The sequence below is a fragment of the Dromaius novaehollandiae genome, chromosome 16 (assembly GCF_036370855.1).
Source record: "Dromaius novaehollandiae isolate bDroNov1 chromosome 16, bDroNov1.hap1, whole genome shotgun sequence".
Taxonomy (NCBI): domain Eukaryota; kingdom Metazoa; phylum Chordata; class Aves; order Casuariiformes; family Dromaiidae; genus Dromaius; species Dromaius novaehollandiae.
The window spans coordinates 12,330,197-12,399,057 of NC_088113.1; the positions used below are offsets into that span (position 1 = coordinate 12,330,197).

At 53.2% G+C, this 68,861-nt stretch overlaps 4 protein-coding genes across 5 annotated transcripts; 2 read left to right on the forward strand and 2 right to left on the reverse strand.

Moving 5' to 3' along the window:
* Positions 1–18,241: 18,241 nt before the first annotated feature.
* SPATA2 (spermatogenesis associated 2) lies at positions 18,242–27,996 on the reverse strand. Of its 2 annotated transcripts, none has more exons than XM_064521490.1 (3): positions 27,911–27,996; positions 24,741–25,166; positions 18,242–22,072 (listed from the first exon to the last, which is right to left on the reverse strand). In XM_064521490.1, the coding sequence occupies exons 2-3, from the start codon at positions 25,056–25,058 to the stop codon at positions 20,819–20,821; spliced, it is 1,572 nt and encodes a 523-aa protein (XP_064377560.1). In that variant the 5' UTR covers positions 25,059–25,166; positions 27,911–27,996; the 3' UTR covers positions 18,242–20,818. The 2 variants fall into 2 exon arrangements, with proteins under 2 accessions (XP_064377560.1, XP_025955405.1); XM_026099620.2 differs by lacking the exon at positions 27,911–27,996 and adding an exon at positions 27,187–27,534.
* A 1,808-nt stretch (positions 27,997–29,804) lies between these two features.
* RNF114 (ring finger protein 114) lies at positions 29,805–38,728 on the forward strand. Its single transcript, XM_064521491.1, has 6 exons — positions 29,805–30,010; positions 30,548–30,698; positions 32,296–32,402; positions 33,134–33,248; positions 34,153–34,260; positions 34,500–38,728. The coding sequence occupies exons 1-6, from the start codon at positions 29,871–29,873 to the stop codon at positions 34,563–34,565; spliced, it is 687 nt and encodes a 228-aa protein (XP_064377561.1). The 5' UTR covers positions 29,805–29,870; the 3' UTR covers positions 34,566–38,728.
* A 3,353-nt stretch (positions 38,729–42,081) lies between these two features.
* SNAI1 (snail family transcriptional repressor 1) lies at positions 42,082–45,542 on the forward strand. Its single transcript, XM_064521492.1, has 3 exons — positions 42,082–42,220; positions 42,651–43,151; positions 44,335–45,542. Exons 1-3 carry the CDS (start codon positions 42,142–42,144, stop codon positions 44,514–44,516), a joined length of 762 nt encoding a protein of 253 aa, XP_064377562.1. The 5' UTR covers positions 42,082–42,141; the 3' UTR covers positions 44,517–45,542.
* A 17,067-nt stretch (positions 45,543–62,609) lies between these two features.
* Positions 62,610–65,468, reverse strand: LOC135330165 (collagen alpha-1(I) chain-like). Its single transcript, XM_064521808.1, has 3 exons — positions 65,463–65,468; positions 64,956–65,235; positions 62,610–64,872 (listed from the first exon to the last, which is right to left on the reverse strand). The coding sequence occupies exons 1-3, from the start codon at positions 65,466–65,468 to the stop codon at positions 64,199–64,201; spliced, it is 960 nt and encodes a 319-aa protein (XP_064377878.1). The 3' UTR covers positions 62,610–64,198.
* Between the last annotated feature and the right edge of the window lie 3,393 nt (positions 65,469–68,861).

Here is a 68,861-nt window from a genome sequence, read left to right on the forward strand (position 1 = left end):
TGCTGATATCTGTAAGGAAGTAACTATCAGTTGATGGTTAAAATGACAGACATTGACCAGGAATAGGGAATATACCCTGTTCAAACAGTTAAAGTTCCTCAATGCCAGGAGACTAAAGTAATTCGAGGCAAAAAAAGATGAAAGAAACAGACTGGTGTGATGGAGAGTTAATTCCAACTCTAGCTCTGCTGTGGAACAGGTGTCTGAGAGACACTCCAACTACAAAATCGCTAGAAAAAAATTCCAGTGTAATATATGATATTCTAATTACTACATCTAATTATGAAGAAGAGTAAATCACCATGAAAAAAATATCTATCAAACAGAGTATAAACACATAATTGACAATCAAACTGACAGCTGTCATCCATCTTCATAGGCTGCTGCTGTATATAAAAAGGCACTACTTGTTTTTATGAAGTAGAAGAGTGCTTCTGGAGTTACAGTAAATTTCTATCAATCTGATAAAAAATTAATTTAAATATTAACGTAAACTTGATCCAAAATCAAAATTTTGTCAGATATATTTTCTCAAACTGAAGACCAGTAGGACTTTGCATTATCAAACTAGATTTTGCTAAGGCAATTGGACAGATGTTTATAATAGTGCTTTCTGAAAATAAACATCTGGTACTAGTCTAATTAAAGAATTGTTAATTAGCTATTAACTTCCTCAATGACACAAAAGTCCAGACCACCTGCCATCAACATAGACAGGTCTAACCAAACGAGGGTCCCTAAGGAGATGGCATGAATTGGGCACCTTGCTGCTTAAGCTCAAATTTTCATCTCCTCATTCGTGTCTCCCTCTTCCAAGCATGTGAAGTAAAACAGGATCACGTGCTACCCATTTTGACTAAAGGGACTCAGAATATGGCCCTTGTTACTCTGCGGGATGTGCCCGCTTACTAGGGCATTGCTACATCTCCGCAGGGATGGACACCTCCAACCAGACCTGACCTGGCAGCTTCCCCATCAAGTGGCTCTCGGGCCTCTACCACAGTGTGGCTGAGGTTGCTTACTAAATTAAATCACCCCCCAACACAATTCCCTAAAATTTTAGGGAAAAGCTCAGAGTGAAATTCAGACAAGGCTCAGGAGACCAGTGCGGGTTCCCCGGGCCAGCGTCGCTGGAGAGCGCGAGCACCTGTGTTTGGAGGCTGACCCCCTCTGCCCCTCTCTGCTCCATAATAAAATGGTTGTGTTGGCAGCCTGGCGACAGCAGCTTTCAGAGTGAGCCATAACCAGACAGGTTCCTTTATGGGCTCTGCTGCTCGGAGAGTGAATTAAACAGCCCTTTCAGTCCATGATGGTTGCTCTAATGACTGAGGCCGTTTTTGGCTTCTGCCTTTGAACAGAAAGCTCTGTGGATGTGCTGCACACATCCGCAAGCTGCTCCAGCTACATAAAAATGCTATTAGGCTCCTCTGTGTTACAGATCCATCTCTGAGGCAGCAAGTGCCAGTTTTATTACACAGACCTCCTACCTTCCCAAACTGTTACTGGTTCTTTCCATGTATCTATCCATTTTATTTTTAAGAAGGGAAGGGGTGACGGAGTTCAGATTTCCACTTAGGGTTTTTACAGCACTATGCCTGGGAGGTAGTTTGTGAATTTATTGGATTTCAGTGCTTTGGTGGTAAAAATGTTTTATTTTTAAATTAGATGAGGTTATCCAGTACACCTCTGCGAGCACTTTAGTCATTGTTAAAAGCACTGATTGACTAAGAGGCAGAATGGACGGTATGTTGTTGCAGCCAATCATGAGGCTGAGATTATTTTGGAACCCATGGATTTCCCTGGGTCTGAGGATGTTTGTAAGGGGCTCATTAGTGATTAGTAAGGGCATGTGATTCAACACTAATGATCTCCTTGGCCCCGGAACTGAGTGCTGAGGGCGACTTGCTCTGGCTGCCTGAGTAACCTGCAGGGTCATTGCAGCCTGCACCAACTGCCTGGCACAAATCAGCTCTATGCCCCTACGGGTAGGGCTGTAATCATGCAGCTGGTGAGAGAAGTGAAAATACCGAAATTCTGCTTGCTTCCCCAAGTCTCAGGTTGTACTGGTATTTCCAATCTGTATGCTAAATTTATTGTTGTTTTGTTAACTTTAGGCAAATACTTAGGTTTAAGTAACAGCACAAAGCAACGTGCAAAACTATTTAAACAATAATCTGCTAGGTTTTCTGATCTGTCCAAATGGGACAGTGTACAGGAAAGAAGCCGTGCGGCCGTTTGCACCATCTTCTCCAGACTGAGGTATGAGGCACAGTCATCACAACACTAAGAGCTATTTCCTTGTCTAGAAAATCAGGATTTCTGTATATAGAATATATGCATTTTATTATGCATGTATATATAAAGAATACAGGTATAGAGTATGGTGCTTCTGCATAAAGAAGATGATCAGTTAAAGCTCATAAACTTTGGTATATCTGTCATAAAGATCTTTGACCAACTTACTCATCTTTGAATATTCTGTAAATGATTAAACAGTTCTCAGCCCTTCATACCAAGCTGTACGAGCAATGTCCCTCCAAGGTAGAAATCATCCCGCTCCACCTCCTGAGAAGATTTTACAAAAGGGCAAAAGATTTTACAAAAGGGCAGAACATTTAACAGAAGGGCAGGCAAGGCTGGCTACACAGGGCTGCTAGGACGTCCCAGGACCCAGAGCGCTGTGGCAACGCTGACAAAGTGCGGAGTCTGCACTAGTCAAGAGGGAGGTGGTAAAAGAACGTAGGCATCTTGAATCCCAGTTTTCTGCCTTCATTGTTAGGCTATGGTGTTTCTTTCCCTTTTTATGAAATCAGACGTGGTTATGTCCACTTTAAAGGTCTTTGGCCATGGAAATAGTGAATACAGTATGAACACAGCTAATCATTCAGGCAAATATCCATGAATCTTGCATTGTTTGCAGATAATATTGCTTACAAAGAGCTATTCCTAGTTACATGAGTGACCTTTACAGGCAGTGAAAGGCACAGTCTATTCCCTGAACTCACAAACTCATACAACTCATCTAATCAAACATTCCGGTTTTAAAAAGGGAAAGACATTTCTATTAGAAAACTGTCAAGAGACAACACACTTGCATGTGCAAGAGATCTTGAAATTAACTCCTAGATTGCCTGTCATCTTTCAGAGACATCTGAAGGATGAAGTAGGGACAAGCCTCTGTGTGCTTGTTTCCACATTATTAGTCTCCAAACACCTAATTAACAAATAAACCTCAAACACAGCAGTTATTGCAAAAAATAGAAACAGTGGCTTTGAATGGATCACTATGCATTGGAGAGTCAGGAATTCGTGAGATCCCATCTTGCTGTAGCAACACGCCATTATAACCACGGGAAAACGCTCAGCATCTCTGCCTGTTTCATCTCTCCCTGTTTAAGTATAATATCTACTCATATCCAGGAACATTAGAAACTCGGGTACTGGGCAGTACTCAAAAATATCATTCCTCACATCCTCCTTTTCAGCACAAAACTCTTCCGTTTGAACATTAACAACTTTTTAATACACTGATCACTGAGGGCAGGAGTTGATAACTGCACACACACATCATTCACACATAGCACTGTAGCAGGGGCACATCTAAGTGTCCTGTGAACCATTTCATTTCCATTTCAATGATTTTTAAGAACAAAGTTTTGCAGAAATCTCTCAAATGAGAAGACCCTCACCACAAAGCCAAGAAAAAGAAATTATATCACACTCAAACCATTTCGTTGCACATTCCAGTGTTTTAGCTAAAGGAAGGCTTACAGTGAAACGCTAGGCTTTGCACCGAAGTGGCTGTCGTACAGGAATACGTTGCTGACTGTCACTGCAGCAGGGACTGCAGGCATGCTTGGCAGAGGTGCAGAGCAGATAGTCTTCGATGTTATTGCCTTAAATTACTACAACTAGATTTACCAGAGCTTTTGATTGATGCACTTGGTAAGTTAGACCAGTTCCTGGCCTGGCACAAAGAGACGCTACCTGCACTGCACTGGATAAAGCCCGGTGACCCTGTGCTGGCAGCAAAGAGAGACACAGCAGATTAGCTTCTATCATCAGGACTCTCATTTTCCTTGGTCACCTCTAGCTGCCTCAGTTTCCCTCCCAGAGGAGTGAGGACTGCAAGGGTGTTGTGAGGCATAACTTAAAATTTGTAAAGTGTGTTAACATCACTGGCTAGGGAGCTGCTCTGAATATTAAATATTTATCATAGCTCACATAGAAAATCAGTCAGCAACACACAAATTAAAATTGAACCATTAGGGAAGCCTGCAAGAGAAGCAACGTCTAGCTTTTTTATTAAGTAACAGTGACAGATACAGATTGGGACCATGTTCCATAGCATGAACATGAAGCCCAGTTGCAGCCTGAGGAGGCAGCAAAGCCTGAAAGAAGCATGGTTGTTTGCATGCAAATGACAAAGTTGCCCGCAGAAACATGAATCAATGACAGTACATGTGTGCAGAGATTTGGAAGCACATTGCTCAATCTCACAAAAGGGGACAGGAATACTTCTCTCTCTTGTACACCTAGTTTGTTCCCACTGAATAAAGCAGCACGTACTGCAAATTGCTCTCATCAATAGTCAAGCTGGGAGAGGCAAAATAAAGTGACAGGGTGCATGGATCCAGGGCTCAAGTGGCAAAATAGCTCGGAGGGTATTGTGCTCAAAGAACCTGATATCAAAACTATTGACTTGAAAGATAGGCTTGAATAACCATTTCGTATTGGCCAGGGAAGAAGATAGAGACTCGGGGGGTGGACCTTGCCCTTCATGGTGTTTCAGACGTGAGTCCTTTCCATCATCCCCCAAGCAGGTGAGCAGGCAGGGTAAGGGGATGGGGAGAGGAGGAATTAGAGCTATTCTTCCACACAGTCACTCACCTGCGAAGCAGGAGGCTCAGGGAGACAGAGCGAGGCAGAGGGAACGGGTGCAAGAGCAGGCAGTCCAGGGGGGCCATTACGGCACGTCGCCAGGGGATGGAAATTCAAACTCCTACGCAAAAGGGGATACGGTCATGAATCTGTGAGTAACTAGAAATAGCGCAGCCTCTTGAAAGGGTCGTAGAGGCAGGACATGGGCGGTCATGAGGAACACGAGTCAGCCAGCTGCGCTGTGCTCTCCCAGCCAAATGCTGCTGCGTCTTGCATTGTTAGGGAGTTGAAAGGAGCCTTGTCCTTCAGCCAAATGAAAAATTAGTCAGTAGATGCATTCAGGGGACAAGAGAGCACAGAGACAACTGGGAGGAAACTATCTCCACACTCGTCAGGATTAATGACTCGGAGAACTGTCCAAACAGCTGTGGCTGATACCGAGGATATCTGCAAGCAGCAAAAGGCTCCCTACCAGATGCAAACACTATCTCCACCTTGCAGGCCAGCGCTGGTGGCTGGAGGAAGAGGAGTTCCCTAAGAGATGCTGCTATTTTGAGTATGAGGGACAGTGACCCAATGGCCACAGGTGGGATAGAAAGGACTTGGTGAGCAGAGAGACACACTACCCTGCTTTGCCAGTCACGTATACAGCGCATGACTGCACAGTATCACAACTAAACGGTGAGATCTTGCACAACAGCTAAGGCTTTTTTTTTTTTTTTGGCCTCTCGAGGATGTTCAATGTTCTCTGTACGTGGCCCTCAGCACAGCTCCCCTCAACCCAAATCTCTAGTGTTTGAGCAAATGGAGTGAAGCTTTGGGTGGGAGCAGAAGGGAACGGTAACTCTCGGGAGGACTCGCTCCTTTGTCAGCATTTTGTATGTGCTAAAAAGGCTGCATGAGACTAAACATGCAGATCTAAACAGCCACCTACCCATGTAACTCCGGCTGTTACCACTCCTGTGGCCCCCAAAGCCACCAGCACAGTGACATTTTAGTCAGGTCTGCCACAGGAAATTTTAAAGGAATATTGGCAGCTTTTGGGAAAAATTAATTCATGTCAATCACCTCGAAAGAGATTTATAGTCTTCATTAAGTGATAAGCCATTATCTTATAGAAACCTCAAGGTTTTTTTTAATACCTTTTTTTATAAGGAAAGTTCTATAAAAGTAAGCAGCAGTGGGTTAAAAGGATCATTCGTGAAGGAACAGAGCCCATGAATGACAACCTGGGGATTATTTCAGCTAAAAATAGGGACCTACAAGTATATTAATAGTAAATATAATGGAAAATACAGAATTGATCTGCTGTGGAACCCAAGGCATAGCATAGGGATGTGCCTAAGCGCCTGTTTTGTGTCCCTTTACAGAGAGGCTCAGAAGGCCTAAACACAACAGATACTTTGTAAGTCCCTTCCCATCTCCACTGCCGTGTGTAAGCTCGGTGTCCTAGCGAAGCATTAATATCCCCACTCAGCAGGCTGGGTAACTTTGCAAAGACCAGCTGGGAGGTCTCTAAGCAAGTCAGCTGCAGCCAAGGCGTTGCATACTATCAGCTCTTGACTTCCACTCCAACTAGAAGACCATTTCATTCTAGAGAGCAAACAGAGAGCAGAGAATAACAGCACTGATTTCAGTTGTGTTCATAAAGCAGGTAAGTGCTCTAAGCTTAGAAAAGCGCAGAGCTACAATATAATCAGCAGGGTCGAAAAGACATTTCCCTAAAAGCTTGCTCCTAATACTTTTAACTACAGTAACAACAGGTTGAAAGCTAATTTCTCATTCAAGATAGGTTAGATCAGATTCATAAGGACAGAGAAAATCACCATAAATAGGCCCAGAAGAAAATTCTGAAACAGAAGTACCTGGGTGTGAAGTGATTTGAAGCCTGCTGACGTTCTTTGTAAAGCATCATCCCCTCTCAATATAACACAACTATTCGCTAGAGCAGGGATGTACCAAGTCATAATGTGTCATACCAGTGCAATGAATCTGGAAAAAATCATTTCCAATTTTGTTGTTCTCACTTTTGGTGAATCATGTCATCTCACTGGGCCTCTGTTTCCCATCTGCAAGCAGCATTAGTGGTATTTATTTTGTACACAGTGTGGTATGAGATTCCACTAATTACCTGCCTGTGCAGGGCTCCGAAATCTTCATGTGATGAGTTTTTCAGCATGCCAGTCACATTTTTTCCCTTTGTATCTCCCAGGCACATTTTGTACCTACTTATCTTACATATCAGTCTGTTGTGCCTCACTGGGTCAAATGTTTTACAGACATCTGTGTCCACTGCTTCCTGTGTGCATCTCTGCTCACTGCAGCATCACCTTACAAAAATGGGGAAAAAACCCTACTACATTTGTTTGATAAGATTTAGCCATGCTGGCTGATTTTTATCAACTCGTATTCCTCCTATCGTTTTGTGATCTCATCTCTTATTACTGTCACTAGACTCCTACCTAGGTTCACTGAAGTCAGACTCACTGGCCTATAATTTCCTGAGTATGCCTGCTGATGAGGCAGCTCAGCTTCTCTGAAAGTGGGATGGGGTGGATTTGATGGATAACATTGTGTGAAAAACAATGCTAGGTGATGATATTCATTTAAGATAGATCTATGCTACAAGCTGCACATTCTGTTACCCAACTACCTACCATCTGTACTAAACTTTTAGCTTTCTGTTAAATAGAGATTAATCTTATGCTTGTATACTTAGAGGCATGAGATAACACATATGTTGCAGTTGAGATGTGCTCCTCCCTCCCCATTTTGTGCTTGTGACTGTAATTAAAATATGTATTACGATATATGTTTCTGCTCTTGTATTTGGCTCTTCAATGCCACCCACAATTCCTGGTGCCTGCATGTTCTGGCTTCTCACATCCCACTTGTCCGCTGTGCTTTGAATGCTGCCTGCTTCTTTAAGTTCAGCTGGTCAGAGTTTAACTCTTAATTTCCAAGTCCCTCTCCTAGTTTCTTTCTAAACCCGCCCAGTTCAGCTCTACAGCCCCAGACAGGGTACTGCAAGGTGTGCACAGAGTGGAGAGGTGTCCTCTCTGGCATCTGATGCACGCGCTGCCAGGAGAAAACAGCCAGCACATAACCAGGGTGCTCCCTGTCTACCTTCCCCTGTCACAACGAGCTCATCTCACCCCTTGCCATAGGCTTCTCGGCAGCCAAACTTCAGTGGTGAGACTGAAGCAGAGGAGAGCAGGGCAGACAACTGTGGAGGAAGGGGCCGCAGGTCCTGGAGCAGTCTCTGATGCTTGGAGTCAAGGGTTAGTACACGCCTTGGGTTATTTTCTTAGGATCAGATAACAGCCTGGAAAGTAAAGGGCATAAAGACCAAATATGACTAGGTAGTACTCGAACCTGCTAAGAGCCATCAGCACAGACTGCAGTTATGCAGGTCACAGTGGGGGACACACAATGATCTCCTTTAACGTTATTACTGAGAAAACTCTACCACCCCATAGCTATTTCATAACAATGATAAGGGCTGAGCAGTGCGGATGGTGTCAAGGGTCTATGTGTTTCGTGAAGTTATCTTAAAGGGAACAGACCTGCTGGGATCAAACAGCATTTACTAGTTCAGCAATTCCTTATGTCCTCTGACTGTGGCATCTCGTTTATGTCCCATACTTGCCTGCTTTTCCCAACTGAACTGTGAAAAGACTGTCCCACTTTTAGCCTCCTATGATTTATTGAAGGCATTAGGCCTACAAGTCTCATTTTCTGCAAAATCTCTGCAAACGAGCAGACACCTGCATTAGCATTCACAATGTCTCACATTTGCATTGCAAAGGGGAATTGGTGCACCCAGCCCTGGTAGATAAGTGTATGCCTCATGGCCTTCAACACACACGCGCACAGGAGCAGAAGCCTATGGGCACCAGGATGCAGTGGTGCAGAGAGTTTTGTTGTGGTCCAAGAAAGGAAAAATTTAATGTCTTAAAATGCTCTTAGGTCTGTCACTTCACTAAGCTATTCGTCAAGGCTCTTTGCTTTATTAACAACTCCAATTTGATTTTCTGATCAAATTTGATTTTCCTAGTACTTTTAGCTCTTGGTACTTTCAGCTCTTCCAGAGGTCACCTGGTGAACATGGTTCTCAGTCACACAAGGACGCTGTATATGCTTCAGTCTGAGAAGACCACATGGCCATACAACAAATCATGCGTATACCCAACATATCCCAAATGGAAGCGCATGGAGATGGGCGTGCTGTGATGTCGTAAAACTTTCCACACGTGTGACATGACCTGACAAGAAGTATAACATCTGCAGTGGTGAATTAGGTTTCATCCTTAGGAGATGTGGAGTAGATTCTCAGCTGGTATAAATCAAAACCAGCTTCAAGTGACATCAACAGAACAACACATAGCAGCTGACGAAGCATTGCAACCTGAAATCAAAGCAAGAGACGCAAAATGTAACCAGAAAAGTAGTTACTGTTCAACCTCCCTCTTTCCCAACCACAGATCATACATAGGTGCCCCAAATATCATCCTTGTCTTCTCTGAAAGCAACTTACTTGTGTTTCTTCCCACGGCCCTACCTGCACATGCCGCAAGGACTGGAAGTTGGCTCCTAGCTTTACAAAAACAACCCAAGGCACTACTCTCCTCGGTGTACAGCTTGTGACTGTTCATATCTTAACAAGCCATAAAAGAATCAGTATCTTGTTGCTGAAAACATCCCGGAAAGACAAGAAAACTCGCATCAACCTCTCTGAGCAAAAGCTCTGCGTGTTTTCTAGCCCTGACAGCAGCATGGGTGGGAAGGGCTGCAAGCCAAGCAGTCTGGCACTGACATAACCAGCCAGCCCCACAGCAGCTCGCAGTGCAGACCAGTCATTTTGCACCCCAGAGTGGAGGTCTTTGATTTTTTTTTTTTTTTAATGTTCAAAGTCTACTTTGAACACAAGCAGATTTGTTATCTTACCAAGTTCTTTTATTTTAAGAAAATACATGTCTGATTTCCATTAGAAATACATCAGTTTAAATAAATCTTTGCCTGGACTTTCAAATTGTTTCTAATTAATATTCCCTTTGAAATCTATAAATTCCCTTTGCTATTACCTTGCTTCTCTGAGTTAGAATATAAAACTATAATATTTCAGGAAAGACTGACTTCTGCTTGTAGAGTCATTAGATTGTGCTTTGTTATCTAGCTCAATTTTTAAACCAATTTTTCCTCCTCCTCTGTGAAGGACTGTCAGGTCAATAACTTTCTCTTCTTATCTTCCTATTCATACTGCTGTTTGGCATAGGTACTATTTCTCTCCCATGTTTCTTTTTCTCTGTGGCATGATAGTTTTTAATGAGCCTTTCACACTTGTGGTTTTATCTAGTATTAATTCTGTACCCTTAATTCCTCTCCTTGTTGTATGAATCAGGCCAACTGTACTGTAATCAATGCTGCTCCACTTGCATGAAACCAGCACAAAGATTACTGTGCTGGGTCTTTTTTTCCAATATAAGACCATGTCAGCCATGATTAAAAGCTAGTGGTTTGGTGACTGGTGCATAACAAGTTTGGTATCTCCATCAGGTTTCTAGCAGACAATTTTCCCTAATCACAAAACCACTTAAAAAATGCTTTGCTTGCTGGTGATGGGAGACCTGTAGACAGAATGGAGTCAAAAACAGGGCTCCCCTCCCCGAAGTTGCTTCTGGGGCAGAGCTGCCAGATCTCATGACGTTAGTGCATCTGGGAAAACATTTCAGCTACAGCCCGCTGGGGAGGTGGATGAAGTCTGGACATCCCCAGCAGCTAAGCCGGTGCTTTTCGGAAGCACCATGTTTCACGGCACATGAGAGGAGGAACTGGGACATGACTTTCAGTTTGACAGGGAAGGTGGCTGCTGACAATGAATGAACCTTCCTTTGACTTTAAGCTTTGTTGGGGAAAAAGGACGAATTTTAAGTGCTGTGGAAATAAAAATACCCCGTCACTTCACTTCACCCTGTCACTCTGAACAAATATGGTACTTGTTCTTTAAGACTACTTTTCAGATGGCCATATGATTTGTGAACAGAAAATCCACAGTGCCAAGCACTGACAGAAAAATCACTGCCTCTAGCTATTATCTAGTCATATGGAAATGACTTGACTGAGGAAATAAAGTTCTTCATTGGAGAGCTTGAGTGATAAGCTGCAGGCAGAAAAACAGAATCAAATCAGCATCAAACCAACATTCACTCCCAAGACATGTGAGCAGCCTTGTCCTACTTGAGCTCAGTAAAAGTCATTTTGCCAAGATGCTTCGGGCCCGTTGAAAAGGAATACGAAGTACAATGCAAGCAAAAAGAGGATTTTTAAATCAAGCACTGAAAGGTACCAAAAGATGCCTACACCTTCTCTGAGACTACAAACTTAGGAACACACAAGAAGCAAAACACAGTAATTATATCCTACACTCGTACTGAAATGAGGAGTATTTGGTTTGGGTCATTCCTAGCAGTTAGGGTTCCTAGTGGTAAAGTCCTATAGATTGTGTATTTCTGCAGCTACATGTGTTCTAGGATCTCTCATCTTTTTTTCCCAGGGAATGGAAATTCATACCATTGATACATCTTTCATTCAGGGATTTCAGATGTTTTAAGTGATTTTAAGGCCAGCTATGAGATAAGTAAAATCAATCTCCCTCAGCACAAAGTCACGAAGGTGACAGGACTTGATCAAGGCAGTTGTGAGGCAGCAGCAGACTTGGAAGGAGAAAAAAAAAAAAAAAAAAAAACCCACCAACCACCTGCCAAACAGGCTACTTTATTTGTAGGGACATCGGATGCAAAGCAGCCTCTGAGAAACTTTTGGGAAATGTTTTCTTCCTCAGCTCTTCCACAGGATTGCAAAGCAGCTATACCTGAGTGGAACGATGTCTACAAACCACGCCATCCTTACATCTTGGCCCCGCTTCTGCTTATCAGGTTCCCTGCAGAACAAGACCAGCCAGACGCTAGACTCTGAAGGGAGCTAGACTATTGTGACATTTAACAGACTGTATTTTAAGCTGTGGGCACTGGACCAAGAAGAGAGAATTTAACTCCAGTTGCAGGCAGTGGAATTACACTAAAGACAAGTTTGTGCCGAAAGGTTTTAGGTGCGACCTATTAGCATCTGAGTACTGCATCTTCCTTCTTTCATTATGAAATGAGGTTCTTGGATAGGAGTGTCACCTTATTAAGCAGCACATAATGCTCACTGTAGTACATACAGCGGTGTGCTTGTCATGCTCTATTTCACAGTATTAAAATTAACTAGTCCCTGAACAGGAGAAAACTTCGTATTAAAGATTAAAACACCACAGGCTCCAATGCTGCCTGAAGAGATTCTTTTGATTTTTGATATAAAATCTTGGATTATATAGAGACATAAGTAGCAAAGGAAAGTGAATCACTGACTTTTGCCTGTTGTTTCAGGAATCAAAGTCTAAGAGTCCAAGTGAAAGACAACTTCGAAAGCTTAGACACAGGAGATTCTTTGCAGAACCTGGCAGCGATCTCTGCGGAGCAGACTGCAGATTTCAATTGAACTGGTGTTTCTCTACCTGAATATTGAAATGTGGCATAAGAAGAGGGGGAAAGAAAGAGATCTCTGAGACTGACTGTGCATGGAAAGCACATTTCAAGTTTGAACAAAATCCTAACATGTAGGACCCTCCCCAGTAGGACCAGGGCCACACGCAGAGCAAACCCCCTTGGCAAGCCCCCCCTCCACCTTCAAGTACTCTCCCATTCTAAATCTTTTTTCTATTTCTGATTTACATGAGTATGTTTTGTGCTCTCAAGCTCTAAGTCTCCTTAGGAGACCTAGGAGTTGGAGACAGCCTAAAGGCATCCTCTGCCTGCCTAATATTTCCTCCAGTTCTGCCCAGGAGCAGCGCGGGGATGGCCAAACCCCCAGGCAGTGCAGGTGGGCACTGCAGCCTCTACCTTCGGTACTGGATGGCATCTGAGGCCTGAAGCTGCAGGCTGAGAGCTTGGAGAGCCTTGGCAGACACTGATTAAAATGTTCCCTTAAGGGAGATGTGAACAATTTCATTAAAACCACAGCACCCAAAATGCCAGATCTTCTTATGTGAAGCATTGTCTATAAGATCGCTTAAGCAGAAAACAATATTCCTACAATATGAAGCTTACGCTGTTCTGTCATGAAGCTTTAGCTTATTCCTTCAGCTTCATTTCTACCCTTCCTACCCTTAACCATAGCCTGGATCACACAGTGTGTTCACTGTAGTAGCTAAACATAAATGTACTTCCAGAAGCTGGCCAAATTGATTTTACTCTCTCAGGCCAGACTCTCCCAGTGCTCTGTGCTCCCAGCATGAATAATGCTAGGCACAAGCGGTAACTGATACCAGAGTGCCATCTATAGCTATTTCACATGACTTTGCAGCAAAGCAGAGCAGAAAATGCACACACACGCTCCGTTTCCCTTCCTGGCATTAGGAATGCCTCTCAGAGAAACTTCTGGCATTAAGGTCTGGAGAATAAGTGAATTTAGTCGTAGTGAAGGATGCAACATTAGCTGCCCAAAGAGGGGCTTTACTTATTCCAGAGTGAGAGGCACAGTGTGGGGAATAAAGCCCCTCTCCCCACTCTCCCCGAAAAAGCAAAGGCAGAGCATATGCATACAGCCCACTGATTTCTGCTGAGATGGCCCAAAGCCAGCTTATTAAACAGGCTCGTTACAGCTATAGCTATAGGAATACATCTTCTCATCTAATACTGTGTGAAAAAGATGCTGGAACAGCTTCGCCTTTTTAGGTCCAAGAATGAAGCAATAAAGGAGATGAGAACAGCCTTCTCACCTCAGTGCCTTTCCCAGGACCGACGGCAGAGCCGCTTCCCACTGGCACGTGCTGGGGGGACCGAGCGCTTGGAGAGGCGTCTTACAGCAGTGCCGCACCGACTCTTTGGGACAGAAGGGGTTACAGCTTACCCCGGCCATGCAGCCTGAGAACACAGGTCTTGAACAGGTGATGTGGCAGATGGCATCCTTGTCCCCTTCTGCTTCTGTCACTGAGCCAACTCATGCTAGCTGCAGCCACTAAGCCTGCAGAGCCACCCTCCTGCTCGGGCACACCCAAGCACTGGTGCTGCCGGGCACAGGCAGCGGTCAGCAGCTCTCCGCAGGTTCCCTCTGGGGTCACAACACCCCCCTTCCCCTGCGGGTGCTAACAGCCTGCACTGTACGCCTGCTTGTAACAGAGTACCTCCAAAAAACCCCCAGCCCAACAAAAACCCCATCACTTCAGTGTTAGCCAGCCCAGCCTACACATCCCAACCAAGCGGGCAAAGTACTGCAGGTGTCCGCTGGCTTCCAGTGTCACACGCTGCTGAGGAATAGCTGCTACACAGCTGCTTCCAGCGGTTGTATTTAGACTTCCCATCCAGTCACGCTCCATCTAAGAAAGCAGAGGGAATCTTTATGCCAGGACTCAGTCTGGCACTGACATTTCCCACTGCTCTCCAGGTATCCAGACAGGTTTTCAGGAGACCCTCTGACCCTGTGCTAATGCGGGTGTCTAACAGGTTTCCTCTGCAACCTTCAAGAGACCACACAGATTCTTATTATTAGTCAGCAGGTTTCTGCAAACATCATTTCTGCAAGCTGCTATGGCCCAGCGCCGGGACCACACGCACAGCCCGTCGCTCCTGGCCGTGCTGGGACACACGGGGCAGGCCACACAGGAGCCGAGCAGGCCTCTCCTCCTCACAGAGCTGCCTTGTGTCAAGGTTCAACACCAACGTACTAGTTAGCATAATTGCACTAAGACATGCAGACAGCCTGCTCCTTCTTAGACACACTGGTTGGTAGCATCTGTTTTGATTAACAGTTAATTTATTAGGGTTTGGGGTTTACACGTGCGACTGGCAAAGATCCACAACTAGGTCACTACAGAAGCTCAGTCTTGCCTAACTGGAAAGTAAACAGCAAAGCAGACTTTACACACATGCAGCAAGGGAAAGGCGTGCAGAAACCTCTGCTCTGGTGAGGGCAGTTCACCAGCACTGGCTGTGCTTTCAAAACAAATTGCTGGTTTGTGAAAATTTCAGGTAAGGCAGTTAATCACACACAGACAACGCTACAAACAGATCTTTCTTACTCCAGGAGAAGCCACATTTTTCTTTCACTAAGGAGTTGCTGAGGAGTTGTGGGTTGGCTTTTCTTTTTCTTTTTTTAAAGCAGGTTGAGGATGAAAAAAATCTCAGAACAGTATGACTATCATGAGAATGATTTCTGAAGCAGGAAGCATGACAGCCCCACACCCACAAGAGCAGAAGCAGCTGCCACACTCAAGTTGCCAGCCACACGCTGCAGGTCTGATCCTGCATTGCTTAAAGCTAACGGAAGCTTTGACATTGTTGTCAATGAGCAAACGCAGAATTAACTAAAAGGCCAGAAAAAGGGAGGACAAACAAATGAATAGTATTACCCAGGTCAGGAAGTATTTCACATCCTCATCTCAAAGCAGGAACTGCAATGATAGAGCCTTACCTGAACAAACGTGTCACCACCACCACCACCACCACTTAATAATCGGGAGCTGGAGCAGTAGGAAAGGATCCCACCAACAAGGAATATTAGTAATTAAAACAACCTCTGACCTCGTCTGAAGTTACCTAAAACATGACTTCGGTGCCTCTCAGACTTTGAATGCTGGAAGAGAAATTTCTTCTTGATGTTAAGAGGAGGGGAAAAGAAAAGAAAAAATCAGAGCAGGTTGTTTCATTTTTAACTGGAACATTTCCACCTGCCCACCTCTTTTCTGCTCAAAGCTTTTCCAAATTCAGTGGCAGTCTGTGCCTGGCTTTAGGCATAGGCAACATAGGAAGCTGCTTAGTCTCAGCAATAAAGCCGTAGCCCCTTCACCTCTGCTACTGCAGTGGGAGGCTCAGGATCGCGGCAGTCGGTTGTAGTGGCGGACCAGCAGCAGTCACTGCCTCTAACATTGCTGTTCCTCAGGACAGAGAAACAGCAGACCCAGCTCTCCGGGCAGGCATCTGCAGCAGCGTGGGCTGCACACCAGTGCTGGGGGAAGCATTTCCCCTGCATTTGAGAAAGCTTGGAGCAACTCTGTCTTACAGAAGGGCAGAAACCAATTGGCAGCACCCCACTCTTCCCCGAGCAAGGCAGTCTCTGCCCTGCCTGCAAGGACTCCCCAGGAGCCGAGCGCCTTTCCTTTCGCAGAGAGGTCAGGGCAGCTATTCCCAATGAAGCAATGACTCACAGCGATGGCAGAGTTCCCACGGCCTGTCTCACACTGTGAAAGCAGCAAGGTAGTGTTGGAGGTGAAAAATAAAGAAAAGTATATATATAGGAATTACTCCACTTTGAGCACTGCTGTGCCCCCTAAATTCTTTGTTACAGGCCAATTGCTCCTACGACTCGACGTGGACAGCCTAGGGTCACAAGAGCTTTGGCACAGCGTCTGGCTGTAGGTAGCTGCCCAGCAGTACACTGTCCTACCTCTAGTGCTGCACACAGGCTGTGTCGGTGTAGCGCTCCACGTTCCCATCCGAATCAAGGGCCCATTACACACTATAAAATATGCTAAGACATTTTTGATGCAGAGAGCTTTCAGTGCTGTAAGGAACAGCCTTGCTTTCCACACATTAGCACATTGAAATCTGTGCAGCAAGTCTGTCAAACAAAGCAGCTGCTCCCCAGCTCTCCTACACCTCTCCTCAGATGGAGGAACTTCCATTATGCAGCATGTCCACAGGATTTTAGAGTTAAAAGAGCTGCTGCTATATCACACATTTTTGACCTTTTGCCTTCCTCCAGGCACTATGTAAGATCTGATGCACTAGTTTGTTCATTTTCATATGGTGGCTCAATGCAAAAGGTTGCTCTCCGAGTTGGTTATTCACAGCCAGGATGTAGGAGTACAAAACCAGAAAGCTAATTTAATTACTGTTTCCCTGCCCCTGCATTTTCAGGTTGGCAAGATAAGTTGTAGAAAATATTTTCTAGCAGGATGCAATCAACTGTAGAAATATATATATATATATATATATAACATAAGTGCAATGTTCAATCTTACTTAATTTCATGCAAGAGCTCGAAGGCACGACCACATCCCATCATTTCCAGAAGGAAGCACGGAACATCTTTCACAAACAACAGCCAGGAACATTTGTAGCCCAACTCACTTGCTGCTTAGATACGATAGTAATGGCCATGCTAAAAGGCCTAATTAACTCCCACTGACTTCAGAGAAGTTACTGAATTGGAGCCAAAATAGGTCCATCATCATGTTACCTTAATTTGTAGTCACCTCCCGCTTTTGTGTCTCAGTCACTCTGGTAACATTACAGTCATCACAGCACTCAGATTAGCTCCTCTGTCTAAACAAACGCTGGAAAGGTGAATCTCTTCCCCTAAAAAGATACTGCAGCATAATTAGCAACATGTACTAAATGCTTGCAATCCAGAGTCATCCTCCACAAAAAATAAGCTTAAGGAGCATTGTTGCAAACCGTCAAGTCTAAACTACTTGACAGTGTATAGGTTTTTTAGGCTCCTGTTCAAAGCGAAAGACAGAGCAGACATGCAAATAGGACTGTAATCAGAAATGTCAGACAATAAGTTAGCATCAAGTCATGTTTTATATGCACAAGAAATACATTAGCACAAGCAGCACAGAGGTGTAAGATAAGATTCCCTGCAAGAATATTTTACAGTTTATTTCTTGAGCCTGATCTTTACAGACATACCCAGTACTTTCAGTAACCTCAACAGACTGGAAAATTAGAAGACTTGTGGAAATGGAACATGAGGGGCCTGAGCATTCACCTGACAGCTTCTGCTAACATGCTCTAAAACAAAACACACACACACTCACACAAAACACATTAGTTTGGAACTCGACAAATTATCCTGCTCCAAAGCTAGTAGGATGAAAAAGGAGCCAAATGGCTTAACTCAAGTGCCAAAAAAATACATCAGTAGTATTATACAACTTCTGCAAGATATAGCTTACATCCGGAAGCTAGTTAGAAAAGCTGCTTATGACATGAAGACTCAAGGCTGGAAATCAATTTAGGTTAGCTTCACTCTACACACGAAACCTGTCTCTGCCCTGCTGCGCAGACTGCTGACACGTTGGCTTACATGCTCTTATGGAACAAACTGAGTCATGCTGCTAAGACTTGGGGAAAAGGGAAAAAAAGAAGGGAAAAAATCCCCACCTTTTTTTTAAGCAGCTCTGCATTCTTCAGGCAGTACAGCCAACGCCATGAAGTTGAGGTTCATGATATAGACAGTTGCCCACTTCATCCCCAAGATGACCTCTGCACACCAATTCATTTACGCATGCAAAACAGTTGTGAAACAGACAGCTACATGCACTCAACTTTAAGAAAAGAGTTAAGCCTTTTCTTAAAGGCCTCTTTATTTTTGAATTCCTTCAAAACATAAGTTAATTTTAACAAATCAGATGCAAAACACCTGCATTTTAAATTAGCATATATTTTACTGTATCAATCACAGCAACCTCATACAGTAAGATACACAAAAATAGAGCATGGTATCACTTCAATTCAACACAGTTTTGTACTACAGTATTCCAAGACATATATACACAGGACTTTTCTTTTTCAAAGCAAGTATAGTCCCTGCTCTGTTCACCGTATAAATTACGTGGCATCACAGTTTTAGTTATTTACCGTAGTGTGAGTAGCCATAAGGAAATTGAACTAGTGAACTAGAAGATACATCGTTATAGCAGCCAAACAGGCATGACACTTCAGAAGATGAACAGAAACAAAATAACCACCAAAATGAAAACCACCCTTGGACTGTATCTTAATAGTAAAATTTTTTTAAATTCTTCATTATATACATAATGTATCTACATTTGTGTTTTATTTATATATATATTTATATATTTATAAAAAACATACAAGATTTTGAAAACCTTAAAATCATTCACCTAAACAATATTTACCCCAACCTTCAGGGTCAACAAGGTAACACTTGCCTGGAACATTGTGTTCAGTTGCAGTCACTTGATTCAGAGTTTTCCCTGATTGCTAAACATACGCCATTGACTTTATTTCTTAGTGCAAACTGTACAGTAACTTATTGTTCTCAGCCCTCTGTAAGACTCAGGTTTCATCTATTTCCATACTACTTCTGACACCCATTTATGGCTAAAATATTTTAGCTATTTTACAACATTAGCCTATATAGTTTCCCCCTCTACCTACCTCAACCCCTCCCCCCGACCCCAAAAATTTAAGGAAAAATAAAAACAATCATTCATGCATGTTTCTGTCACACAGGGATCAATGGACATTTAAGTTTAGAAGCCTAGACTCTAACAACGCTTTAAAAAAAAAGTGATTAATTTTAGTGCAAAGTGGACTACATAGTTTACACTTCAGCTAGGTTTCTTTACATATATTTTAAACACATTTAATTCTGCACATCCAATTAGGTTGCCTGATATTTTGTTCTAACTAGCTAGTCTGAATAAGGAAGTTAGAAGGGTTCTTGTGGGTTTCCTTTTGATAGAAAACTAAAGCCTATTCATAATTAGGTGCTGGAGGGGTCACACTGTACAAAGATTAGCACAATGGAGTCCTGGTTCTTAGCTAGGGTTCCTCTGTGCTACAGTAACACAGATAAATATTATTATCTAATTCACATCCATAACTGATGGATTTACTTTAATAGGAGTCACAAATGAGCCCTGATTTTTAACCAGGCTGGTGCTTTACTTGCTGAACTACACTACAGACTTCGCAGTGAATTTAGAAGGAAGCATAACATTTAAACTTACAATTCCCATAACCATAAAGAAAAGCGTGCACTGAGAACCAAAATCCTGCAGTTCTTAGGCAAGACTCCAGGAGGTTTAGTGGTAGCCTTATCAGTGGGGGGGGGGGGGGGGGGGGAAGTTGGATTAAAAAAAAATCTGAGCCAATAATATCAGTCTGCCACAGTGACTATAATAAGCTATGAAATACAGTACACATAAAAACAAAAAGTCACCTGAACAAATAACCCAGAGAGACTTCATAGCTATGATGATTTTACCACTTTTAAGAACTCAACATATTAAATATTTATTAAAAATAAACTGTTTCCAAATTACCTATTTACAGTACAAAGAACAATATTTAATACATGTGCAACAGAAAGTAAATAAAATCAGTACTCATCTGGAAAGACAACACTCCAGGCATAATTTAAGTGACATGAAAACAGGTTCACCTTTTTAAAATACCATACAGTAAAAACCAGTAGGATGATATTGGAACACTAGAAAATAAAGCACATACTGTTCGGATTCAGATTATATAAGCTTGAGATAAACAACTGGGTGATAAGGGGAGAAGGAAGAAACATAAAGATGAAAAGAGATGCCATGGTGTTTGCATTTTAGAGATCAAGAAATGCAGACACACTTCAAAAATGAGTCCTTGTTGGCAAAACAAGCCGTTCACATATTTCTTGCACATTTTAAAAGTCATACTTTATCAAAAACCGGCAGTAGTTTCATAATCCATAGAAAATGAGATTTTTTTAAAGTCTTTATTTTAAAGCCTTACTTGGTTTTATTTGGGCAAGGAGATGACTACAATGTAATAGAAAGGTGTGATGTCACTTTTCTAAAATGCAACAGCTGCCAAGTTTTAAAGAAAAATGTGCTCTTCTCCCCGATTTAAATTGAAAAGTAATGATCAGTTAGAAGTTACCAAAATTATAGCAGCATGAACTCTAATGTATCTGCAGCATCTGTGAAGCCACAAAAATCAAGAAGTGGCACCTGATCACTGAATCATGGTTCCAAACATTTGGGCATGTCATTTTCCTAAGAGGTCAGTGTATTTTCTCATCAGTGGAGTCAGAACACTAGTTATGGTAGCCCTTTCCCCTCCCCTCTGCCTTTCCCTCCAAAACAGACCACTCAGGTCTATCTATAAACTACATGGGACAGCTGGGCCGATTTATAGTTTAACTGATTGTTAGGCATGAATCTGTGAAGCTCGCTTTTTCTACAGCAGGGATCATAATAGTAAGCGTTGAGGCAAGTGTCACATGAGACTTTTGAACAAAACGTGCAAGTGTTTGCAGCTCCAGAGCGGTTACAAAAGCCGCAGCGCGAGGTGCCTGAAGGTTTGGATTTGGAACTGAATTGAGAAGCTCTCTCTTGACTCTGAGTCTGTGATGTGTACTGAGATTTCTCTCTTAAAGCAGATGCAGGAGACAAGCCATCATTTGGAACTGATTTGATTGAATAGGTGCTCTGTTTCACTGCTGGATATTCCTGCCTGCAGTTAAAGAGATTGTCACACTTTTGGCAAACAGAAGTGCCACAAGGTACGCCACAGTTTTGGCACTTGAGGGAAGCTGTCTCTTTGGCTAGGTGCGTGCGTTTGTGGTAAACAGGGTTGGCATCACTTTTTAACACCCATACATCAGACTTAATAGCTTCTTGTCTTTTAAAATTTAACATACTTCTAGAATCAGGATCAGTATATAAATCTAAGTCTTCTTGAGCAGAAAAATAGGAGCTATAAGGGACATTTGTTCTTAACATGCCATTGTGATGAGATGAAGTTGGCAAGAATTCATCTGAACACCCATGTGGGGAGCTTGACATTGTCAGAAGAGAGGGTGATGGACGGATAATTTCATCTTTAATGTCATCTTCTGCATCAACTAAAATTGGTTCTTTCCTGAGACTCAATGAGCTCATCAAAGGTGGTTTCTTATTTTCCCAATAATTATCATATGTGTCCACTGATTTAGAAGGCTTGCTCACTTTTGGCTTGAAATAATCTTTAGAGGCCCTTTCACTTGCTGATTTCTGAAGTACCATTCGTGCCATAGAAGTATTTAAGTTTTCTTTACACTCTGCACGTCGTTTCATGGCTTCTGAGCAACCTCGAACATCTTCACTGCTATTTTTTCGTTCATTTATGACATCAACCTCTGAATAACCTTTATCCTTCACTTGCAAGTGAATTTCAAGAAGCTGCTCACACTCCACTTTGGCCAAAAAGAGTTCAAACGAAACCATTTTCACTTGAATGGCATCGACCTGCTCTTTGAGCTTATACATTGTCCCCAATTCTTGCACATAACCCATGTAGTTCAGAATCTGCCTTACATCATCTTCAGTTAGAGCAGATTTTACATAATAAACAAAGGGTCCTGTGTAGGTCTGAGGAAGGGGGAAAAAATAGAGGAAAACTAGGTTACCAATTCAGCAGTGGACTAAATGTTCAGATAATTCAGTGATGGATACAGCATAATCAAACAGAAATAATAATGACAGTGAACACATGCAACTTCTGTGGCAAGACGAATTCCATTTCTGCATCCCTCCTGTTCAACAGATGGAAATTCTGCATAAGGCAAATTCAAAGTAGGAGAGTTTTCATTCAAATTGAAATCCTGATTAGCATAATGGCCTCCCTGTTGATTTAAATCAGTAAGCTATACACTGACATTAACTTTTATATGAACCAGACATGTTTTTGTTTGCAAGCAAGTTTACCATAAAAGGTAAAAAGGCAGGGATTTCACATATTCCCTCTGGACAAAGGGACAGGTGGGGACAACCAGAACTTGGAATTATTGCATTATTTGCTTACCAAAGCCCTTTTCATTTCAGCTTTAAATATACTGAAGTAAGGGGTATTAGTTAAAATCCCAGCAAACTATTTGAGAAACTTGAGACTCAAAGTGTGAAGGCTGCATTGCTTATACCGTTTACATTAAAAAGAAAAGTTTTCTTTATTATCATAATTCCTATAAAAAAAAGAGACATAGGTCCATTTAAAATTCAGACTCAAGGAGCAATTCTAGGGAAACATGGATTCTGCAACCTAAGCCTAGTCCACAAACCTAATTTGTGGACTAAATCTAGAGCTCTAACAAGAGTTCACTAGCTCATATGTACTGCAGGTAACATTGTTGACATGCAACAGAAAAGAACGGCTGTAAATATTAAATTATGAAAGACAGAAGTTGTCTTAGAAGACGAGAACTAACTCTCTGGAACACAAGTTAGCCTTACATGTTACAAACACATACAGAAATGTTCTTGATCGATTTTACCTGGGACCTACTAAGTTATATACCCATTTCCCCCATAAGCTGAATTTCCCAGTCTGAGGAGTTCAGTGTTAGCATACATGCTGATCACTCCTTTGAAATATCGCCACTGTCTGACTGCAGCATTTGAACCTATGCTTTAAGATATAGAACAGTCCTCAAAACATTTTATTTTCAGTTTTGGGACCTCTTAGAACTTCCTCTCAAGTGCGCTGTTTAAGCAAGTATCTAGCCTGGAATAATTCAGAGGAGATTTTAAAATAGTAACCCAAGCAACTAGGGCTAGATAGTTTCAAGTTCAGATGCACGTGCCAAACCACAACCAAAGCTTAAGTCCCTTACTTGGAAAAGCAAAACAACAATTTCCCTGTGAAATTGGGGTAATATTTCAGAATATCTAGATAGACTTAGCCACCTTCAGTACTATGTACAATAAAAAACTTTTACCACTTTAGTGTGCTATTACTACACAGTTTTGAATGGCTGTTTTCTTTAATTTTAAACTAGGTCAAGAATTTGCAGGATAAAAAAAAACCCCACACACACAGAGATACACCAATTTGTGTGAGTTGGTTCCCTTAGCATCTGGTATACCTGAGCTATGTTCTCACCACAGTTCAAATTGTTTTCAGTTGCAAGCAGGAATAGTTTGGCCATCATATCCTTCTGCAGAACAAATTTGAGATCCACAGTGCACAACCAAAGTCAACATCAGCAGCATATCAAGAGATATCCTGCATGGACCAAGCAGCATTTCACAAGCCTGAACTTAAGCATAATGATGAAGCAGATGCATGCAGAAATCTTGAGGAATGGAAGTTTCCCCTTAAGAGAAACAGAGAACTCTCAAATGTTCCATTAATGTTCAAATGCTCTGCTAAACCGTGAAACAGCATCTTTTAAGAAAAAAGAAAAAAAGAAAGAAGAAAATACCCATCACTAGTACAAGCAACCCACAAAGCACTTTTGAAACCTGATGTTGGATTAAAAATATTTCAGGTATAGGTGTCTAAACAGTTCTTTTAAGTCATCTGTAGCATTTACTACTGAAATGCTGCAGCAGCTTTGAACAAGCACATAAGGAGAGGCAAAAGATAAAATAGAAAATCAACAGCAGAGAACCCACTAGCTCACTTCCAGCATCCAAACCAAGCAATATACAAGTTCCTACTTTTCACTCTGAGATCCTGGCATAGGTAAATAATTTAAAAGTACATTAAAATCAAAGCTTCCTAAGTTGAGAACTCACAAGCAAGTTAAAGATATTCCTGAAGCTATTATTTCAGAGATGTTTGCTCACCGTTATTATATAACTTGTGGGATCCTCAGCAATGCATCTAGCTGAAAGCACGGATTGAAATACTTGTGCTAAATTAATAGCAGATGCAGTATAAAGAACAAACTGAGTGAGCTTACATGCAACCTAATCACTCACCCTAGTAAAATCATCTCCAAGTAGAAAGTAAGGCATAGTAGCAGGACAGTCTGAACAAAACCATTAAATAAGTTCTTCCTCTATTTTATGGTTATTTTAAGAATGCAGACAGGACTTTGACTTCCACTGTATGGGTACTCTCACCAATACAAAAATCCATGTATTTTCCACCTAACCTTTCCTACGGCTTCTGTGTACCAACTGTACACAGTTCGCAAATGTATATATACACATTACGCTGTCTTAAGAGGTGGAAGAAAGTCTTTAAAGGAAATGCATTAAATGTGTTAAAAAAAATAATCATGTTCTTGCTACTGCCACATATAAAATGTCTTACCTTAATATTTTTGAACTCCTTTTTCCAGGGGTAAAGAAAGAGATTAATTCCAACTGTCTCGAGCATGCTGAATGCATTATGGAGAGAATGTAAACTTGAGGATTTCAGACATCTCAGGGAGTTTTCAGCCATCTCATAAAATTTTATCAGCCGGAATCTATAAAAGGGATCAATTTTGGGAAGGCAAAGTAAGGCTGACGCTGCCACTCGCAAATATTCATCGTTAATAGGACGCTGCTTGCTGTCAGAGGCATTCAGTTTGCATTCATGGAACTGTACATACTTCCTAAATAAATCGTCTTTATATTTTGTATCCATTGAAATCAGATTTTGTCTCACACGTCGGCAGCTACCTTGTCTCTTTCATGGTTATTCCGCAGTAGGTTGATTATCTGGCATAAAGAATCTTCAGTAATGGCAACTCTTCTGGAATAAAAATTGAAAAAAGACAAGTCATCACAGTTGCATAAATCCCAGATGTCGATAGCATCTATTCGCCTCACAGAGTTCTATAAAATGGTTCACAGCGCAATGGCTCCCAGAACAGACTCTTCAGGGTTCTGAAAAAGCACCAGAGTCTATGGAAATTTGGTGTCCTCCTTTTCACTGCCATTCTCTACTCCCTTCCCCAGTTATCTGTCTAAAACAGAGCACAAGAAAGCTAAATCGGGCAAGGCACTGAGAGTTTGGTACTAGAAGACTGGTGGAGATTCACATCCAGGTTGAGGATTCCTTGGCTAAGAGAACAAAAGCAAAGGTAACTCACAGCATAAGACTGAAAGAAAAAGCAGAGATTTTAGGATGTCTTCTCTTTTTCTTTTATTGTGCTCTTTTGATTCCAACAAGTTGTACAAACATGATTATAACCAGTCACTGTTATTCTGTTTGCCCTGCACAGAGATATAGGGGTACAAAATCCCACAAAGAAGTTTCCTTTTGTTTGGGTGGGGAAAGCACATACTTCTCTTCTAGGTAGCGGTGCAGGACGGGCCCATAGAGCCAGGCAGATTAATACGCTTCGCCTTTCTACTTCTAACATGTTCCAGGCTTTTGAACACCTCTCAGTCTATCCGATGGCACACCCAGGCCCTCACGGTGCTGCGAGCACACCACAGCCATCCCCTGGAAAGCACACAGTGCATGTGCCCCCGAACACGCAAAGTACAGCTAAAGTTTTAGCCAAACGCTGGCAGTTGCAAAGATCGTAGTCTTTTCAAGAGAAAGCTACATCTGCCATTTTTAACTGCTTTCTTAGAATACAGCAAAATCATTTCTGCTTTTATGTCATTTATGTTTTTATTTGCAGGGCTGGTAGGTTTTACGTATCACTGACTACGCATTTTCATCTCACTGAGTTCTTGTCTCCTACACAGGAAAAGCTGGTAAGAAAACAAGCTTCCTAACGCTACCAAAGCAAAGGTAACTAACAGGCCAACAGACTCCATATAGATTGCTTGAGGAATTGTGATCAGAAAGCAGACCACAGGCTTTTTTTATTATTGCTATTTTTATTTAAATGAAGGCACAATCCTAGTCCTGACCAATTTCTTGGCTCTGAACCAAAAAAAAAAGAAATGTTTCAGTTGTAGTCAGTCTGAAACAGCATTTTAGAAAGACTTCCCACCCAATACTAATTCCAGCAGCTATAAAATTACTGATTATTTTAACAGAAGCCTATGGGGACATTAAAAACCACTCTTAAGTGCAAGATGAACTGAATGAAAGGAGCCATAACATGAATGCATGGCAAGAAAAAAAAAAGGCAGAAACAACATAAAAAAATCAATAGCCTAGCAGCTAATATTGCTTGAGAAAAGGATGTGCTTAATGACAGCATCGTGTGGGAAAAGTTAACTAGCAGTTCAATTTCTGCTCAAAGGCATACCGCTCTTGGTTTTTCCACAAGAAGAAATGCTCTGATGTCAAGAGAGCAGCTGTGAATCACAGGAAATATGGAGCTCTAAATTAACATCTTAACATAAGGGGCAGAAGTAAAAATGTCACTCAGTCCTCTCCACAAAGAGTTCACTTCTCTCCCTCCTAGATTTTCCCCCCTTAATTTGTGCAAGATGAAGTCCGCAGACAAAAAACAACAAAATTCCTGTTACTTAGCAAGAACAGCTGTAAGGCTCTATGAGCAGATTTCAGAGAGAGATCTGTGTTTGACATATGAGTAACAACACCCTTCGGATAAGGAATTATCTTGTGCTGGTAAGGAGTTGGATTAAGTAATAGTTCTTCCATCTCTAATGTTGATAGCTACTTAACAAAACAGCTTGGTTAAATGTACAAGACAACATGCTTAGGAAAGTCCCCAAAGGAAAAGAAAGTCCTTCCTCAAGACCTTATGAACTGTGACATTCAAAGCCATTGCCAGCTCCGATTATGACCTGCCATCTGTACACGTGCCAGCGCTCACGCCGCTGAAAAATAAAACACGACAAACCCAAACAAGCCGAGGAGCCTTTGCAGAGCCGCTACTTCGCTCGCTTGCGGGCAGAGCTCCCAGAAGCAAAACCTCCTCGTGCGAGACCTCTCACTCCTCACGGGGTGACGTCTAAGCAGCTAAGAGCCACGGTTACAGCGCTCGGTAAAGCTCCCGATACGCAAATGGGCACGGAAAAACATGGCTTTGAGAAAGAGGGGGCTCACGGAGCGGGCAGAGCAACAGTGCAGAGTAAAGTAACGACTTATTGCCCGAAAGCCTCAATATCCGAGGCGGGCGCAGCAAGCCCCGCGCAGAGCCCAGCGGCCCGGCAGGAAGGCGCCGCCGTCCCCCTGCTGCGGCAGGAGCCGGGCCGGGAGAGCAGCCCGGCGCCGGCCCCACAGCACGGCCCAGGCGAGCAGCAGCCCCGCGGCGAGGCACGGCGGCACCGGGCAGGCCCCGCGCTGCGCTGGGGACGGCGGGCACCGCGCGCTGCCACCGAGCGGGGGAGCCGGGGAAACGCCGGGGCGCGAACCGCGACGGCGGGAGCGAGGAACACGCAGGGCGGGGCGAGGCGAGGCGAGGCGAGCCCGGCCCGGCCGCGGGGCCGCCACGGCCGATACTTGTTGCCGAGGCCGCGGGGCCGCCCCGCCGCGGGGCCCCGGTCCGGCCCCGCCTCGGGGCCCCGCCTGCCCGCCTGCCCGCCGCCCGGCCAGGCCCGCAGCCGCCGCGGAGCCGCACTCACCGCCGAGCCCAGGCCCGCCGCCCCGGCCCGCCGCGCCCGCCGGCAGGAAGTGCCCGGTGACCCGGATGCAGACTCCAGCGCTCCCCCCCCCCTCCCCGGGCTCCGTCACGCGCGCCCCGCGCCGGAAGCAGGCCCGCCCCCGCCGCCGCGCTGCGCCCCTCCCTGCGCTCAGCGCCTCCTCGCGGCTCGTCCTCCCCGCGCCCGTCGCCGCCCCGCGGGGGCTCCCGGCCGCGAGCGCGGAGGGGGCCGGGCGACGGCGGCACCCCGGAAGTGGATGGCGGGGGGGGGGGGGGAGCGGCGCCTCCCCCTGCGGCGGGGCGGGGGTGCTTCCGCGGCGTGACGTCAGCGGGGCCGCGCGTGCGGCGGGGGGCTGCGCGGGGAGGGGAAACAGCCCGCCGGGCGGGGGGGGGCCGCGCTGAGGGACTCCCCCAGGCCGAGGGGCAGCCAGGCTGTGGCCCCCCCGGGCTGACAGACCCCCCCAGGGCCCCCCAGGCGGAGAGGAGGCCAGGCTGTGCCCCCCCCCCGGGATGTGAGACACCCCCCCCAGGAGCCCCAGGCTGAGGGGATGGCCAGGCTGTGCCCCCCCCGGCTGTGAGACCCCCCCCCAGGGTCCCCCAGGCCGAGGGGCGGCCAGGCTGTGCCCCCCCAGCTGAGAGGGGCACTGGGGGAGCTGCTCCGGAGCAGGCCGCAGCCTAGGCGGGGGGGCAGGGGGGTTGTAGCAGGGTGTTTCGGGGCCCATCACCCAGAGGGAGGCAGGCCTGCTGGGGCGGGGGGGTTCAGCCCCCCCCCCCCCGTGCAGCCTCCCGAGAAACAGGGAGTGGCCCCGCGGCCGGGAGGCGATGCAACCGTGGTGCCAGGCGCTCGGGGCCAGCCGGACTGGTGCACCGCACCGCTGGGGCCTGCTGCTCGCGCCGCGCGGGAGCCCTTAGGTAACGCGGGCCGCGGCGGCTGTATTTAAGAGCTGGGAGGTGTTTAGTGCGCTGGCGCGGAGTTTCGGCTAGCACTGCGTGGGGCAAGGTGCCGGCAGCTCCGGGGCGCAAGGCCCTCCCGCCCATGGGCCTCGGGGCCGGGTGTCTTGGGCAGTGGGGCCTGGGGCTGCACGCGGACCCGGCGGGCGCTGAAGGAGACAGAAATAGAGACAGAAATAGAGGCCTCGTCTGGGCTCTGGGAGCCTGAGGCCTGGATCCTCCATCAGCTGTTCATGGCTGAGGAGGAGGAAGAACCGAAACAGAGGCAGGGGATGAAGGGCCCGTTTAGTCTCGGAATGGTGCGTTTGTGCCACCACCACACTGAAACCGCCCATTAAGTCTTTATTCTTTTATAAATAGCTCCTGCATTGCCTCGGCTTGGCAATCGCAGAGCTGCGTTATCCTTCCATTAAGCATCCCCGGGCCAGCGCAGGCTGAACGCTAAACGAAGGAGAGAACGGCGTTACGTTCTCCTGCCGGAAGATGCTGAAAGCCGCGTGCTAAGAACAACCTGATGAATTAACTGCAGGCGACGTTCAGCCCTGAGGCCAAACTGAAAGAAAAGGCAGCACCTGCCGCCCGTGGTTTTCTGCGCTGGGTTGCTTGAGCTGTTTTTAAAAGCACTCCTTTCTCTTCCGCAACGCAGAACAGCTGCCTCCTCCCTCGCTCCGGCCTGGCCTCCCCCGGCAGCTCCGCGGGCTGTGCCGGGGGGTGTCTGCCGCGGCCGCTGCCTCTGCGGCCGCACCGCGCCCGGCGGCCCCGCAGCGCCCGGCCCGGCCCGAGCCGCCCCCGCCCCTGCCCCGGGGCGCCCGGCCACGCCCACGCCTCAGGCCACGCCCCCTGCGCCCGGCGGGGCGGGGCCTGCTCCAGCACCCGCCCCGGCGCCTTTGGCGGTACTGCGGCTGCGCGCTAGCCGCTTCGCGGTTGGTTGTCGGCGCGGGGCGGGGCCCGCGCGGCGGCGAGGCCGGAGGGGGCGGTGCTGCCCCCGCAAGATGGCGGTGGCCGGTGGCGGCGGCGGTTCGCGCTCCCCGGAGCGGGTGGCGGCGCGGCGGCACGACCCGCTGTCGCGCTTCACGTGCCCCGTGTGCCTGGAGGTGTACGAGAGCCCGGTGCGCGTGCCCTGCGGACATGTGTGAGCGGCCGCCGCGGCGCGAGGCGGCGCGGGGCGGCGGCCTGAGACGGCGCCGGGGCCTTGGCGGCGGCTCCGGGCCCGCAGGCTCCTGCCTCAGCCGGAGGCCGCGACCGGGCGGCGGGCGGGCTGCGGCCGTGCTCGGGCGGAGCGGCTGCGGCGGGGTCGGCGCCGGGCCGGGCCCCCGTTTCGGAGGAGTCGGGTGAAGCGGCCCTGCCCGAGGGGACGGGGCTCCGCGGGCAGCTGCGCGCTGCAGCCGCCTTTGGGGGCGGCCTAGGCCTGGCAGCAAACCTCCTTCGGTTACTTCTGCGCCGAAAGCCGCTGGGCCCAGGGGTGTATCTAAACCTGCGTAATTGTAGCTGTAAGGGCGAGGCTGCTCCTTGCTTCACGCTGCTCAGATGTCAGCAGGCCGCTGTCCTGGTAGATAGCGCTGCTTGTGACCCCTTTATCGCTACTGACGCGGGGCATGGCGAGTCTGAGTGTTTCAGCTGAGCTGGGAGGAATGTCCTCTCACCACTTGCTGTTTTTCTTCCCTGCTAGCTTTTGCACTCCATGCCTGCAGGAATGCCTGAAGCCGAAAAAGCCTGTTTGCGGTGTCTGCCGCAGTACACTGTCTCCTGGTAGCAGAGCTTTAGATCTGGAGAAGCAAATTGAAATGACGGAAACCACTTGCAATGGCTGCAATAAAAAGGTAGGAAGGCATTTGAAAACCAAGTGCGCGGAGCATGCCGGTTCAGTCATGCTGCTTAGAGGAGAGTAAAGGACTTGCTCTTCAGCTTTCTGCAGCAACAGGTCAAGTGCTTGTTTTGATAAATATTACAGGCGGTTTTTTGTAGGTGGTACCCAAATGTTGACATTCTTTGTGCAGTTTTTATTGCTACCTCCCTAGGAAGTGACTTCTGAATGCAAGATACTGTGTTGATTTAAAAATAATAAAATACTGCTATGGGCGTGTCTCTGTGGGGGTAAGGTTGTAAGGAAATGGCAAAGATGGCTATAAACACTGATAGCCTGAGCTTTTAAACAGAAGAACTTTCCTTCATCAGAAATAGTTATGAGACAAAGCTGTCCTATATGACCAATGTATTCCATGCGTTTTACTGTTTGGTAAAATCCTGCATGTTAAATACTTACAGGACACCTTCCTATCATTACTACTTCTTTGTAATTTTAGGCTTCTTAGCATTATCTGAATATATGGGAAAATAGCTTGACAGATGGAAAAAACAGAAAGAAAATGTTAACTAGATGCGCATTACAGCAAAACTGCAGTTTCATAGTTCATATGGGCCTGTATCTAATTCCCAGATTGTTTTGCTGTGAAGCTAAAATCTTTAATTTAAAACTCATTAAAGAACATCGCCATGCTAACTGGACTTTTACAGCTGTCTCTTTATTAAAGACAAAATTCTTCATCTCCTGCACTGCTTTTTTTATAGTTTCCCATAACCAAGGCGAGGGGATCTGTTCAGTTTCACTTTTGGTTTCTGAGTAGTAGCATTTTCTTATTCCAGGTGATAGAAAATTGTAGTGCCTTGAAGTGTAGATTTCCTTACAGGAAATTTGAGTTTTCATTAATGGGATAATGCTTGAAACAGAATTGTCAGACTTGCAATTGGTTTCTGATGGAGGCTGATATGTTAGCTATACCTTTATCTCGCATCTACTGCTAATCAATATCTAAACCTTCTTGGTTATTACCTGCTTTTGTACCTCTTACTCTTCTTAAAACACCATTAGATATCTAGTTTGGATAGGGATATTAAGATTCAGATATAATTTAAAGCATGTTTTGAAATTGATCATTAGCCAGACTTCAAGCATAGAATGGATTTTTCCAATGAAAAAACCTTTAGACTTTTGCAGGTAAAAAATTGTGAGAGTAGGTTCATTTCCATTCCTTTGTTGAGCATTCTGTGTATCTGACAATGTCCTGCAGTACAGATCTTGGTGCAGATTCATTACTAAAAGCCAAGCTACTATCCATATTGGCTCCTCTTCTCAGCAACCAGGTAAACTGGCTTTATATGAAACTTTAATATAATAGCTTAGGAAAAGTGAGCTATCCTGAACAGCATGGTATTTGTAACATATTACAGGCAACAAAGTTACAGGTTAACTCATCCATAATCTTAATAGCTTTCTGTTTCATCAGCATGTTTTTCTCTGTTTCAGCATTTTCTGTAGAAAGCCTATTTCTTTTACATTTCGTTTACTTCTGCTTAAAACCCTGAAAGTGACTGCAAGTAGTTTAAATTAACTTTGCTGTTTAATTGTTGCCTGCGCAGATGTATCTCTCAAAGATGCGTAGCCATGCAGCTTCTTGTTCAAAATACCAGAATTATATAATGGAAGGTGTAAAAGCTGTAACTAAAGAACCACTTCACAACAGCAGGTAACTAGCTCTTTTCTGGACATACCTTTTTTTGATATCACAAATTGGACTGTAAATGTTTAATCATTATGAAACCTCAGAACTGATTCTTGTTCTGAGAACAGTCCTTTTAACTTGTTTAAAGAAGTTAACTGACTGTATTACAGTGTATCGTGCAAAGTGTAGAATATTGGAGTAAAAGCAGACTTTACCTCTTCACTCAATTTGGATGTTAATTCTTTCAGTCCTTTCACATTGTTAAACTAAGCCTTAATCCTACAACAGAATGTGCACAGGCAAGCTGTTCTGCTCTCTGATGTTGTCCATGCATGTTTCAGTTCAAGATCAGGGTACTTAGTAAAAGGGGGGGGGGGGGGGGGGGATTGGATGTTAAGTAATAGTTTTATCTTTCCGTCTCTTGATCATAGTAACTTATAATGAAGGGAACTTGGAATTGATTGCAGTGATCTGTGTTGTAGCATATTGGGTGTTTAATTGTGCCTTTTCTTAAGCGAACTGATAAATGGCATTTGTAACATTTGTAAGAGAACCAGTTTTGTATAAATATGGATGCTATTAAGAGTTCTTTAACATATTAGGAATTAAAAAGCTGGTTCTTAAAACTTGCTTGCCTTAATTGCATAGAATGAGATTATTGTTTTGAATAATTTGTATTCTAAATAGCTGGTAAGATAAATAGTTATTCTCAGTGTTCCTAAAATGGTAAATAGTCTTTTTTTCCCCTCAACCAGGAATTTTCCAAATCGCTTTACCTTTACTTGTCCATACTGCAGTGAGAAAAACTTTGATCAAGAAGGGCTAGTTGAACACTGCAAAACACTGCACAGCATGGATGCAAAACAAGTGGTAATAATGAGTCTTGATTCAAGAAATGCAATGAAGTCTAGTCTTAAATCCCTTTGAAACAATGACTTAGAGGCTTACTGCTTGAAGTTAAGTACATATTTAGAATTGCTTCTGTTAAAGCCAAGTGTGGGTACAGTATTCGCACATTTCAGTTTTACTTAATTTTGGTTTTTGAAACATTCCCTAGAGGTAGCTAGTCTCTAGTCCTACTGCATGTAGTTCACATCCTCCTTTCATATTTGAAAAATAGCAGGCATTTGAAGTAAATTATGCACAATAATAAACATAACATTAATATAACCTCAAAAAGATTTTCACAAATGTTTAAGATCTCTCTATGCTCTTCTCAGAAAGAAGATACCATTATAAACTCATGTGAAAAATACTTAGAAAAAATTGCATCTGCCTCAAGTGATCTTCATCTGCTATGCTCCCCCACATTGCAGAGGAATTGTAAAACTTGGAACTTTGAATCTTTCACTTGTCTTGAAAGTGTTTTTTTAGAATTCAAAATTACTAACTAAAATAATTTCTTTCACTTTGAGAGAAGTGATCTTTGCAAAAGAGTTCAAGGAAACTTTTCTATTGAGAAATGAGGGATGAAATCTTCCAGAGCAAACAGCTGTACTTGGTAATTCTAATTTTCAATATGGAGGGAGAAGACTCTCTAAACCATTCCAGTTCAGAGGCCTAAAAATCAAATTAAAATAATTTACTTATCTGAATTCTTTTGTATTAAAAGTCTCAGTAAACTAATCTAAAATCTCTTTACATATAGACTAGCAATTGTCCTGAATCTCAGACTTTAATCTTCCATATTGTCTCTGTTTTGCCCTTTCCAGTGTAAACTTTAAAGCACTTAACTGTTGGCACTTAATTGGGTTTCTTGTTTTTTTTCTTGAAGGTCTGCCCAATTTGTGCCTCAATGCCATGGGGAGATCCAAATTACAGGAGTGCTAACTTCATGGAGCACCTGCAAAGGCGACATCGTTTTTCGTATGATACTTTTGTGGTATGTGTTTCCTTACCTTTTGAATACAGGCCGATGACTCTTAAAATCCAGCCTTTTTACATAGCTGCTACTGTGAAATCTGATCCATGCAGATGATATCTTGATAGTTTATCCATTATTTTAGAGAAATTGGATCATTGGCAAATCAAAGGATGAGGCAGCTATTTTCTGAGTTTACTTGGTGTTGTATTAACTAATATGGCTGTTGCAGTAAGAGTTCCTATACCCTTTGTTCGTAGGATTATGATGCTGATGAAGATGATATGATGGCACAGGTTTTGATCCGTTCTTTGCGTGATAAATGAACCAAGTAGAAGATTAACTGTAAAACCAAGCTTCCATGCGGGGGGAAGTGCCCAGCTTCCTTGCATTTCTCCCTTTACATCCTAAGATGAACTCAGGCATCCAGAAATATGGAAGACTCTTTAATATCTATCTCTTGGTTTCAAATCCTGGTTTGGTCTTTCTGTATCATTTGGTCTCTTGTTAGCATGTTGTATGCTGTTTAACCATGTCAGCCTAACTTTCTTACTAGCTTCACACAAAGCTTAATGATAAGTCAACGTGAAGGAGAGGAGTCTGTTTTTTCTTTCCTATGCTTCTTTTTCTGCAGTTGTGTTCATTTGACTCTCTTTAAAAGCAAAAACATTCCAGAAGGAATGGCCTGAGCTAGTAGGTAGATAACTCTCCCCAGTCCCTCACTTACATTTCTTAAATGTTAGTATCAGAGGTATATTCACAGCTCTGTTTTCATTCAGTAAGAGCTCTAGGTGTTAACTGTAATTGTCAGATCAGTTCCCATTTAAAGTGACCTATGATAACTGTGACTTCATAATGTTTACCAGTGTTCGAATTCGTACAGTCAGCCTCTCAACTATATGGAAAACATGTCTTCAGTATAAATCTTCAAACTACAAACTTCCCTAGCAAATCTGTGCGACTGTGTAAGAAACTAGTTCAGAAAACTTAAGTTCCATGCCTATTATTTTCTTCCATACTCTGACAAAAATAATTTCTAACCTGGAAAATAAACTTTTATTAGCCTTAGTTTAAAAAAGATGCATTTTAAGTAATATATCAAATATTGTATTTGCTGGCTTTACGATTAATTTAATGACTTTGGCACTAGTTTTCTAGCATTTTAATTTTAAGCCTTATGTTGACAGAGGAAATCAGAAGTTCTTTTTTAATAACTGCTGCTTCCTATTTGAGCTAAGATTTTCATTTATGTATTTAGTTTTTCCATCCCTCAGGGCAAGCTGGTTTAAAAAAAAAAGAAAAGAAAATACTTGTAATCCATAGTGCTCACGCGGCACTACCTTTCTGCCTTTAAGATTTTAGCAAGTGTTTTGAATTCCTGAACTTCATTTGAATGTCACTAATGTAGCTGAAGCTGTACTTAGATTGTTTTCCATATAATGTATGTATAATATACAGGTATAGCTTTCGAAGGAGAAATAAAATAGAAATGAGAAAGCAGGATGACTGTTCCAATACATGGTAAATGGATACCTTCCATTATAAACTTTTATTATAGAGCTTCCTTTTCTTAGTTTAGCACTTCATTAATTAAACAGTCAAGATACTGAGATCTAGCCAGCTGAGGTACCTGATGAGAACGTGTAAATCAGCGTAGTATTGAGATGTCCAGTTCAATTTAACTTGGCATGCTTAGAGTGGTGGACCTGCACAACCACAGAACTTGCTACTAATCAATTTGGCCAGCAAACTTAACTTTGCATTCTGCAGATGGCAGCATAGCCTTACCCTAAAACAGTAAGTAATGTAATATAATCCAGCTCAAACCTCTTGATTAAACTTTCTGTCCAGCCAGACCTCTAATGTATTTAATTTGAATTTGTTTTTAGTATGTTTTCACAAACGTGGTGCGGACTAGTGTAGACTCATGCTTGCATATATGCTTGGTGACTGGAAGCTCAGTCTTAGAGGAAAAAAAAATCTCATAGTACTGTGGAGAAAGTACTGTATTTTGGGTTTGGTTATTTCTAATGCTTAATCTGCAAAGAGATTACAATGTGTTAGTGGCTGGGTGGGGACTTCTAGGTTCTGGCTAGAACCAAGTTTTGTGATACTGATTGACCTGAATCTAGATTTCTGCTACTATTCTAAGTGCACTTCCATGAAATTCTGATAATGTTTCAGGAGCAGTTAGAAGCTTCCGAGCAATTACTTGTCATGTTTTTGACTTTTGAAGACAAGTTATAAATAAAGTTCATATAATTTATAAAATGCTATCTTCCTGTGAACTTTTGTCATTTCCTTCTCGTGGTCCATGCACTTCATTACAGCACCACCGTAAGATCAGTTATTGCTGGCTGTGTAATGCTGTAAGGAGCCCATTAGAAGTTGAGTAATGTAGAGGCTTCAGCTTTTTCTGCTATGTATTTTGTCCTGATTTATTGTTAGCGCTGCAACTTCAATCTTTCAAACAATGGACCAGACAGGTTATGAAAAACAGTTCAGATAGCATGGTTCTAACCAAACTAATATAAGTCAGAGGAATAAACCCACAGGTTTTCTTGGCTAAATTGAGAAGTTCTTATTGTCCTGTAGTTTTTTAATCGGTGTTTATAACCCTCAGCTTTAACTCTTCTGGCCATCAATTTTGTAATGTAGTTATATCTATGTTATCCTCAGTTTGAGCAGCTCCAAATGAGGAGGTGAAAATTAGAGTGGCTCATAGCAGCTATTGGTCAGAAATCTAGTTTTTCATGCTAAATGATCATATCCTGACTGTTGATCCACATGCATTTGTTGACTTTGGAAGTAAAATCTCGGTTGCATCGACTTATTATCTGAAAATTATTTCTTATGTTGTACAGACATAAAATATTGGGAGCAAGCAGTGAGTTGGCTGGAAAATGCACACAAAATCAACTTTAATTTTGATTAAATGTGTGTATGAATAAGAAGCAATGTTTTGGCACCTGCTAGGCTGATAACAATGGAATTTACAGCATGGATGTGATGAGCATCCATACAACCATTCAGAGATAAACTGAGCAGTAGATTCCTATTTATTATTCCAACTACCGAGGAGCTTTGTGTATCCATGCTGACTTCATCAAGTTAACAAATATAAACTTGTTTACACAGGTTGTCAGATGTTTTACTGATACTTGCTGGTTGATTTTTTTAAAAAAAAAGAGGCATATTTGTTCTGTGTATAACCTTGGTTCATCTAGTTTGTGTACAAAAATTCTGGATTAAAAAAAGCCTTACTACACAACAAGCTAGTCTGGGCTTCTAAATCCAGTATTGTGTTACTGCACAGGAGTGAAGTACTCTGCCAGAGCTGCTTTCACCTCGTTGTCAGCAGCTGATCTTGTAGGCATGGAAAATCCCAAATGCCCATTGTTGGTGATAATTTAATCGGGCTACCTTGCAACTGTGAAATTCCCGGTGTCTAGCACCGGGAGACAGCATTAGCAGGACGATTAGCACTGAGGCAGAGGGACAGAAGGAGAAAAGACAAGAAAGCAGTTGAGCTTCTATTTTTTGGAATGAATCTGGCTCCAGTCAAAGGCTGACCTTAATAGGTCTGATAAATTGATGTCAGCATTCATTGCCTAACACAGTCCGCATCGCTTCATCTGGAATTACAGCAGTAAATCCTCCTGATCTCCTTATGCTGGGGGGATGAGATCTTTTAAAGGACCCTGTCTATAATAAAGCATTGGCAGTATATTCTGGCTTCTAAGGTCACCTGATTAACAAAGTCACAACAAACTTGCTTCAGTGAGGCCTTTGGCCAGATACACTGAATGGTCACTGGTGAGATTAACGTAAGAAGGACTGACCTCTCCTGGTCAGGATTTTTACTAATATTTATAGTATCTTTTAGCATCGCTTTATTAGCCACACCCCCAGCAAGGCTTGAAGTCTTCAGATGCTTTCAGCCATTGTTTTCAAAGCAGTTTTGATGCTTGCTTGTAGCGAAAGATTTGAGAAGAGGAAAGGGATTGAGAAAGAGTAACCGTATACATCAATGTCTGTTTTCAGGAGAAGTTATGTTCTCTGACTCTGTCTGATAATATCACTAATGTTTGCTACCACTGTCACATCAGTATTACCAAGAATACATGGAAAAGCAAATGAGGGTTATGTTTGCAGTCCTAAAGCTTTTCTATACATTAAATATAGTAAAAATGACAATGGGGTATTTGTCTGAGGGTTTTGGGGGGGTTGAGTGTTTGTTTTTGAACTCAGAGCTTCACATCACACTTCCATTTATCTGGGCTCAATTTTTCAAAAGCAACTAATTTTTTTTACGGGTCAACCTCATTTATTTTCCAGGTGATGCACATGGGGAAAGTTGAAACCACTATGAAAACATTTTCTTTCTTCCCCACTCCCTCCCCATATGTCCAGAAAATACTCACAGTTAAGTGCAAATATATGTTGTGAAAATACAGTGAAAGTGAAAATACATACTGCTGTTACAGGACTTGGGTCTTCTCGTCTGGTTCTTCTCATGTCTGTTTTGTTCTTATCTAGTATTCAGATACTGGTCTTTAAAGAAACAATTGCACTGGAGCTTTGGGGAGGTGTTTTAGTAACCCTGATGCAATGTAGTTCCCTTCCATAATCAAGGTGCAAGGAGAATAAAACCACCCTGTTCTGAAGCACTATGACAGATGTCTGCGGTTAAAAACACGGGACACCACCTTCTACCCTCGTTTTTAGAACAGTGTTAGTTTTTATCTTTAAAGCTGGAAAAGGCTCATACGCTTTGCTGTGTTGATTAGGTAGTTCAGTAGTGGTTATGTCTGGAGACTTAGCCCTATGCATCTAACTGATTTCATGTTTAGTGGATCGTTGTTAAACTCCCTTGATTGCATTCTTCTCTAAAGCACGGTGGTGCCGAAGGAGCTATCATGGTCTCTAGACAGTAGAGGGAGTTCTTGCATTTTATAAAGTACGCAGTAACTGTTTACAGCCAACATGAACCGGAGATCTTGCACATCCTGTCCTGTGTGCTTTCCCACTGTAATTTGTCATCAATTTCTGGGGGGGGTTTGTAGTGTATTTCACAGATCTACTCCAGTATTGCTATAACAGGGCAGTATCAGTGCATAACTCATTGTTGATTCATGAGTCTGAATTAAAAAGAGAGGCCAGTATTGGATGTAGATTGCCTTGCTAGGGTATTCGTTTCCTTTTTTTGTAACTAAAAGTTCTGTTTCCACCTTTATGTTCTGTTATTGTAGGAGCTTTGCTCTCTAGCAGAAAACTTGACATGCTTTATATAGCTATGGGACCTAAGTAGGTAAAAGAAAGAAACTTGCAATAGGTTTTCTGCTCTGGGGGTGCTTAATGGATTGGCTTAAGGAGCTCAAAAGCATACATGTGGGTTTCAAACTGGAGCTATGCCACAATCCGGTAGCAGGGCTGCTCTGACCACCCCTGGAACTGGGCTGCCTCCATAGCCCTGTACTGCAGTGAAGGGGTGGGATGTCTGAGAAACCACTGCTGCTTCCAGCCTGTGAATCATTTCAGAGCTTCCCCTCCCCTCTGTTCTCCCTGTTCTCTGTCCTGTAGCTTTCTGGCTCAGAGGCACAGACAGGTCACTCTCCTCCCTCAATCTAGATTTTTCCTCTAGCAAATGCAATTTTTTTTCCATGTGCACTAGCTGTGGTTGGAACCAATCTTATTATTAACGTTTCAGGAAGAACAGAAGAGGTGTCTTTGCCTCTTTAAAGAAAACCACTTAGTTGGGTACCTTGTGCAACTGCCCCCAATGCATAACCACATCCGCTGCAGGTGTAACGAGCACGTGGAGGGCATCTGCAAGCAGCTGTGAGCGACCCGCAGCAGCACATTGGTGCTGCCTGGTGCACTGTGGGAGGTGGCACCTCGGCACTCCTGCACACCTGGGGGCATCTCCCAGTGCCTTTGGGGGCAAGTTTCCCCTGAAGTCAGCTGACTTCAAGGAAGGGATGAGTTATGCAGATAAACATCCCGTGCCTGACAGCGGCAGATACCTCCTATGAGGAAAACTCCCAACTGAAAGCTGAGAGCGACTCTGCAGCCAAGGAGGAGCAGGGACAGCTCCAGCGTATGTGTTTGCAGGGGAAGAGTTTGCAAACACCTCTTCTTTGCACAGTTGTGTGTCACTGGCAATAACAGCAGCTTTCCGAGCTGTTCCCACCCTGAGGAAAGACTTACCGTCAGTTGAAATCCCTGAACTGCAGTCTTGCCAGTGGAAAGCTTTGCTTGCCACTTCTGCATTTCACATGGACTGTGGCTAAACAGTAATGTGTGGTAACGAGGGGCTCGAGACAAGCTGCAGCGAGAGCAGGGATGTGTGAGTCACGAGTGTCCTGGCATCACGGGCCCTTCCTTGGGTGACGGGAGGCTGGGAGCTGGACGCGAGCAGCGAGGCGTTCCCAGCAGGTCCTGCTTCTCCTCCCTCCCTCGGCCGCTTGCCACCAGCAGCTGTCTTGGAACCGGGGCTCGCTCCAGCCTCTTGTAGCAGGTGCCTGGACCGGTGCCCTGAGCTCTTCCAGCGGGGGGGAAAATCCAAATGTGAGAGGGAGGAACAGGATGAGCTGGAAGCTCGGGGAGGGACAGTTCTGGCTCTGCTCACTGCTTTCCCAGGACCTGCTCACCGGGGCTTGGGTGCCTTCCCTTGGATGAGAGTACCCTGGGAGCGGAGAACTAAAAGCGGGTGTGTTTCTCCCTCGGGCTGTTTTACACCCCTGCACTGCCTAACCCAGCGGCAAAAGAGCCAAGGGAAGGCGGGTGGGGGTGGGAGGGAAGAAAAAGTCTAAGACCAGCTTGCTCGGGGAGGATGCGCTGCCCAAAACCCACGTGGCCCATGTGTGAGGGAGAAGCAGCTCTGGGCAGTACTCCTGACCCCTGCCTGGGTTGGGGGAATTATTCCTGGCTGGGACCCAAGTAGGGCTAAGCTGTCCCTTGCCAGCAAGGACAGGGCTGAGTTGAGCCCTGATCCTCTGCAAATCGTTTCCTCTCTTCACAGAGGATTAATAACCTGCAGCAAAGTGCATTCCCCCTTCCAGGCTGCTTCGCCCCAGCAGGGCTTTTGGAGCAATGGGGCAGGGCAGAGGCTTGTCCCAGTCTGCACCACAGCCCCCTTCTGCTGTCCAGCGGTGGGACGGTGGCAAGGGCAGCCAGGAGCATACAGGCTCGGGGGTCACCCTGCCTCCCTTCTGCTTCCCTCCCTCCCTCCCTCCCAGGCCGGTGCCCTGCTCTGGTCCCTGGTGCTGCCGAGGGTTTCGCCAGCTCAGGCATGGCAGCTAAGGCTCTGGCTGCCTTGCCCTGCTTTCCCCGGCGTCCTCTGGTCCCCAGGGGGAACCTAACCTGTGCAGAACTGGTTGAGGGCACCGTGTGCAGAAAAATACTCCGCGCGGAAGAATGAGTGACTTTTTCACGTGCGGCAGCGGCTTGCAGAGACTAACCTGGCAGTGGGGGAGACGCAGCAGCAGCAGAGACTAACCTAACCCAGCATCAGGCGCCACGATGCTCCTGGGGTAACTATTGCCTCCGAGGCAGGGAACAGCGGCCCCCTTCGCCGACGGCCCCTGGCCCGGGTCGGCGCCCCCCGGGACGCTCAGCCGCGCTCCCGCAGGCGCCGCCGCCCCGGCAGCTCCGGCCCGCGGCGGGATTTGCCCCCGGGCTGCGGCTTCTGCGCTGGGCGCCGCCACCCCCGGCCCGGCCCGGCGCGGCCCCCGCGGGCCCCGGGCGGCGGTGGGGCCGGCACCTGCAGCGGCGCCCGCCCCGCCCGGCCCATTGGCTCCGGGGCCCGGGGGCGGCCCCGCGCCGCCCCCCGCCCCGGGCCCATATTAGCGGACGCGGCGGCCCCGGGCGGGCGGGAGGAAGGCGGCTCCGCGCTGCAAGATGCCGCGCTCCTTCCTGGTGAAGAAGCACTTCTCGGCCAGCAAGAAGCCCAACTACAGCGAGCTGGAGAGCCAGAGCGGTGCGTGCCGCGCCGGGCCGGGCCGCGCACGTGGGGGAGCGGAGCGGGGCCGGGGGCAGCGGGGGGGGGAGGGCGCGGAGCGGGGCGGGTGCGGACGGGCTCCGTGTAAACTCTTTTTATTTATTTTCCCCCTCTTTGGGTAAGCCCCGCGGGAGGGGGGAGCGCGCTTTTACTTCGCGCGGGTGCGGAGAGCGGGTGGGTACTTTGCTTTTGTTTCTGCTTTTCCTAACTCTCCTTAATGGGTGCGGGGTGCTTTTTTTCTTTTCCTATTCCCTTGTTGTTTTTTTTCTTTTTTTTTTTTTCCGCACGGGTGCCGCTGTGGCGGGGCGGGCGCGGAGCCCCTTGCGGGAGGGCCGGGCGCGGACCCCCCCCCCCCCCGCCCCGCGGGGCTGCGGCGCCGCGCTGAGCGCCCTGCCCCGGCTGCCCGCAGTGATCGCCGCGCCGCTGCTGTACGAGAGGTGCCCGCTGTCGGTGCTGCCGCCGCCCGAGGTGCTCGGCGCCGGCGCCTACTACCCGCCGCTGGTGTGGGACGCGGGGCTGCTCTCCAGCCTCTTCCCGGCGGGCGCGGGCGGCGCGGGGGGCGGCGGGGCGCCGCCGCTGGACCTCTCGGCGCTCTCCAGCGAGGAGGACGAGGGCAAGAGCTCGGGGCCGCCCAGCCCGGCCTCGGCGCCCGCCGCCGCCGAGCGCTTCCGCTGCGCCCAGTGCGCCAAGGCCTACTCCACCTTCGCCGGGCTCTCCAAGCACAAGCAGCTGCACTGCGACGCCCAGGCCAGGAAGTCCTTCAGCTGCAAGTACTGCGAGAAGGAGTACGTGAGCCTGGGGGCTCTCAAGATGCACATCCGGAGCCACACGCTGCCCTGCGTCTGCAAGATGTGCGGCAAGGCCTTCTCCCGGCCCTGGCTGCTGCAGGGCCACATCCGCACGCACACCGGTAAAGCTGCCGCTCGCCCCCCGCTCCCTGCCGCCCCCCGCCCTTACCGCCGCCGCCTTCCCGGCCCGGCCACCCCAAGCGAATCAGCGGTGCGGGTGTTATCTGGGAAGATAAGGGGCTTCCCAAACCCCCTTGGCACATCTCTGAAATGTCCTTTAAACACCCTCCCGGCTGCAGCTGAGCAGGGGTCAAGGCTCGGCTCGGCAGGCTGCGAGGTGCCCGGGCACCCCGGGATGGCGCAGCCTGCGGCCCGGTGCCAGCTCGGGGCTGTCTGACGGCTCCGGGCACACGAGGCTGTGCTGCCTTCCCCATGCCGCAGGCCTCCGGCGCTGCCTCCCCGTACTGGGTGGTGGCGAGGACGCGGCGGTGGCCCAGCCACCTTGGCCTGCTCCGTGGGCCCAGCCGCTTGCCCCGGAGCGGGAGACGCTCCCCGCTCGGGGAGGATGCTGCGGTGGGGCAGGTGCTGGCGGAGCGGTGCCGCTGGCCCCGTGCACCTGTTAGCGTGGGGCAGCTGCCGGCTCCCCGGCCGCCCCGTGAGGGTCCCCGTGACAACGCGTCGCCCCGAGCATCCTTTGTGCCGGCTGCGGGGACAGGGCGGTGGTTGCTGGGCACTGATTTCACACCCTCTTAGCCCACCAAAGATGAGCTCTGAAGGAAGCTGGAAGCCTTAATTGTGCTTTCCAAATTGAGCATACGCATTTGTTTCCTCCAAAAGAGCCTTTCGGACAGGAGTCCCCCGACCTGGGCTTTTCCGTGGCAGCCGGGGAGGGAGAAGGGGGAGCGAAGGCTCCAGCGGAGCAGGTAGCTCTGCTCGCCCCGCAGCCCGTGAGGATACAATTAACGCGTAGTGCTGCACGCTTGCTGCTTTGCAAACGGTTCCCCGAGCTCAGGGCAGGAGCTGAATATCATCTGCATCGGCAGTGGGAACCGGCTCACTTCTGCAGCTGGTTTTAGCGTTAGCTTTCCATGGCTCACGCGAGGTCTCCCTGCGAGTAGGAAGTTCCCGAGCCCGAGGCTTTCCCAAGCGAGTGGCGATGTACCTCCCTTAGCTTTCCATGCAAACACTGCCCTGAGCCCTTCTTTTCACTGCTCCTCGCCTACTTTGGCTAATGAATGGCCCCTTCTTTGATATTCCCCGGTGCTGATGCCCCGGTTAATTGGGAACCTTCTCTCTGTCCCGCAGGTGAAAAGCCCTTTTCCTGTACGCACTGCAACCGGGCCTTCGCCGACCGCTCCAACCTGCGCGCCCACCTGCAGACCCATTCAGATGTAAAGAAGTATCAGTGCAAAACCTGCTCCCGGACTTTCTCCCGCATGTCGCTTCTCCACAAACACGAGGAAACGGGCTGCTCGGGGACGCGCTGAGGAGCGGCGACCCCGCGGACTCTTACCCTGCAAATACGTATATTGTAATAGTTTCTGTAGGAGTTAGTTTCCTTGGTGTTGCCGTTACAGTGTGTATCCGACCTGCGTACACCGCTCCTCCGGGCCTTAAGAGACTCCCTCCACGCTCCTCGTCTTGTGCCTCTTGTGCAATTTTAAGGCCTGGTCCTTCTCCCCCGGGGCGGTAGCGGCAGGCCTGGACTCCGCCGTGGCGGCCGAAGGAGCGCGCCAAGGCCGAATCCCGCGGCGCCGCCGGAGGGGTTTGCCGTAGACCTGCACCCGGTGCCGACTGGTTGCTGAAGGCACTCAGCACCTTGCGGGGTGGGACTGCACCCTGACCACGCCGCTGGTAGAAAACATTGCGACTGTGTAGCCTTGGGGGTTGCTTTTTGTTTTTTTTACCATAACCACTTGGTAACTTTCTAAGAACCAATATTTTATTTTTAAGGAAGGACAAAAAGTGTTAAGCCGAACCCCGGTCCCCTGCCCCGATTGTATATACGCCGCCTGTAGAAGGTGTAACTATGCAATAATACAGTATCACATTAGTTGTGAAGCAGCTGCTTCTCCCCAGCACAATGACAATTTGCAATGCCTCCGAGATTAACAGTGTCCATAAAAGGCATTGGTAGCCATTTCAAACAAGAATCCTGTTTACAGAGCAGCTATGCACTCAAGCACCTGTTAATATGACTCTTAACAACTGCTTTTCAAGAGAACTGTGACTAATAGCAGGCACTTGTCAGCTGATACAATGGGGGCCTGTGCGAGGGCTGCCCATCGACAGGTGGGTGCCAAAAGCGCTATTTACGGTTATTGACAGGTGCCTCCTGAATGCATCTTTCTTTGGACATTGTTTTCACCGAATCGTAACAAAGAGGATGTTTACATTTCAAAGGTACACTGGTATTTATATATATTTTTTTTGTGCCACAATTTTGTACTGATGAAACTTTTTATATAATTATATACAGTTTATTGATATTCAATAAAATGGTTAATTTATAATAGGGTCTTGTGGGTGCCTGGGGCAGCGCCGGGCCGCGTGCCCGGCCGCAGGTGAGCTGCGCGTGGCGCTGGCCGCGCTCGGCCGCCCCGTGACGCCTCTTGCGGGAGCGGAGCCGGGCTGACTCAGTTGCTGCCGGGGTGCCGGCTGGAGCGGGCAGGGGCGAAAGGGGAACCGCGCCGTGCCACGGGGTTTCGCTTGGTTCACCGCCCCGGCCCGGCCTCGCTCCGCCTCTCCGGGTCCCATGCCGCCTCCCGGGGCGGCAGCCGGAGAGCCTGGGGCTGGGCAGGGAGGGGGGAGCAGGTCGGTGCTGGGAGCGGGGCCCGCCTGGCCTCGGCCTGGGCCGGGTGTCCCGAGCAGGGTGCGTCCCGTGCCCTGAGCTGCAGGGTGCTGGCTGCCCCTCCTGCTGCAGCGGGGCGGCACGGCACGGCACGGGGGGGGCCTGGGCAGAGCCGGGGGGGCCCTGGCTGCCCTGCGGGAGGGCAGCAGCTTGCACGCTCCCAGGCCCGGCTCCCGCACCCCGGCCCTGGCTCCCGGCCGGCCCCACAGCCCCCGTGGCGTGGCAGGGAGACGCGTGGCCGTGAAAGGGAGCAGGCCCGCTGCCCGGCCGGCCTCTAATTAAGCGCCATCCCGGGGTAAATGGAGGTTCCCAGCCGAGCGGGGCTCGTCACGCTGCGCCGAGGCGGGCAGGAAGGCCGGGCGGCCCCGGTGGGTGCTGCTCTTCCTTTCCTGGCAGGAAGCGGGGGAGGCGGCGCCCGCTAATTGCTTGCAGCTTTCCAGCTATAAAGCCTGGATTTGCGCAAGTAAGGAAAGAGTTAACGAAAGGCCAGTCTGCCGAAAGGACCACCTGCAGGAGCCGGAGAGGGAGGTCAAGGAGCTGATAGAGAGGAAGCGGAGGCTGCTCAGATCGGGCGCTTTGAGCGCCTCGTTTGCTGGGTGCTGGGTTTGTCCGTTTTTCAGGTTTTTGAGCCCAGGACCGCTGTCGCTGCCCGCGTGTGTTAGGGACCTGCAGCACGCCTGGGCACAGAGCGAGGGCTGCTCTGGGGTTGCTGCTGCCACCGGCGCGGGAGAGGCCGGGGGGCTCTGCGGGACGGCGGGATGGACGGAGCCGTGATGGGTGCAGCACCCTGCTAGGTGCCGGGCTCAGCCCCCGAAACCGTCCTCGTCCGGGCGGAAAGCGCCCCAGCGCCAGCGGCAGGGCCGGAGGGAGGGTCTGTGTGGGCGAAGCCCCATCTGTCCATGGCTCACCGCGAGGAGCCGGGTGCACAAACAGGCTGCAGGTGCGGCCGTTGTGCTGGGGGCTCCGGCCGCCGGCACCTGCGGCCGTCTCAAATTAATCTTTACTCAGGCGATAAGCTGGTGGCGGGGGCTGGGAGGGCGCAGCGCTTCTCCGGGCTCGCGGCGTGCCGCCGGCTCCGTCCCGCCGGCCTGGGGACGCGCGGGGCAGCGCGGGGACGTGCCAACCAGCGCCAGCAGCAGGGAAGGGCCGCGACCCGCGGCCGCGGGAGAAGCCTCGCCGGGGTGCCGAGCGCGTCGCAGCGCGGCGGCGGGGTAAAGCCGAAAACCATTAGGCTCTTGTATTTAATTTCTTCATCTGAGGATTAACGGTTTGGCACAAGGGGGGAAAAAAAGCACACGCACAACAAAAATCCTTGCCCTCCCTGTAGCAATAAGCACAAGTTTCACCAGCCCGAGACTATGGCTTCACAATAGCAATGCTGTGCTGTAACTCGTTGGAGAGCTGCCTAGAAAATCATCAGAAAGTATTTTAAATCCAGCATAACACGCATATTTATGGATCACCTTCTGTTTTACTGGGCTCCCTGAAAGCAATGCGAGGCCTGTTTGACTTCTCTCCATAAAACGGCTCGCGTTTCACAGGCAGAGAGATTGGCGTCTCCCGGGCTAATTAATGCGGGTCCCCCTCCACCGCCGCATTTTCCACGCGGGGTTACGCTGGCGACGCGCTGTCTGTAGCGGCCGCGGTGCTGCCCGGCGGCGAGGGGCACGGCGCGGGCGCGCGGCCCGGCGGGGCCCTGCCCTGTGTCAGGCCTCAATTAGCCCGTGGGTAATAGCACTTCATTAGCCGGCCGGCTCCCATTCACCGGCCCTAATCTGCTCTGTAAAGAAGGGCTGGAGCCGTGGAGCGCTTTTCCCGGCTCCCTGGAAGGCCGGGACGCGTTTTGGGGAAGGGCCCCGGCGCACGCAGGCCCGGGCGAGCCGGGGAGGCGGCGTGGGGGACCGGCACCCGCCCGTCTCCCCGACCTCGCGGATCACGCCGCCGGCCAGGCCGAACGCTTCGGGTGCCAAGCCAGAGCCGCCGCCGGCACCAGCGCCGACCCGCCGGAGCGGCCGCCGGACGAGCTCCCGTGGCGACGCTGCCGCCTGAGACGGGACGCCCGCTGCGGGGGCCGCGTGGCCAGGTCTGCTACGGTATTTCCCCCCCCCCTTTTTTGTTGTGCGAAGCAAAACGCTCTGTGGAAATTATAGCGGCGGTAGGAAGTGGCATGAAAGCTGCAGGCAGGAAACCGATGTGTGTCAAGAAGGGCCGGCGGCGAGCGGCGGCGGGAGGCGCGCATCCAGCCCGTGAGCCCCCTCCCTCCGCGGCGGCGGGCCCGCGAGCCCCGCAGGAAGCGGAGCGGGGCGCTCCGACTCCAGCCGCCCGCCGCTGCCCCACCGGCCCGGCCCCTTCGACGCCCGGCGCTTCCTCGGCCGAGGCGCCCTGGCAGCAGCGCTGCCGCGGAGGCGATGCCGCGGGGCGAGCGGCCCGCGGGGGTTTTCATTCCCGCCCCCAGAAGAAATAACCATCGCTGGAGCTTCTGAAGGAGGCACACGAGCGCGGTGGCGTTTTAGGTCACAAGAAGCAGCCGCGCAGGAAAGTTTGCTGCCCTGGTTTACAGGGCTGCCGTAATGTCAGCCAAACCTCCAAACCCCCCTCGCTTGACAGCAATAGCCTCCGCCGGGCTGGGGCAGCGGCGCCGGCCCCGCTTGCCGGAAGCACGAATAGTTATTAATGTTTGTGGCTCGGCACGGGACCCGCAGGGCAGCCCTCAAGCACAGATGCCGTGATAGACAGCAGCCAATTTCCCCCCTCGGCGCTTGGGAACATCCCGGGAGTGGCTGGCCAGCATCCTCACCCCGGCAGCATCTGGCTCCCGAATTTGGGGATGGAGACAGCCCATGGGGTGGTAGGCATCGCCGGCCTGCCCGTGCCGAGTCTGCAGCGTCCAGGCAGAGCTGGGCCGCTCGGCGCGCAGCACCGGCACCGCGTGCTCCAGCGCAGCCGTGTGCTCAAGCGTGCTGGGCCGGGGCCGAGGCTCGGGGGGGCCAGCCCCTGCTGTGCACCGGGAGCCGCTGGGGCGCAGACGAGCCCCGGGTCCGCGGAGAGCTGCAGAGACCCCCTTGCCCTGCGCCGACGCTGGAGGCTGGAGAGCCGGGCAGGGGCCCGCGGCGAGGCCGGCACCCGACGGCCCTGCGCCTGCACGGTCGGGTCTGTGCCAGCTCTGCGGTCCTCACCAAACCGCTGGCCTCCGCAGAGCCGTTAATAAGAAGCTCCAGCTATGTCTCTCCAGTCCCGCAGCCCCTATTTTCTTTTAAAACTACACCGGGATGGAAATGAATTATCTCTCTTCATTTTCGTTTTCCCTCTGTCTGTGCTGCTGGCAAATTAACAGCTTCCCTCCATGCCAAATGCTCTGCAGTTTATCTCCCGCAGCACAAGCTTCACTCCCGAGCCGCACGGAGGAAACTTCAAGTAATTGCAGAAAACTATTCTGAAAGGGATCCAGCAGCAAAGAAGTCAAATAAATAGGGACCATATGCGCGGAGAGAGGCAGAGCGCGGCACAAAGATGCTCTCATTCGAAGCGCGCCCGTCTGAGGCGGCATTGACAGGCCTCCCCAAGCTGGGACCATGTGGCGTCTGCCCCGCGCGCAGCCGCCCCGCTAAGGACGGTGTTTTCTGATGTGAAAACATCCTCCTTCATTTACAGTTTGCAGTGCCAGACGCCCACCGCGTTTACGGGCTGAGTTTTGCATGCACGTTTGCTGAGCGCGTTTGTGCTAAGGGAAAAGGCGCAGGCTTTGGCGGAGGAGCGAGAGCAGAGCTCGCTGTTACCCCCGGGACGTGTGGCCGCTGGCTACTCGCGCCCCGGGGACCGGGTCGTTACGGAGGGCTCCTCAAGCAGGTCCCGTTCACCGTTGCATCGCACAGCGTTTTGCCAAAACATGCTTATTCCAGCCCGGGCAGACGCTCGGACTTCCCTGCCGGACTCGCGCCGCGAGGGGCACATAACGCTGCGGGAAGCGGGCCCGGGGTCCGTGTCCGGCCTCGTGCCGGTGCGAGCGTGACCGGCTTTGGAGAGGAGGCAGCAACGGGTGCAAAGAAAAAAATCCCTGAAGAGAAACACCACGGGGCTTTTGAACGCAGAGCCCCCCCCCAGCCGAGCCTGCCAGGGCATTTGCCGGGGGCCGGGGCTCTGCAGTCGGCAGAAGCCCCCCGCGCTCCTCGTGGGCTCTGAGACCCGCCGGAAAGGCCGGGCAGCTCCTCGCGGGAAGCCGCCGAGCTGGCTGTGCCCCTGCAGCGGGCACCAGCCTGGATCCGGCCCGTGCGGCACCGCAGCCCCCCGCATCGCTGCCCGCCTGGGCCCCGGCCCCGCGAGCACAAACACGGCGAGCGCCCTCCCGGCGCCGGCGGCACTGCTCCCTGCTCCGAGCCGCGTACGAGCTCCAGCACTCGCAAAGCTGGGGAGCAGGGTGGATCCGGCCGCGCCATCAGGAAAGTCCCCACCTGCGGAGACCTTTCCCAGGCAGAACTGCTCCTGCGGCCGAAAGGACACGGGTATTCCCGGCCGCCTGCTTCCCGGCTGCCGGCTCGCCCGGCGCTCTCGCCCGAGCCGCTCCCTCGACCAGGCGCTCCTGAGCGCGACTGCGCCTTCGCCGAGGCCTCACCGGGGCTGGGCAGGGGCACCGTGCCGGGCCCCCACGCCTGGCTCCCAGCGCCCGCTGCACGGGCACCGCGGCGAGAGGGGCCCTGGGGCGGCGAGGGACGTCTGCGGTGTCCCAGGGCTCCTCTGCCCCGGGCCCCATCCTGGCAAGCGCCGCGGCCGCAGCGCCGCTGACCGCGAGCGCTTCCCCAGCACCACATCAAGGAGCGCCTTCGCGGCAGCCGCCGCGGCCTCCTCCCCGCCAGGCCCTCGCCGCTGGCCACCAGCCGCTCTCAGCAGCGCTGCGGCTCCAGGGCGGGTGGCGCTTGGCCACCAGCCTCCTCGGGGTCCTCGTCACCCTGCAGCAGGACGAGGGGCATGGACATACCCCGAGCCAGCGGCCTTCCAGCCCAGGCTGCCCGCCGCGGTGCTGAGGACCTCCTGGGCCCCCTGTATCCTCCTCCCGGCCCTGAGGAGCAGCCCAGTGTGGTGCGATGAGGGTCCCCAGGTTGCTCCTGCTGTTCCTGCCACCACCTCCTCCCTGACCCCCCCCCCAACCCGCAGAGCAGCGCATCCCTCACGCCAGCTCGATGCCTTTTTCTGACGGCGGTGGAGGAGCCAAACACCTTCCCTTGACCTTTCCGTACTTGTACGTTATCCCTCAGGGTGGAAAAACTGCTGTGCTAGGGAAGATCTTCCTCCCATCTTGGCAGAAACCGAAAGTTTCCTGCAGGAGAACCGTGAGAAGCTCCTCGCTTCAAGCCTGGGAAGCCCGCGGCTGCCAGCGAGCGTTTCGGCTGGCCCCGCCGGGATGCGGTCCCTCCTGGAGGAGCTGCCAGGCTCCCGCCGTCCCACAAGGACACACGATGCTCAGATACATATCACCACTGAGCGCCAGGGAGAAGGGACCGGTGATTAGAAAGAAGGAAAATAATAACGGCTAATGCTTCCAAAAGCATCTGGGGGAGCCTCAATTTAGAAAGCCAAAATTGAGATCCCTGAAAGAGGCTGGTTTTTCCAGAGGTTTTTCAGAGCAGCCTGTCTCCCCTTCCTCCCCCCAGCCCCATCCCAAGGAGCTGTCTGTAGTTTGGCACCGGGATTATTTGCCATTTCTGCAAGCTGTGGACAGGAACCGCTATTTGAGACGCTCGTCTGGCCGGCGCTGGGGCCGCGGAGGGAGCCGTGGTCGCGGAGCAGCAGGGAGCCGTCCCACCAAGCCCTCCAGCTCCGCGGGCGCCCAGCCTGCGTGTGTCATCAACAGCGGGCTAGCGTCACCCTGGGGTCGGGACGGTACCACGAGCGAGGCTGCCGAAAATAGTCCCTGGCACGCGTCCACGCGGCCCGTCCGGGCCGAGCGGCTCCCAAACGCGCTTCCAGCTTCTCGCGTAACCCCTCGTGGGAAGGGGAGCCTCTCGCCATCCCTCCTTCCTCCTCTTCCCTCCCTCCATCCTCCTCGGTCGCGCGGGAAGCCTTCCCCCGCCGCCGCAGCGCCAGCGTTGCATGCCCGGCCCCGGGGGGGCTGGCCCGCGCGCACAACCTCAGCACCCCCGCGGGAGGCTGCGGGGGGGGGACCTGCTGGGGCGGCCGCGGTGGGAAGCCGATGTGCCCTGATTGAGCCCGCGTGCGGGGGCGAGCGGCCGCGACGGAGGGGCAGGCGGGGAGCTGGGGCCGCGGCTCGGGTCCAGAGGCGTCACCCCGAGCGGCCGGCTGGCTCCGCGCAGCCCAGAGCGGCGGGGCGATGGGCGCTGAGGTCCCCGGGGCGCCTGGCTCGGCAGCGAGGCCACCACCGCGGCTCGGGAGCGCGGGGCTGCGGTGTCCGCCGGGGCAAGGGAAGACGTTCGTCGGCGCTGCTGCCTTTGGCTTTTCTCACTTTCTTCCCTTTCATGGTTTTGCCTTTGAAGGGGGGGAAGCCCCCGCTCATCTCCTGCCCTCGCCAGCCTCGCGGAGGGTTTCTGCGGCTCCGCAAGCAGGGATGGCCATCTCTGCTTCTTCTCAAGGCGTTTTTCCACCCACCCTCCCTGGCCCTGGTGGGAATTGTCAGCTCTGAGATAACGAGGAGGATGAATTGTTAGTACAGGATGTTGCACGAAGCCCAAGTGCTATTTGCAGGCAATTTTAATAAGCAATAATAAGGAGCGAGCACTCCAAAGGAAGTAACCTGGTACAGCAGACAAGTCAGATTTATCAAGGCGGAGAGGAAATACTCCCCAGAAACGAATCTGGCAGCAGTTCCTGCACACCAGTCCCACGATCCTGTCTGCCACCACAGGCAACTCTTATCTGAAACAGTCCAGTGTTTAAAATAGACTGGAAAATAAATAGTCTTCCAGCGCGACTGATCCTCCAGAGCCTGCAGTTCATCCCAGCAGCATTTACGGTTTTCTCTGGAGTGTTTCCGACATGCACTTCAAGGCCTTCCAGCTCCTTTCTCCTCCCCTGCTTGTGACATTAATGAACCTTGAGGGATTCTTCAGGCGCGTTTTATGTGGCGGTGTTTTGAGGCAAGGGAAGGAGCGAGACGTTCCCAGCCCGCCGCGCCGGGGGCAGACGCAGCGTCCCCGCGCGGGGCTTCTCCAAACAGGAATCCATCACACGCCAGCCTTAAGTGTTGCCGCGGCAGCCCGGCTAGCCCGGGAGTTGTTTAATGTTCATTGTTCACAGCTGTGTCGTGCTAATAGAGTATTTTATTGTTTTTCCAGTTGTACTTAAAACCATCATTCGTTATGCTGCCCGGCCGGCGAGCGCCTCACCTTTCGTCGATGACACAAGACAAAACGCCCGGGAAAAGTTTCCAGTGGCTTCGCGGCGCCGGGAGCTGGCGAGCTGCCGGCCGGGCTGGGCCGGGGGTGCACCGCGGCCCGCTCATGGCGACGGCACGGGGGGGTCCCGGCGGGCTCCCGCGGCGGCCCCAAGGCACGGCTTTAAAGCAAAAGAGCTTCAACAACCCCCAAGTGAAGGGCCTGTAATTTATTTACTCCCCCCGATGAATGCGGCTTGCAAATCACTCTGTATAAAAATAACTCCTTTCTCCAACTTTTGATCTCTGATATTCCTGCGTTTCCCTGGGGAAAATGTAAATCTATGAACTTATTACTAATGTTTCCTGTCCCTGACAGTGGAGCCAGTTGATATTTTACTTGAGAAGCCAGAGAGAAAAAAAAAAAAGAAGAAACACGCAGCATAAACTTAATGAGTGCAGACTGTTTCCAATCTTAGTTTCACTTTTCAGATGGAGAGTTTCCATCTTACAACAGGGAGAGGGAGATTTTTAAATAAAGCATGATTTAACTGTAGCCAAACTTCCTCCCGGTGTTTATGCCTTTGGCTTGGGGCTCGGTCCCTCTCGCGCCGGCTCCCTCGGAAGCAGCCCCGGCCCGTCGGGGCTCCCGCACGGTGCCTTGCTCAGCGTCTCGCGCGCTCCCAAACCGCGGCTCCCTCGGCCTCCGCCCGCCCCGCCGGCCTCCCCGCGCCCGGCCTCCGCAGCCCCCTTCCCCAAGCTGGAGAGGGGTCACCGGCGCTGGCAAAGCCCCACGGAGAAGGGCCGGGGAGCGCCGAGCCGAGCCCGTGGGATGCCGCCGGTCCTGCCTGGGCTGCCGCCTCTGTCCTGCCGCTGCGTCTTGGGAAAAAAAAAAAAAAACGCATTTTGGAAATGCCCGCAGGAGCACTTCAGTCGCTGCTCCAATGTCAGCCGAAACGCGGTGAATAGCAGGAACTTCGGGGGGGCTCAGCCGGGCTCGGCACCCCCGGGGGCTCCCAGCTGCCTCCGCCCGCGCCGGGTGGACATCCCTGGTGCACATCCCTGCCGGCGCCGTGACGCCCAGCAGCCCCGTGGATCACCCCCGGCTCCGGGCAGGACCGCAGCCACGCCGCGGCCACATCTTTCCCCTCGGCCTGCTGACGGGCTGCGGCAGCGCCTGGGAGCATTTTTGAAGCGCTCCTGGGTGCTGCTGGCCTCAGCCCCCCGCCTGCCTCAGTTTCCCCATCTGTAGTAGCGCCCTAAGGAACCCGACTATTTCCCCAAAGCGGCAGCATGCCCTGCGCGGCCAGGGCGACCCTGCCCACGCATGTGCTGCAGGGAGGGAGAGCGGAGCACAGCGCGCCGGGGCCCACGGCGAGGGGCTGCGGGGTCCAGCCCACCTCCAGCCCGCAGAGGGGGCGGTTGGGATCTAAGTTCGGGATTCGGGACTTGGGACTCAGCGAGCCGCGCAGACCCCCAGGCTGTGCCTCAGGCAGCCTAAATCCAGGCGTCGAAGCTGCTGGTGCCCGACGCGGGGGCCAAGCGCAGCTTGCGGCTCCTCACCCCCCTGCCCACCGCTGGGGAGGCTCGGCTGGGAGACGTTTCAGCACAGGTAACGCGGGGAAATTTGGCCGCGATGTCAGCTGGAAAAGCCATACTTTTATTTTCATTTCCCCTCTTGGCAGCTGCACATCGGCACCAACCAACTTCCCAGACCCGGGCTGCAGCGCCGGCGTCGCCCCGGGGCAGCCGGAACTGGGGAGGGCGGTGAAATGCCCCGGGGGGGCCGGCCGGGGGAGGCAGCCCGCGCAGGCTGGGCCCCCCTCCCTGCAGCGCCGGCCGCCAGCCCCGCTTCCTTCCCCGGGCGTTCGATGGAGAGACGAGGGAGGAGAGAAGCAGGGGAAGGAAGGCCGGGGCTCTGACACAGCCCCGCACAAGCTCCTTCCCCGGCTCCCGTCAAGGCTGTGAAGTCAGCCAGGAGCGTCACTGCGTCACCCTGGGGGGGGTGTTTCGCCCTTGCTGGTGGTCCCCCACACCGCTCGCACCGTGGTGGTCACCCGCGTGGTCTCCCAGCCGGCAAGCGGCACGGGTGTACCAGTGTGCCGCTGGGATCTCGCTCCCACGGCTCAGAGCCCGGGACGGCCTCGGAAACCGAAAGGGGGGTGCGGATGCTTTGCAGCCCGGCTCCGTCTGCAGAGTCTGTGTCACCCCCGGTCGGGGCCGGGCTTCGGTGCGCAGCCTCACCTGCACCGGCTGCCTCGCGCACAGGCCGCGGAGACCCCGCCGGGCTCTCGGCAGGCGATCGAAGCAGCACCGGAGAGTGGGTCGCTTCCAGAGTCAAAACAGCTAAATCTTCAAAAAATGCTCTCGGGCAGGTCCAAACGCTCTTTTTCTGAACGCGCAGTGATTGCTCGCTCAGAAGCGCTCCTCGGCCGCATCCGGCTGCCACCGCGCAGTGCAGAGAGCGTCGCTGCGGGGTGACCACAGCCGCGCTGCGCCAGCGCCGGGTGGGCTGGATGCTGCCCGCTGCCGCCAGCGAGAGCCACAGGCAGCAGTGGCCGCAGCAGCCGCGCTGGACCCTGCGCACCCCTGGCGCCTGCGCCAACGCCTCGCGCTCATTGCAGCCCATCGTGGCGGGACAAGCCCCTCTCGTGGCTCCAGAGCCCGCGGCCCCAAGGGGACGGGTTTGTGGATGAGCCTGAGCTAAGAGGAGAGCGTCCATGGGGTGTTGAGGGGCCGCCAAAAGCACCGCCGGGCAGGCAGGGAGGTGCTGGCACTCTGCACCCATGCACCAGCACCCTGCACCCATGCACCAGCACCCATGCACTGGCATCCTGCACCCATGCAGCAGTGCCCTGCACCCATGCCCCAGCGCCCTGCGCCAGCACCCTGCACCCATGCACCTGCACCCATGCAGCGCGGCCGGCCCTGCTCGCAGCAGCCCGGCGATAAAGCGGTGACTCGGCCGTTAGTCAGAGCTGGAAAGTTTTTGACATACCAGCCCGAGCAGGAATGTTATTTACCGAGCGCGGGAGAGGCTGCAGCGAGGAGCGAGCCTCCGGCCCGGCGCTTCCCCATGTATGGATGTGCAGCCCGCGTTACTCAGCAGGATACGGCCGAGACAGAGGATCCGGCGGGGCGGATTCACGCCGGCACCTTGCTCGGCGGAGGAAGCGTGCCGGGCCCCGGGGGCAGCGCGCCGCGCTGGCTCCCTGCCGCCTCCTGCCCGGCGCCCGCGGACGAGCTGGCTGCCGAGCGGGGCCGCGAGGGCCCTGGGCACCTGCCGCGGGGCTGGCAGGGTGCTGTGCAGCGACGCGGTGCTGCTCCCGGCGGGGCGGTGTGCAGGAAAGAGGAGTTTAAGGCACTTTCTCCCAAGCACCTGCTTTGCAGGGCAGGGAATATATTTTTTTGCAAGCGCTTGATCGTGCTCCCCACTTGCGTTTTTAGGAGATGCCGCGGTGAGCTGTGCAGAGCATCGCTGCGAACCCCCGGGGCCCGGCTTGGCGCCTGCGGGCCGGCCGTGGGGCGCCGACCCCGCGGGCAGAGCGGAGGCCCCACGCGCTCGCCCAGCTGCTCTAAACCCCATCCTCGCAGCGGGCAGCAGAGCTGCGGCGTGGGAGGACGTGTGTACGCGTGCGCCCGCCGCCAGCGCGCGAGAAAAGGGAGAAGGAGGAAGAACCCAAGAGGCGCTTTTTCCCCGCGCCCCTCCGCAGCCCCGGGAGGCCCCGAGCGGCGGGTGCGTGCCGGCCCTCCCCGTGCTGGCGGCGGCGGCGTGCAGGGACAGGAAGTCCCCGCGCAGACAGCGAGTCTGCAGCGCCGCGGCGCTTGGCGCCCCGCAGCCCGCCGCCCCTGCCGCCAGCCCTCGCGGTGCAGGCCGGGCCGCGGGGGGAGCCGGCCGCGGGGCAGCACCCGCCGGCGGCGGCAGGGCTGCGGGGACTCCCCAGCTGCGGCAGGTATTTTCCAGCTGTTTAGTGTTTTCCCGAGCGCGGAGATAAGCTCTGCAACCCCCCCCCCCCAGCAGAGGCGGTGTGATGGATGGAAAAGCCCCCGTTCGTGCTGCCGCTCCTCGCTCCCCGTATCGCATCCCGCACCACTGCTTGGCCGTGACCCCAACTTTTTCATCCCCCTGCCCCCGGGCTGGGTGCCGGCCAGGCCGACCCGCGCCCGGCGCCCGCCGCATAAAGGCTGGATTCAGCGCCTCGCGCGCCGCGGCCGGCGCAACCTGCGAAGGGCTGCGGCCGCGCTGAAGGGCCATCTGTGAAATGCATTGGCAGCTTCTCCGGGATGTTTAACCCCGTCGTGCCCCGCGCCGCCTCGGTCTCCGCGGGGTGCAGCCGCGCGCGGAAACGCGCTCCCGAGGCGTGCGTTTGCTGTCAGAGAGCGCTTCCCGCAGGGGTGTCTTCCCAAACACGCGCTGTGGCTGGGACCCCCCCGGCTGCTCTCGGGGCCCCGGCCCGGGGCTGCCAGCCGGGACGCTTGCTGGCCACGTTGCCCAGATGCAACCTGCCACCCGGCAGGAAAAGCAGCCTGGAAAAGCCCCGCGCTGGTTAAAAGCGGGCACGCGGGAGTGCAAGCCAGGCCTGGGCTTTTCCTTTCGCTGCCCGCGGGTGTGCGGCCGCTCGGGTGCCCGCGCCGCTTCAGCCCGGCCGCTCAGCGTGCACCGCGGATGGAGGCCACAGCAGAAGAGGCCCCTGGGGGTTTGCAGCCCCCCGCGAGCGTTTCACGGCGGAGGGCGTTGGGGTGCCGCTTTTCCAGCCATGCCGAGGGCCGCTCTCCGCGTTCGCCGCAGTACGCCTTGGCGCTGGCATTTGATGACGCCGTAAGGGTGGTGGCGGCACTGGAGCACAGCAGCCCTCCCGCAGCAGCCCCGGGGCTCAGTTACTCATGCGCTTGCACAAGAGCAGCTGGAAGTGATGCAGCTTTTAGTTCTCCACTGAAATAGGTCTTTCTTCTTACTGATCCCTCACGGGAGCCGTGGCTCGCCCGGGGAAGCATGGCACCAGCTGCTGGGGAGCAGGACACGTGGCTCCCGGCCCGCGTGCACCGGTGGGACCCACAAGGGAGCCCAGCTTGCGCTTTTGGACAGCGCTCACCCGCAGCCGAGGCTCTGCGGCGGGCGTAAGCCTTGGGACGGGCGGCACATGCTGGCGCGCGTCGGCATGAGCTCACGTCTGCCGGGAAGGACACGGCCCGAGAGCCTTAAGTGGGTGTTGAAAAGCAGGAGTTTCCCTCCAGCAGCTCTGCGCCAGGGAGGGAGGCGCCGCACAGCCCCACCACGAGCACTCCCGCTGCCGGCCTCCCGCCGCCCCCCAAGCCCCCTGGGGCCAGCGGGCCCGGGGGGGGCACACGCTGCTCAACACCCCACCGGGCTCCGGAGCTGCCTTAAAAATGCAGGACATTGACACCTACCCGGCGCTCGCCCTAGCGGCGTGTCCTCGGGGGCACAGTAACAGGAGAAGCCTTTTCTCCTCGGCTGTTGCAGCCGTTAGGGGCTCGGAGATGCAGTTCTGAAACGAAAACCCTGCCTCATTTCCCCGCTGGTCCCCCTTCCTCGCGGTACCCCAAAGACAGAGCAAGTGCATCAGATGACGGCACGGTGGTTTCACCGCAGCGGGGAGGCAGGAACGAGGCAGGGCGCTCCCGGGCCGAGCCCAAGCCCTTCCCATTCCCCGCTCCAGGGAAACCTGCGGAGAGGGCAGCGTAGCTCTGCGACAGAGCCAGAACGGCACCACGCAGCTTTCGATAACGCCGGTTTTGCTCCCATTTTGGGGTCCAGCTTTCCTGCTGATAGGATGCTCTCCTGCACCACCCTTACGTGTGCAGCCACGGTGAACCGTGGGGTGTTTCCCCGCAGCACAGCTACTGCATTTGCCACCTGCGGGCTGCAGCCACCGCTGGGTGAAAAGCTGCCCGTGGGCACCGGCAGCCCCGGCGTGGGCAGGGTGACGCTGCGAAGGCACCGAGATGAGCCCGGCCCTGGTGAACTCCCCCCTCGGGGGCCTGGCCCTGCGCGCAAGGCTTCTCCCCAGCGCGGCGCAGCGCGGGAAGCGGGCGCACGTGCCGTGCCTCGGCGCAGAGCGGGGCCTCACCGCAGCGTTACACCCCGACCACAACAAAAGACTGCAGTTCACCCTGCCAAAGCGACCGGGGCGGCGAGGCGAAGCGCGGCAGGCGCTTCCCTGTGCCGTCCCGCGGCGGGGGCCGGGGCTTGGGGCCGGGGACGCCGCTCACCTCCGCTGGCCCGGCCCGCGGGCGGAGGTGGCCCCGGCGAGACGGACGGCAGGGAGCAGGAAGCGTGTCGCAACGCCGGCGTGGAGCCAACCAGCGCCGCAGGGCCCGGCCCGGCCCTGGGTGGCCCGCGGAGCCCTATCCCCACGCTGGCCCTGCTGCAGTCTGCGCTCGCGCCCGGCCCCCGGGTCGCAATCACTGCCCCGGCGCTGCCGCTGCGCTCTCCGGCTACCGCTAAGCCCCAGACTATGCCGACGGCAGCCGCTTGTGCAAGAGGCTGCTTGCGCTAGGCTGCCTGGGCTGGGGTCAGCCCAAAGGGTGCCCTCCCACCCCCTTCCCCCCCCCCGGGCTGCCGCTGCTGCAGCCCTGCCCGGCACACAGCCCCCCGCCCGCCCCAGGCCCTGCTGCCGCTCCTGCTGCCTGCCGGGAGCTTCGGAGTACGGTTCCTGCGGGACCTGGCTGGGAATATCCGGAAGAAATACTTTTAACTGGCAAGTATTGAGGAGCTGAAAACAACCTTGTGTGGGAAAGCGCTGATTTTCCTTGACTGCCCTATGGGCAAATGTGCCCCCCCCCCCGGCTGCAGCGCTGCCGAGGATCTTTCCTCCAAGCCGAAATGATTCTTCTGCGAAGTATAACAGTGCTTTAAATGACCAAAGTCAAAATGAAATATCCCACAGCCTCTGCCTGTGGACTGAGCCACTGAGCAAAGCTGACCGAATTTAAGACTCGCTGGTGGGAAATAGCCTGGAAATCCCATCTTTTCCCACCCAATTTGGAGGGCAGCTTTCCTGAGCAGGTCCGGCGAGGAGGCAGGGCGAGGGGTGCCAGGCATGTGGCGGGGCCGAAAGCCCCGCAGTGCCCAGCCCCGCGGACGTCCCGGCACCCACGGAGAGCCGGGCTCGGGGGGGCTCGCTGGACGTGCTGCTCCGTGCGTGCCGCGACTCGCGCGCCACCGGCACGGGTGCCCGAGGGGCTGATGGCTGCGAGGGCAAGGCTGGGTGGGCGACGACCGCGCGCGCAGCCCAGGCTTGACGCTGTCCATTAACGGCCTCACCGCGCTGCCGCATCTCAGGCCCCTTCCAGGGTTCGCAATACGGCCAAAAACCCCGCGAGCGCCCCGGGGCGAGACGGGACCGCGGCCCCCCCGCGCACAGCCGCCCCCCCGCCCCGCGCTCCCTCCGCCGCCGCTCACCGAATCAACACGGCGGCGCCGGCGGCCGCGGCAGCAAGTGGGGAACGGCCGCCCTCCCGCCGGCCCCGCAATATCCAAAGTGGCTGTGAGAAGAAGCAGCCGCCGGGGCCGCAGGTGGGAAGGTGTCAAGTCGTAGGCGCGGCGCTATAAACAGTGCGTGCCCATAAAGCACATCAAAGCCGCGGAGTTTATTTGCAGAAGGCCTGTTTCCTCCGCGGGGACAGAGAGCCTGGGGGAAGGGGCAGAGCGAGGAGGGGGAGAGCCGCGGGAGCGCTGAGAGGTGCCTCCTGCTCGCGCTCGTGAGCGCTGGGTTGCAAACGCCCCGCCGGCTCCGGCTCCGGCCGTGGGTGCAGAGCGTCTCCGCACCGGGCGCCGGGCAGGCAGAGCGCCCCAGCCCGCCCCCACGCCAGGGCCTTTACGCAAACCGTTGCACCCCATCAGCGTGCGGTGCCCGCTGCCAGGCCGCCGGTGCCCCTCCGGCACGCCAGCGGGTCTGCTGCAGGCCGGGGCGGGGGGGGATCCAACGGGGAGGTGAGCACGGCGGCTCTGGCGGCGGCCGGAGCGCGGGAGGTCAGGGAGCAGATGTCGGCGGTGCCGTGAGGCCGCGCCGGCGCGGGAGCGCCTGCATCCTGCGCTGCTGGGGCTCTGCCCCCGCCCGTGCTGACAGCGAGTTCCCGTTTCTTTCCCACCACCTGGCCGCAGGCTGAGCGTGATGGAGCTATTTGGGATCTCGAGGTAGAGAGGGAGTTAGCATGGACCCACGCGACGTCAGAAACTGCTGTTGTGGCTACGGGCTCCTAAGCCGTCCTCGTGATACTCTTCTTTTCTTTCTCTACCTGCACAAGGAGAAAGGAGCAGGAACTCTGCAATGCATTTCCCCCCGATGCGTCCCCGCAGTGCATACCCCAGGGCATTTTCCCCAGTGCACTTCCCCCAGGGCATCCCCCCAGTGCATTCCCCTAATGCACCCCCGATGCATTTTCCCCAATGCATACCCCCCCAATGCATACCCCCCCAATGCATCCCCCCAATGCATATCCCCGTGTGCATTTCCCCCAATGCACCCCCCGATGCATTTCCCTTCATGCCTTTCCCCCAATGCATTTTCCCCCAATGCTCCCCCCCCCAGTGCATCCCCCAATGCATTTTCCTTGTGTTTCCCCTGAGGGGCTCCTCGGGTCCAACCCTGATGACCATTCCCCAGGCAACCCCCCCCCGGCAGGGGCTCCTGGGTCTGCTCCGGCCAGGCCCGGCCCCGCGGTGCATCCTTCCTGCGAGGGCCTCGGTGCAGGAGGCGCCGGGGCTACGTAATCCTTCCTGCTCTCGCCCCCCTTCCCTCGCGCCCCGCGGGCCGGCGCCCGGCCCCGGCAGCTGCCCCCTCCCCGCCGTGCGCACACGGGCGCCGGCGCTAACCTTCGCATGGAAACGTCCCGCGGCAGGAAATCGGGACCAGCTGTCCCGGAATTGGCAGCACCTGCTTCCTCGCCCGGAGCGTGCCGCGGCCCGGCCCCCGGCCCCGCACACCGCCGCGGCAGGGGTGGCCCCCGCCCCGAGCAGCGCGCCCGCGGTGGCGAAGCCACCCCCCAGGCCTTGCCCTTCCGAAAACTGGGGAAGGGAGGCGCGTTTCTGCTGCAAGGGTGCAAAGCCAGCTCTGCACCGGCCCGGCAGCGCCCGGCACCCGCAGCGCATCACCACCTCCCCGCCCGCGCAGGGCTGGCCCCGAACCGCCGCGGCCCCAGCGCTCCCCAGGCCCTGGCTGCTCATTCCTGGCCTTTTCAGGCGTTTCCAGGCTCGCTTTTCCAGGCTCGCTTTTCCAGGCTGCCTTATTAGCAAAGTAAGAGTGAGGCAGTCACTTTCCCTCGGAAAGCCGGGGCCCGGCTCCCACGCCGCCCGCAGCACCTGCCGCCGCTCCGGCCCCCGCGGGGGAAACACATTGCACACTCTTCAAGGGAAATTTCACTCTGTTTTGAACAAATATTTATCCCACCTGTTTCCTGCCCGGGACGCCTGGGAGCCCGGGAGGACGCCGGCCGGTCAGCGGCAGCCGGGCAGAGGAAGCGGCGGGAACCCGCTGCCTTTCCCGCGTGGCCCTCTGCTCCTCGCCGCCCCGCTCGCGGCGGCCCCCGTTTCTCGCTGAGGCTCTTTCGCTAGAGCCGGCTGAGGATGCGGGAGCTGACGTGGAGCCCCGGCGTTTGGGGGAAGGGGAGGGCTGGGGTGCCGGATTCGGCGTCTCTCGCCTGCAGAAGTGAGCACCCACACGATCGGCGGGTTTGCTTTCCCCCACCCTTGGGGAGAACCAAACCAGCCGGGAAAAAGCCTGCACTAACTTTTTCTTTCGAGAAGCCTCGGCTCCGAGCGCAACGCTGGCAGGAAGGGTTTGGCTGGTGCTGGAATTAATGGAAACAAAACTCTGCAAATAAATAGCATTCTCACCGTTTCCTCGCTCAAATGCGTTCCTGCTTCCTACTCGGGGTCCCTTGTGCTGCAAAGGCTTCGATGCCGCCCGGGGTGTTTCACTGAAATACCGACTAGCCCTGCTCCCACGGAGCTCGCTTCCCGATCCGGGCCATGGCGGCGGTATTGGACCAACAAAAACTCCTTGCAGGTTCATCCTTAGCAGAAGCCCAGCAGAGGCGATGGGCAGCGTCCCTGCACGCAGCGCCCACGAGCACCCCCAGCCCCGCGAGCCTGCGGGCTTCGTTACAAACCTGAAACGCAAAACGCGTTGAACTTCTGGCAACCTCCAGCCAGGCTGAGCGGAAGCCTGGCTCCCATCACGGGCTCACCTGGGCTGAGTTTCAGGGAGCACGTGCTGCTTCTGGAGCAAACAGGTCTTGTTTTGCCCTTGAGGGAGGACTAGATATTTTTATAGCCTGGTTTCCACCTCCCAAACCACACAGGTCTCCTGCGTTGTATTTTCAAACTCCTTTGACAGAGCCGTGAGCTAGTCAAAGCTCGCCCAAGGGACGGGGCATGGAGCGGGGGTGAGGGCAATACTGCATTTTATTCCCACCTCTCCAGCGGCCTTCCCTGCGGTCGAGCAAACCACGAGCACGCAGGTACTCGGCTCTGCCTCCGACGGACCTTGCGCGCTGCGGGTGCCAATCGCCTGGTGGGAAGCGTGGGCACCTCTAGCCCGGTGGCACGGGGGTGCCAGGGCGGGCAGCGAGCTCCAGAGCCGGTGGGGCTCGGCGGGGCCGCGTAGCCAAGCGGGGCTGCCCGGGGCGCAGGGCCCGGCAGCAGCCCACGGCCTTTCCCCGTGGCGGCATCACAGGGTGCACGGGGAAGGGAGACCAGCAGCCGCTGCAAGGCTTTGCCGCCCTGTGCCTCAGTTCCCGAGTAACTTCCCTGCCACTTGAAAGAGGCCAAATATTTGTTACTGGGACTCGAAAGCCGGCGAAACCTCTGTGGGATGTGAGAGGCAGCAAGAGCCGCAAGGAGCGTGATCCTGCACGGCCGCTTCCCGCCGAGGCAGCGCGTTCCCGCGCGGAGGGCAAGGTCGCCCCGGGGGGCTGCGGCTGCCTCCCGCTTCCCCTCCCCGCTCGCCGGCACGGCTTTACCAGCGGCCACAGCTTTACCAGCGGCCACGGCTTCCTCCTGCTCCTGCCCCGCGTTCGCAAGGTGCAACCCGAAACCTGCTGTCGACACCAGCCCAGCTCGCCTGTGCCCCCCACGTGCGAGCTTCCTCCCCCCGCTGCGAAACGGCCCCGGCTGAGCTTGCAGGTGTCTCAGTCCCGCTCAGCAGAAGCGACGCGCTGGGTCGAGCGCGTCCCCTCGCCCGCGTCACCCTGTCTTGCCCGACGCGGGGAGCAGCAGGCGAGGGCCCGCAGGACGGGCTCGCTGGCGCGCGTGCGTGCATGTGTTCCCCGCTCAGCACCGTCTCTGGGGAGCCGGGAGCCCCCCGAAAAATTGGCCCCTTGCCGTGCCCCCGCTTGCCCAGCTGGGAAATGGGCGCAGCGCTTGCCCGCGGCTGGGTTTCCGAGGCCGCGCTCATGCGGGGCCGGGCACCGCCGGGGCCGGGGGCCACGCGGCGCAGGAGCCGTCCCCCGCGAGCCCGGAGCCCCGTGGCGTCATGCGGGCCACTTTTCCTGTTTATATCCTGTCTTGAGGCTTCGTCCCAGTTGGAATTGAATTCCTGGCAACGGGAGAGCAGAGATAATTCCTGCAGGAAGCGGGAGGCGCAGGGACGGTGCGAGCGGGGCAGCGCCGGCCTCTCGCTGCGCCCGGACGTGAATGGCTTCCCTCTTCCTTTGCAAAATAAAGCGCGGTGTTGATGTAAATGGAGCCACTTTCCTTCTCCCCCCCCTCCATCCCCGCTACTAGTGACTCACCAGAGCCACCACCTCCTCCGCTCCTTTCCTCTCCCAGCTCTTTGCTCTGCCGGGGAAGCGGCGCCGGGAGAGCGGCGAGTGCCGGCCCACGACGAGCCGCAGCCGAGAGCCTCGGCCCGGGGGGGCGGCCGGCGAGGGGGGCCCGGCTCCCGCGGGGGCGGCCGGCGAGGGGGGCCCGGCTCCCGTGGGGCCTCCGCGGGGGCAGCGGCTCGGCTGGCGGCGGCAGCCAACACCGGAGCCGAATCCACCGAGTCAGTCGTCGGGAAGTGAAACTTTGACGCTAGTTGAAAACCGAAACGTGGGCATTATCACGCCAAAACCCCCGCTGGCGTGAGTCACGGAGGCTTTCTCCCTGGAAAACCCACCGGCACGGTGCTGGATTTGCCGGGGGCAGGTGGTGCTGCCGGCGTGGTGCCGCCCCGGCAGCGCCCATTCGTAGGAGCCCCCCAGATTCCTGCAGCCGCTTTCGGGTGCAGCCGTCCCGAGGCAGCACCCAGCCCGACCCACGCGCATCTCCCCGCATGGCTGCCGGGGCTGGTGCAGTGGCGGGTGGCTTCCCTGCGCCCTCCACCCCAAAAACACCCGCTCGCCCGGGCTGCACCCGCGGCTCCCGCAGCCCGTGCCGGGGGGCCCCGCCGCAGCCGCCCCGGCGCAGAGCCAGCAACGCATTTCGGGCTGCTCGGCCCCGGCGCCTCGCTGCGGCTTCCCCACACGCGGGCTCGGCGGCAGTTCCCCACCGCGGACCAAAAAAACCCTGCTGGGAAAAGGAAAAAAAAGAAACGTGGTTTTGGGGGGTTTCTCCCGGCTGGGCCGGTTCCCTGCACCGCGTCGCGGCCCGAGCCAGCAGCGCCTGCGCGGGGCCGGGGGAGGCAGGAGCATCCTGGTGCCCGGGCGGGGGAAGCACGGAGGGGGAAGCGGGAGCCCGGCCGGCACGGGGGAAGCGCCGCGTGGCCGAGCTCGGCTCCGAGCAGCACGCGCACGGAGATCTGGGGGAGGCGTTCGGGGCCGTGCCGCCAGGAAAAGCCTCGCCGGGCTTTGCAAACGGGCAGAAAGCCGCGCTGGTGGACGCCCGAGCCCGACCAGGGAACGACCGGTCTGACGCGCCCAGGGCAGCCCCAGAAGCCGGCCCGCTGGCAGCGCGGCGCTGGGGGCCTCCCACGCGCGGCTCGGCACCCCGCCGCTTCCCACCGCCCTCGGCACAGCGCTGCCCGGCCGGCGGGGCCCGGCCGCAACCAGCACCACGCAGGAAAACCACACCGCTGCCCGCTGCGGTCCTCCCGCGCCCCGTCCCCGTCCCCGTCCCCGTCCCCGTGCCGGGGCCGCCTGGCCGCGTGCCGGCGTGCCGGGCCCTAGCAGCGACGCTCCGAGCCCGGCGCCGGCGCCGCGCAGCCCCGCAGCCGCCCGGGAGGGCCGCGCGGCTCCGGGCCGCTAATGAGAACGCCAAATGGCTTCGGGGGGCTGCTCGCAGCAGGCGGCCGCGGCGCGAAGGCGGCCGGGGCCATTTTAATCGCTTCCAGACGCGTGTGGGAGGTCAGGGCCCTGGGGTGCTGCTCCCTGTCAGTTTTATAAACACGGCAGTTTTTCCAGATGGCGGCTGGCTCCAGCCTGGCTAGCAGGTTGATTGGGCCAGACCAAAATAACAACAGGTGGAGAACAGGCCAGGGCTGCCTGACGCTATCTCCTTTTTCCATCTATTCCCCCACTGATTTTTTTCCCCCCTATTTATTCTCTTTTCCTTCGCGGAAAACAAGGAAGGTGCACAGGGGCGCCGCTGGGCCGGGCGCCGGGGCCCCGCAGCCGTCGGCACCGCGGGAAGCCGGGGCGGCGGGGTGGCGGGATGCACGCACGGCAGCGGAGCGGGTAGGGCGGGCGCAGGCCAGGCAGCGCGGGGATGGCCGCCTCGGGGAGCCTGGCCCTGCGGGCGCCGGCGGACAGCCGGGACGGACGCTCTCGCGAGCCCCGGAGTGGGCTGCCTCCGCGTGCACGGCACATGCCGGGGCTGGTGGCCCGGGGAAAGCCGCTCGCCCACACCGCGTCTCATGCGGGGGGTGAGAAAGCAGTGCAGCTCAACATGGTGCAGCGCAGTACGGCATGGTGCAGCACAGCATGGCACGGTATGGCACAGCACAGCATGGCATGGCACAGTGCAGCATGACATGGCACGGCACGGCACGGCACGGCAAAGCACGGCACGGCACGGCAGCCAGCCGAGGTGCAGGGGCCATGGTCGCAGTGGGGACGCCCTCCCCTCTGCCCCAAAGGGTCTTCTCCTCCCCGGAGGGTGCTGAGTCAGCAGACCTGTCATGCACCAACAGGCTGTTTTATCGTCCCCCCTTTTGCCCATCTGAGTTTTACATTGCAATGTATTTTTTATTTTTTTTAGGGCAACTCCAGGGCCAAGCAGCCAGCGCAGCAGCAGCAGCAGGGCACCTGCTCTGCACCCCCAGGCCATGGGCACCCAGCCTCCCGCCAGCACAGCCGGGCTCCCGCCTAACGGGGTCCCGCCAGGGCTGCGGGATCTGCTGTCTCGCGATGGAGCTCCCCGTGCGCCAGGAGCTGCTCTGACACCGCGGCTCGACCCCCTGAGCTGCCGCGCTCCCGGACGGGCTCTGGGCTGTGAGAAGCCGGGCGAGGTGGCATCTCCCAGCTGTGGCTTTTGCATCTCAGCGCACTCCACGTGTGACCCCGATGCAGCGCCGCAGAGGAGCACGCCAAGCTGTGGCTGCCACGCTGCTGCCCCGCGAGCGGGCGAGGAGCAGCCCCCGTGGTGACGTGCACAAGCCCACCGCAAACGCGCTGCAAACGCGCTGCAAGCCCCCTGCAAGCCCCCTGCAAGCCGGCCACAAGCCCACCAGGCTGGGGTGGTCCGGGGCCGGGGCAGCTCGGCGCCGCCGATCCGCGCCAGCTGCAGCCTGGCCGGCCACGGGCAGGGCTCCGAGCAAACGGCTTTGAGCCGTCTCTTAGCAGAGAGCCGGAGGGATGGAAAAACCACGGTTTTATCCCCGCCACGACTTGACTGCTTTCCACATAGAGGGGCCTTTCATATTTCCCACTCGCCTCAGAGTTAAAATCCCTCTGCGGGCCAAATCTTCCAATGCAGGAGGCGAAGTTTTGGCCGGAGCCTCTGAACTGATTGCGGGTGTAAATAAAACGCCGCACGCTGAGCAGCACTGCGAGCCGAGCCCGGCACGCGCTCCCGCCCCGCGCGCCCCGAGCACCAAGCCCGCGGAGGGGGCACCACGCACCCGCCCAGCGCTCCGGCCGGGAGCCAGGCGGCCAAAATCCCGCACCACGGCCCGGCCGCGCTCTGCGGGGGCCGTCTGGCGTCACGGCGCTTTATTTCCGAAGCGCAGGCCAAAGCTTAATTAGCGCAGGCGTTTCGCTGCTCTCGGCGCTCGCACTCACCGCTTTCATCAGCCCGTGGCAGCTCCGGCCCTGGGAAACGGGCCGTGCTCGCGCCGAGCGCCCTGCCTTGCAGGGACCCGCGTGTCCCCCCCGGTAATTACACGCTCCCAAGGTAAATGTAGCCCTAGCCCTGCCTGTAATTTGTATAAATTGCTCTCCGTGTTGCAATGTAGCATTTAAGTCCCCTTCATTTTGTGGTGATTAATGGGGAAGAGGCTTCCTGCGGCGAGCAGCGGGCCGCAGCATCCCGGGCGCGGGGGCTGTGGGGGCCGCGCCGTCCCGCTCCGGCAGCCCGCTCGGCCCGCGGGCTGCGTGTGAGAGGTATTTCCTTGCTTGTTCTCACGCAGAAACCTCCGCCGGCGCAAAAGGCAGCGAGGTGGGAAACGGAGGGCCGCCAGCCGCCGCGGGAGCCGGCAGTTCGGCCACGGCGTGCGCAGGGCAGGTGCCCGTGCGGGAAATCGGCCCCCCCCCCGCCTGCTCCTGCAAGAAATCCAGGGAGTT

Coding starts and splice junctions, on each gene's coding strand:
- SPATA2 (XM_064521490.1), bottom strand. CDS start 25,058: ATGGATACAAAATATAAAGACGATTTATTTAGGAAGTATGTACAGTTC. Junction 22,073..24,740: donor AGGAGTTCAAAAATATTAAG/GTAAGACATTTT, acceptor CCCCTTCCTCAG/ACCTACACAGGACCCTTTGT.
- RNF114 (XM_064521491.1), top strand. CDS start 29,871: ATGGCGGTGGCCGGTGGCGGCGGCGGTTCGCGCTCCCCGGAGCGGGTG. Junction 30,699..32,295: donor GCAATGGCTGCAATAAAAAG/GTAGGAAGGCAT, acceptor TTGCCTGCGCAG/ATGTATCTCTCAAAGATGCG. Junction 34,261..34,499: donor TTTCGTATGATACTTTTGTG/GTATGTGTTTCC, acceptor CTTTGTTCGTAG/GATTATGATGCTGATGAAGA.
- SNAI1 (XM_064521492.1), top strand. CDS start 42,142: ATGCCGCGCTCCTTCCTGGTGAAGAAGCACTTCTCGGCCAGCAAGAAG. Junction 42,221..42,650: donor CGAGCTGGAGAGCCAGAGCG/GTGCGTGCCGCG, acceptor GGCTGCCCGCAG/TGATCGCCGCGCCGCTGCTG. Junction 43,152..44,334: donor CCACATCCGCACGCACACCG/GTAAAGCTGCCG, acceptor TCTGTCCCGCAG/GTGAAAAGCCCTTTTCCTGT.
- LOC135330165 (XM_064521808.1), bottom strand. Junction 64,873..64,955: donor CGGAGGAGGTGGTGGCTCTG/GTGAGTCACTAG, acceptor TATTTTGCAAAG/GAAGAGGGAAGCCATTCACG.